The following is a 72,089-nucleotide window of genomic DNA, read 5'->3' on the forward strand; positions in this document are numbered from 1 at the left end:
TTTCCCAAAACCATTTACTGAGGAGCCTGTCCTGTCACCAATTGTATATTTTTGCCTCCTTTGTTGTAAATTAATTGGTCATGTATATATGGATTTATTTCTGTTTTGTTTCAGTGATCCATGTGTCTGTTTTTATGCCACTATCATACTGTTTTATTGCTATAGCTTTTTAGTATAGTTTGAAATCAGGGAACATACCTCTGTTTTTGTTCTTTTTTCTCAAGATTATTTTGGCTATTTGGGGTCTTTTGTGATTCCATACAAATTCTGGAATTATTTTTTCTAGTTTTTTGAGAAATGTCATTGGAATTTTGATAAGCATTGCATTAAATCTGTAGATTGCTTTGGGTAGTATAGACATTTTAACAATATCAATTCTTCTAATCCATGAGCCCAAAACATCTTTCCATTTATTCGTATCTTTTTCAATGTCTTTCATCAATATTGTATAGTTTTCAGCTTATGGGTCTTTCACCTCCTTGGTTAAATTTATTCCTAAGTATTTTATTCTTTTTTTATTTTATTATTTTTGATATGACTATAAATGGGATTGTTTTCTTGATTTCTCTTTTTGATAGTTATCACTGTAACAGATGCAACAGATTTTGTATATTAATTTTGTATACTACAAATTTTTCACTTGGTCAGTGAATAGTGATAGTTTTACTTCTGCCTTTCCCATTTGAATGTCTTTTATTTCTCTTATTTTCATTGATCTTTTCTATTTTCTTCTTAGTCTGTATTCCTTTTATTTTTGCTGTGATCTTTATTATTTTCTTCCTTATACTCACTTTGGGCTTCATTTATTTTTTTTTCTAGTTTCCATAGGTGTAGATTATTTATTAGAGATTTTTCTTGTTTCTTGAGGTAGTCCTGTATTGCTATTAACTTCCAACTCTTGGAATTGCGTTTCTTGCCTCCCACAGATTTTTGGTATGTTGTATTTCTGTTTTCATTTGTCTCGAGGCATTTTTTAAATTTCTCCTTTGATTTCTTCTATGCCCCAGTTAGTTGCTCAGTAACATGTTGCTTTATCACAACATATTTGTAGTTTTTCTTTTTGTAATTGATTTCAAGTTTCATACCACTCTGGTCAGAAAAGATGCTTGATATTATTTTAATATTCTTGGATTTATTGTGACTTGTTTTGTGGCCTAACATATGACCTATCCTGGAGAATATTCTGTACACATTTAAGAAAAATGTGTATTCTGTTGCTTTTGGATGGAATAGTCTGTATATATCTAATAAGTCCCTCTGATCTAATGTATCATTTAAGGCCATTGTTTCCTTATTAATTTTCTGTTTGGATGATTTATCCATTGAGGTAAGGAGGGTGTTAAAGTTCCCTACTATTATTGTATTGCTGTTTATTTCTCCCTTTAAGTCTGTTGATATTTGCTTTATATATTTAGGTGCTCTTATGTGGGCATATATATTTATAAACATTATATCTTCTTACTGAATTGATCCCTTTATCATTATGAATGCCCTCTTTCTTTCTTATTATGGTCTTTGTTTTAAGGTTATTTTTCATTTTTATGAGTATAGCTACACCAGCTTTCCTTTCATTTCTATTTGCATGGAGTACCTTTCTCCATTTATTCATGTTGAGTCTGAGTGTGCTTACTTCTGAAATTACTCTCTTGTAGGCAGTATATTTATGTGTCTTTCCTAAAGCAGTTAGCCACTGTATGATTTTTTATTAGAGAATTTAGTCCTTTGATTTTTGATTAGAGAATTTAGTCCATTTAAAGTAGTTAATGACAGGTATGTCCTTATTACTATTTTGAATTGTTTTCTGGCTGTTTTTGTCTTTTTCTGTTCCTTTCTTCTTTTTCTTCCCTGTGTTTTGATGATTTTCTTTAACGTCACATTTAGATTTCTTTTTCTTTTGTGTGTTTGTTCTGTTTTTGCTTTGTGGTTACTGTGAGGTTCAAATATCATCCTATGTATATATCAGTCTATTTTAATTTGATAGATACTTAAATTTGAACCTATTCCAAAGCTACATTTTTAGTATTCCCCCAATAGTTAGTCTTAGATGTCACTTTTACATCTTCTTATTTTATATATCCCTTACCTAATTATTATAGTTTTAATTAATTTACTACTTTTGTCTTTTAACCTTCTAGAAACTTTGAAGTGATTAACTTACTACCTTTACAATATATTTACTTTTAACAGTGATATTTCTACTTTTATATGTCTTGTTATTAATTAGTGCTATTACTTTTCTGCTTAAAGAAGTCCCTTTAATATTTCTTGTATAGTCAGTTTAATAGTGATGAACTCCTTTAGCTTTTGCATGTCTGGAAACTCTGTATCTGTCCTTCAGTTCTGAATGGTAATCTTTCTGGGTAGAGCTTTCTTTGTTGGAAGTTTTTTCCTTTTAGCAGTTTGATGTGTCATAACACTTTTCTCTGGCTTGCTAAGTTTCTGCTGAGAAATCTGCTGATAGCCTAATAGGGTTTCCCTGGTATGTAACAATTTGTTTTCCTCTTGCTGCTTTTAAGATTTTCTCTTTATCTTTAACTTTTGACATTTTAATTATAATGTGTCTTGATATTGCTCTCTTTGGGTTCATCTTAGTTGAAACACTCTGGTCTTCTTAGACTTGAGTGTCTGTTTCCTTCCCTAAGTTAGGGAATTTTTCAACCATTATTTCTTCAAATAAGTTTTCTGCCCCTTTCCTCTCCTGCAACCCCTATAGTGTGAATTTTATTCCCCTTGATGTTGTCCCAAAGATCTCTTAAGTTATCTTCATTTTTAAAAAGTCTTTTTTTTTCTTTTTGCTGCTGTGTCCAGGTGAGTGCCTTTGCTTTATCTTCCAGCTTGCTAATCCTTTATTCTGATTTATCGGTCTGTTATTCAATCTTTTTAGTGTGTTTTTCTGTTCAGTCATTGTATTCTTAACCTCTGTGACTTCTGTTCAGTATTTTCATACATTTTCTATCTCTTTATTGAAGTTCTCTCTGTGTTCATCATTTTTTCTCTTGAGTTCAGTGAACATCTTTATGACCATTACTTTGAATTCTTTCAGGTAGATTACTTCTCTCTCTCTCTCTCTCTCTGTCTCTCTCTCTCTCATTTTTTTAAGAGAGGGATATGGGAGAAGGGGAGAGGGAGAGAGAAAAATCTTAAGCAGGCTCCATGCCCAGCACAGAGCCTAATACAGGCTCAATCTCACAATGTGAGATCATGACTTGAAACAAAATCAAGAGTCAGGTGCTTAACCAACTGAGCCACCTAGCCCCCCTAGATTACTTATCTCTTTATTGTTAAGGTCTTTTACTGGGGATTTTCTTGTTCTTTCATTTGGAACATATTTCTCTGTTTCTTTACTTTTCTTGGCTCTCTGTGTTTGCTTTCTATGTATTAGACAAAACAGCTACCTTCTTCAGTCTTGTAGGAGTGGCCCTGTTTAGGCGGTGACCCTTCACGTTCAGCATTGCACTTGGTTGTCTCTTAAACCTTTATGATTGTCTAAACTACCTGATTTATACTTGACATACCTCCATTGTTGAAGGTGTGCCAAGGCCTGTCAGTGATCCAAGGGAAGGAATCTCATTTAGCACCTAGTTTCAGGCTGAAGCCAGACCCTTAGACAACAGCTTTTATAGTATGCAAATATGTACAGTCCTGTGGAGCCACAATCATAGATTATGTTGACCTCCAATGTAGGAAATCTGGAGGTGTCCCCTGGGTGAGAATTGCAAAAATAAGGGCTGCAGATGAGTGTATAATCTCCAGGAAAAGTAAATAGGCCGTTTTCACAGGAAGACTGAGGCATGTTTCAATTTGCTGTCTGTGCACTGCCTTGGGGGTGTTGAACTGCCAATAAATACCTTTCCAATTATTGTAGTATTATGGAGTACTGTAATGCCAACCCTCTTGGCCACCAGGTGATCAAGGGGTTTCCCCTGGGTGGATTGCACATGCCTACTTAGCAGCTGGAGAGTGTTAGAGATGGGGTACATATCAGTTTCAGAAAAGAGAGGGGAAATGTCTTCACCATGCATGCCTGCAAACTTCAGCAATGGAGCAGAAGAATGACTTGTCTCTGTGCATGCACTAGCTGGGCACAGAAGTGTGCCACACCACTTTTACTTCCCATCCCAGTCAGGTGGCAGGGGAATGCTGCTCTCCAGTATCAGCAAGTGCCACAAGAGGGTGCTGTGTCTGAGCTTATCAGACTGCTAGCAGGCTATGTGGAGAGTGCAGTGGTGTCCACTAGCACCTCTGTCTTTGGGGAACATCTCAACTGTTCCCCATCCCTCCAGTCAGTGCCCCCAGGTCAACAAAAGAAATCTCCTTCAGATATAATCTGGGCACTTATCAAACTGGTATTTTCGTGTTGGGTTGGGGCCAGTGAGAACACATGTAAGCTACCCAAGAAAGAAATCTCAGTTTCCCATAGCACTTTGGGACTTTTTATTTTACATATCCCTTAGCTAATTATTATAGTTTTAGTTAATTTACTAGTTTTGTCTTTATTTTATTTACTTATCATCAAAACAATCTTTTACCATCTTTAATGCAAATCGATGATCTAAACTGTTTAAATTGTTCAGTGTTATAAAGTGAGAGTTCAGAGGGTTGCCTATAAGGGTTTTATGAAGCCACAGAAAACAGGTGTCATTCTTCCCAAATGGCCTTTCCAGGGTGGAAGTCTATCCATTTATCTCATGTTTGGACTATTCTTGCCCTATCCCCACCCCTATACCATATTCATCCCTTTGAAGTTATATGCAAGCTTTCTGTAAATTATGTTTTAAATCGGCCATTTTCAAGACTGGAATAGATTTCCCCTTAATACAAAGATATTTAGATTGTACTTTGGGCTAGATGTCATAAAGGGATATGGTTAGTTAAGGTTGATCATAAATTAGTCTGTTATGCTTGTACTTATCAGAAAGAATATGCTCGTTAACTGCAGCACTGCTGCCACCTGCTGGATGCCTGTAGTACGGGGTTTTTCAGCACTCTCCCTCTAACATCTATGTTTCTTGAGCAACAAGACTGACCATTTGGGGTCTCACCCAGACTCACAAAAACACAATTAACCACTCATACTTCCCTATTAATCAGGCAGTCACATCTGTGTGCAGTGCACCTTGTGGCCTCATGCTGGGTTCAGCCATGCTAGCCAGCATCCTCCACTTGGCCAGCATCTTCTGGGTAACCATGTTATGATTATTAAAAGCAGTATCAATACCATAGAAAATGGGTTATTTAGTGAATTCCAACCTTCATCCTCTAAATCATTACTATGATAGATGCTAATTTTATTTTAATGGTTTATTTTATTACTGATGTTTGCTTCTCAGTAGAGGCTAACATTACTACTCTCTAAAATGCAGAATAAATTATAAGGAAACACAAATTTAAGGAGCTATTTTTACTTTTCACCTACTTTTTTCTCCAGTGAAATGGTATTTTGGGGGCCCTCTATTCTCACTCTATAACATTGAACAATTTAAACGGTTGGGATCATCGGTTTGGGTTAGAGATAGTGAAAGATTTTTTTTTGAAAAGCAAAATATCCCTGAGACATAAAAGGCATCTACTGTTTCATGTCACTTGGCAGATTTGGGGAAAATAAATACAAACTTCCAAGGTTTAGATTTAGTTCAATTTTCCTAATCATCCAGATGGTGGCAGCATTCCCAAATTTTATTGAATCTGAAGCTATTAGGGAAAATAATTCATTTCTGCTTATTCACTACTGCTAAATACTACTATCCTGTCATTAGCACCATACAATTTCAATCTTCAAAATATTTTAATACTATGATGTATTATATTTCGAACATAAGACTGCATAATTCTGTGACCACACCTACAATCTTCCTACCGATGAATTGCATTTTGCTTAGTACGTGGCTCCTCCCTTGGGCAATAACACAAATTAGTTATTTTCTAGATCAATAGTGTCCAATAGAATTATCTGCCATGGTGGCAATATTATATCTATATGCTGGTGCTACCAGAACTAGGAGCCTGTAGTACTACCAGTAGATGTACTAGTGCTAATGAGGAACTAAACTTTTAACTTTATTTATTTTGAATGGAACATATGTGAGCTGTATGTAGTTACCATACTAGAAAATACAGTGCTAGGTGGTACAAATGACTTGGCCAAGAGATCAAAACCTTTCTCCCAGGATCAAACTGACTAATGTTAATTTGTAGGTTAAAGCTTGTTCAACTATTTGAAGTGCGCTTAATCCGAGAAGGCTGCCTCAGAATTAAACTTTTAATTTATTGTCTTGTTCCTGATCAAACCCTTTTTCAGATTCTCTTTAATCCTTCTCATTCTTTCTAAAACTCACCCGCCTGCTACTATCCTCAACCCAGGCCTTCCTGCTTCTCCTTTAAACTGACGGATTTTTTTTTTTTTTTTGTCTTTTATGGGCCTTTTGTTCATTTGCTATTTCTGACCATTGACCTCTGCATTCTGCACATTATCCTTGAGTTATCCCATTGACTTCATGATTTTAGTTCCTGTCTCTCCACTACTGACTTCCTAATCTGTAGCGGCAGCTCTGACCATGGCTATGCCCCTCAGCACATATCCAACTGCCCAATGAATATCTCTGCTAGGGAGCTCTAACATTAAATATCCCAAATGAAACTTAGGTTCCTCCAAGTCTGCTCCTTACATAGACAGCCAACCAGCTACCAAGCTCTAACACCTCAATTTCTCTTCTTTCACCCTCTCCCATGTAATGAATAACCACATTCTATTAATTTTAGCTCCAGAGAGGTCTCAAATCTATCTCCCTTCTCTCCATCCTTGTGGTTACTGCCTTACCCACTCTTTCCTCATCTCTCTCCTACTGCCAAAGCCTTCTCAATGGTTTCCTTATTCTGTTTGTCTGCCTCAAGTCCTTCCTCCACACAGCCACATCTTTCTAAAGACATCTCCACATCCACCAGTGGCTCCCATATTACCTGAAGATCAAGTTCAAACCTCTTAGAATATCTTGCAGTGTTCTCCATGGCCTGTTCCACATAACCATTGAGGCATGACTCCCACCCCTCTGTTCTCATGCTTTGCCCTTTCATGCTCTCAGCTGCTTATGCTTCTTTAGACACAGTTCTGTGATTCTTATCTCTTTTTTTCATTCCTCTGAGGTTTTATTCATTCTGCTTCCTCCACTGGAAACATCGTCTTCCCACCAACCCCACTGCTATACTACCCCCATTTCCTGGCTAATTTCTCCCTATTCAGGCACAACTCAAGTAGCATTTCCTCTAGGAAGCCTTCAACCAGTTCCCAGGCTAGACCAAATCATCCTGCTCAGTTGTTTGCATATCTTTATTATTACAGGTGTAATGGTAAGGATTTTATCTTATTCAGTGATTGCACCCAGGAGATGCTCAAAATTTTTATCAAACTTTTGAATGAAACAAATTCTAAGAGCTGGGTCTCCCACTGTGGTACTTATGTAGAGAAATGGAGGATGAGCAAAGAAAGTTACGCAGCTGCTGTAGATAGGACCTTCCTGTATCTAAATTGCCCCATCTCACTACACTAATTTCTCAGTCATATGGTTGCTTTCTTTACAAAATCATCCTAAGTGACCAGCAGCTCATCTCAAATGTGTGCTATGCAAATGAACATTCAGAGTCAGTTCTACCAAATAGTGCTGGTGACAGGGCATCGAAGATACTCACTAAAGGAGATAAACTTGCAAGCTTTGCCTTTATAAATGTTGTTCAAAGCCTAATTATGAGGAGTTAACCTTGGCCTTCTCTGTACCTTGCCAGATTTGTAATTTTAGTACATGGATTCCTCATGATTCGGGACTGAACTCAGTACTTAATCATGGTGCTTAGCTAAGAGTCTGGAAGCTTTCAGTCCTCCCTCCTTTCTTCACCCTGAGTCCTCAGTGCCAAAGAGCACATCTACACCCCACACCCACACTGTGCACATATCTCCATGGACCGCTTTCTCCATTCACAAATCAGCCCCACCACCAAGAATGCAAATGTCTCTTCTAGATGAGAAATCAAAACAGTTAAAACTTTGTTGACGACAAGGCATTCCATTTAGGTGATCCCTTCCTTCCTCGTGAAGGGAAACTAATTAAAAGAGATGTGATTCTCCATTGATTTCATTGAATTAAAAATTTTAAAAGATTTTTATTTTTATTAAAAATTTTAAAAGATTTATTTATTTATGATAGACATAGAGAGAGAGAGAGGCAGAGACACAGGAGGAGGGAGAAGCAGGCTCCATGGAGGGAGCCCGATGTCGGACTCGATCCCAGGTCTCCAGGATCACACCCTGGGCTGAAGGCAGCGTTAAACTGCTGGGCCACTGGGTCTGCCCATGATTTTATTGAATTAGATTTTTATTTAGGCATGGTGCTTTCAAATTTACAAACTCTTAGATGTATTTAGATTTCAAATGCTTATGATAATTCCTTAAAGCAAATTTAAAGTTTCAGATTTTAGAACTGTGAGCTAGTACTTTGCTTAATGATGTGCCTATGTGGCTATCTTTACACCCATCAGTTGGGGAATAGATTAGGAAAAATCACTGACATTTTGAAAAGTCATTGCAGAGTAGAGACACACGTATATATGCAACGAATAGGTATAGGTTGTTTTGAATCAGTAAACTCATCAAAAATTTTACAATCCAATATATTTCCAAAGTATTTTCTCTGACATTAAAAAAAAAAGTAGGCTTCTTACAAATTGCATTTTGAAACCTGTTAGTTTTCTTATTACTCACACTAAGGAGTCTTTATCATGGTTCTACAAATTTGGATGCCACAAGCAGAACCGTCATAAAATCATTCCTGTTCAATGTAGTATATATTTAAGGCAAATTGGTTACAATTGGTAAATTTGCAACACTTAATTTCTCATTCTGAAACTTGATAACCAAGAAGAACAAGTAACTTAGCATAAATATTCACTGAAGTTGCTCTTTTTTAGGCCAGAAAAACTAGCTTAGGTTCCATACACCTCTGCTACAGCTATAAAACAAAGCTATAAAAGAGAAAGGGAGAGAGCAGAATCAATCCCTTCATTATTGTTCCTTTTCCAGTTAGGAAAATAGAAATCTTTCCATTTGATCTACTTTTTCCACACAGTGAAACTGGACCCTTTTTTTATTCTGCAGGTTTCTGTGCAGTTTTACTTTAATATCTATTTATTTAAGTATCCATACACCCAGTGTGGGGCTCGAACTCACAACTCTGAGATCAGGAGATGCACTCTCTGCCGAATGAGCCAGCCAGGTGCCCCTGTGCAGGTTATAAACTAAACTGTGCTATGATTTTTGAGGCAAAAGGTTTATATTTCTTGAAGTGCTTTGCCTTTAACTTCTGTATGCAACTTTTGAAATCGTAATGAACTAGATCTTAGGTAGCTTGCACACACACAGGCCCTCCACCCCTTAAAAAACAGCCTGCATAAGTCATAGATGCTGACTTTTGAAAATGTTTTGTTTTTCACCATAAGGGAAGACCAATGCTGTGGTTCCCTTTCACTTAAAGGAGATCAATTACTATAACTCCTAGTTCCTATCCTCAGTCTCTCCCTTGGAATGTGGAAGACCCATCAACCTTGAGGACCATACTTTTCTGGAAGGTTAAATGGAATATGCATGGCTTAGTTCTGCCATTCTTGCTCCTGACATGGGGTGTGCTGCAAGCTCTCCTTCCCCCCTCTGTACCTCAGAGTTCAGCCATTGCCCTTGAATCCAGCTTCCACTGATTGTACCTTTGACCATCAAACTAAGCTACCTTCTCTAACTTTGCATTTGCCACAATATGTTTTATGTCTTCATGTTTTATTTCTCACCTTATTCAGATCTTGAGCTGAGATAGTGTGCTTTTATTTTAGGCCCTGTCCGGTACCCCATTACGGGGTGCATGAAACAGAAACACTGAAACATACAAAGGGAAGAGTGGAATTTGGGGAAGAAAAGTTGTTAGAGGGGGAAGGATTTTATGGCTTTGGATTTTTGGACTTCGGTGTGTAAGCAGGTGTTTGGGTCTTCACAGTTTCTGCAGGTGTACCTTGGGCTGGCAGGCTTTTAAACCTGTGTGGTGGCTGATGGTGGAGTGTTTTATCATACTGGAAGCCTCCACTATGACAAGTGTATGTGCAAGCAGTGACTGTGTAGAAGTAGGTCTGTACCCTGGCAACTCGAGAAAATAGTGCTCAGATTTGGCGGGCCTTACAGAAGCTGGGGCTTCAGGCAGGAGCTTAGCAGAACTCAGGAAGGGCCCCAGCTCAGCATAAGCACAGGCCTCCAGAGATGCAGGCAGGATGGGGCTGCAGCAGCTCACTGTGTGGGTGGAGCCTCCTGAGCAGTCACTGACCAGGTGATAATGCACCTGCAGAAAAAAAAAAAAAAAGAGAGAAGACTTGCTTTATTTAGGACTTTTATATGTTGGGGAGAGAACAGTCTGTACAGGCTTTACTGTCTCCTTAGCTGGATCTGCTAAGGCAGTTCTAAGTGCATGTGCTACAGATGCTACCTTTAAATGATGCTACCAGGCACTCCAACAGAAAGGGCTAAATTGTTGCCCAAAATTCTATCTGCAAGAAGGACCAAGAAAGACATTGGAGAGACTCTTAGGATTCAGTTACCTCATTTATAGTCTTCAGAATTTAAAAACTCCAAATAACTTCTAGGTGGTGATAGAATTAATGTAGGTGTCCTGCAAATATGCCTGGAAGGAAGGCACATGACAAATATATGGAATTCAAAAACAAAGCAAACAAAATGTATTGGGTCCCCAGGTCAGAGGTATGTGCCTCACTCATCCCCTTGGGCAGTGATTCTCCAACAGTAAGGTACATCAGAATCCCCTGGAGGGCTTGTGAATCCCCAGATGGAGTCTCTGATTCTGTAAGTATGGCTAGGACCTGCAAATTAGAGAAGTCCCCAGTACACCTGCTAGTGCTGGTCTGGGGACCACACTTTGGGGACCAACGCTCCAGGGAAAAAAACGTAAGGGGACCAACAGCAGCTTGATTTCAAGCATCTGCCAAATGTGATTTTCCAGTTGAAACAAACCTGAGTTTGAAGGGGAAAATCTTTTCTAGCAGCAGGTTTGTTAGGGCTGAGCAATAGTACTATAAGTCAGTTGAAAACCTGAAAGCAGATGACATGGTACTGTACATAGAAAATCCAAAAGACTCCACCCCAAGATTGCTAGAACTCATACAGCAATTCGGTAGCGTGGCAGGATACAAAATCAATGCCCAGAAATCAGTGGCATTTCTATACACTAACAATGAGACTGAAGAAAGAGAAATTAAGAAGTCAATCCCATTTACAATTGCACCCAAAAGCATAAGATACCTAGGAATAAACCTAACCAAAGAGGTAAAGGATCTATACCCTAAAAACTATAGAACACTTCTGAAAGAAATTGAGGAAGACACAAAGAGATGGAAAAATATTCCATGCTCATGGATTGGAAGAATTAATATTGTGAAAATGTCAATGCTACCCAGGGCAATTTACACATTTAATGCAATCCCTATCAAAATACCATGGACTTTCTTCAGAGAGTTGGAACAAATCATCTTAAGATTTGTGTGGAATCAGAAAAGACCCCAAATAGCCAGGGGAATATTGAAAAAGGAAACCAGAGCTGGGGGCATCACAATGCCAGATTCAGGTTGTACTACAAAGCTGTGCTCATCAAGGCAGTGTAGTACTGGCACAAAAACAGACACATAGATCAATGGAACAGAATAGAGAACCCAGAAATGGGCCCTCAACTCTATGGTCAAATAATACTCGACAAAGCAGGGAAGACTATCCATTGGAAAAAGGACAGTCTCTTCAATAAATGGTGCTGGGAAAATTGGACAGCCACGTGCAGAAGAATCAAAGTAGACCATTCTCTTACACCATACACAAAGATAAACTCAAAATGGATGAAAGATCTAAATGTGAGACAAGATTCCATCAAAATCCTAGAGGAGAACACAGGCAACACCCTTTTTGAACTTGGCCACAGCAACTTCTTGCAAGATACATCCATGAAGGCAAGAGAAACAAAAGCAAAAATTAACTATTAGGACTTAATCAAGATAAAAATATTCTGCACAGCAAAAGACACAGTCAACAAAACTAAAAGACAACCTACAGAATGAGAGAAGATATTTGCAAATGACCTATCAGATAAAGGGCTAGTATCCAGGATCTATAAAGAACTTATTAAACTCAACAGCAAAGAAACAAACAATCCAATCCTGAAATGGGCAAAAGACATGAAGAAAAATCTCACAGAGGAAGACATAGACATGGCCAACAAGCACATGTGAGAATGCTCCGCATCACTTGCCATCAGGGAAATACAAATCAAAACCACAATGAGATACCACCTCACACCAGTGAGAATGGGGAAAATTAACAAGGCAGGAAACCACAAATGTTGGAGAGGATGCGGAGAAAAAGGAACCCTCTTACACTGTTGGTGGGAATGTGAACTGGTGCAGCCACTCTGGGAAACTGTGTGGAGGTTCCTCAAAGAGTTAAAAATAGACCTTCCCTATGACCCAGCAATTGCACTGTTGGGGATTTACCTCAAAGATACAGATGCAATGAAACGCCGGGACACCTGCACCCCGATGTCTATAGCAGCAATGGCCACAAGAGCCAAACTGTGGAAGAAGCCTCAGTGTCCATCGGAAGATGAATGGATAAAGAAGCTGTGGTCTATGTATACAATGGAATATTACTCAGCCATTAGAAACGACGAATACCCACCATTTGCTTCGACGTGGATGGAACTGGAAGGTATTATGCTGGATGAAATATGTCAATCAGAGAAGGACAAACATCATATGGTCTCATTCATTTGGGGAATGTAAAAAATAGTGAAAGTGAAAAAATGGGGAAAGGAGAGAAAATGAGTTGGAAATATCAGAGAGGGAGACAGAACATGGGAGACACCTAACTCTGGGAAATGAACAAGGGGTACTGGAAAGGGAGGTGGACAGGAGGTTTGGGGTGACTGGGTGATGGGCAGTGAGGGGGCACTTGATGGGATGAGCACTGGGTGTTATGCTATATGTTGACAAATCGAAGTCCAAAAAAAGAAACAAAACAAAACAAAAAGAAGAAGAAGAAGAAGAAGAAGAAGAAGAAGAAGAAGAAGAAGAAGAAGAAAAGAAAAGAAAAGAAAAGAAAAGAAAAGAAAAGAAAAGAAAAGAAAAGAAAAGAAAAGAAAAGAAAAGAAAAGAAAAGAAAAGAAAACCTGAAAGGAAAAGGGATGATAATTTTTGAATCCCTGGAAACATTTCAGCATTTCTCTTCCAAGTAAACTAGACAATTAATCCTCACTCTTTCCTTTTCATGGAAACTAAAATGAACAAATGGTTGGAATCTTAGATGTTGCCCCTGATGATAATAACCTTTTGTCCACATTTATTCACTTGCCACTTTTATTGAGTACCACTAATCATAACCAAGAGATTACTTACCCAGAGTTTACTGTGTTTTAGGTCCAGTAATCATTGTCTAGGTTTACATGTTGACCACTTATCCTGAAGAATTATTCAAATTCTCACACTTCCCTTTTCTGCATTTGTAAATGGTGATACTAGTAATAATACCTACCCTTTCAGGGCTGGTCAGGATTTTAAAAGAATCTAATGATGCCGCTAAACAGAGTACCTGCCACATGGCAAGTGAGTTGTTCGTTTTATTACCTATTACTGAGTGTTCTGAAACACAAATACAGGATACCAGAGGAGTGCATTACATGGTCACAAAATGTCACAGATCACAATGTTTAAATAGTGCCCTCAAGGAAGCAGAATTATTAGCTAGCAAAAGTGAGGGAAGGTCAAGGTGGGAGAAGAATGTCCAGCTGACAGGAGAATCTGTTATGGATACTCTTAGTTGGAAGAATTTGTCATATTTGAGGAACTGACAGATGACTGGAGCATGGAGGGGAAGGGCAAGAGTGACAGGGGCGAGACTGGAGAAGTCTAGACTGGGCTTGATTGTTCCAGACACTTGGGAAAATACATAATTCTTGCCCTTTAATACCATATAATTGAGCTAGAGCACTAGATTCATACAGTACTAGACAAATATCAAATGCAAGGCAGCACATGACAGAACTGGTACCAGGAATCTGTTGAGAGACATTCTTTCCACTCCTGTTTCCACTTTGACTGATTGTCCCCATTAACATCCACATGCAAAGTCCTGAGTTTTGCAAGTACTTTGTCTCTAACAACTGCTCCACTCTTGCTGTGACTGTGCCATCCTTGCTGTCAAGGTTCCATCCACTGCATTTGAACTCTGACTTAGCTGTCTCCAGATATTCTATATGTGCTTTCTGAGACCTCCACTGTCTTCTTCATCCACCAGGCACAAGTTTCTGCCATCCCACTTGTGTCCATCCAATATCCAGGCTACTCTTCTAGTTGTAACCACAGGCTCACCCTGAACACAAGGTGAGCTGAGGCCAAGGACCTTGGCCTTGGTGTGCACCCTTGCATACCCATCCTCCATTGGCCATCCGTGTCTCAGCAGTTGCCCTGAATCCGCAGGACAAATCCCTGTTTCCCACCCACTTCTAATCCCAATAATGATGGACACAGGGCCTTTGAAGGGGATAAGACACTATAGGGTTGGTTCAAGGGGGTCTTCATATAAAATGTGGGGCTTAGCTGGTATGACAAGGAGTTGAACATAAGGAAGGAAAAAATGAGGTGGTTATTTAATGTGAAGAAGAATGTAATCAGAGGGTTTATGCAGAGGAATAGAGAGGAAAAGATCAGAAAACAAGAATTGGAAGGCCAAGAAACTGAGATGCTAACAAGGATCCTGTATACATGCTTTTTCCAAAGTACTCTAAGTGGTGGTCTATATGTTATGAGTTGTTAGTCAAGATTTGAAGCATTTGCATACTTGTTAATGTGTTCAGAGAAATAATTGTTTAAGCAATGCTGCACTCTACCAAAGGCTACTAGAAAGTCAAATGACATTTGTTCTGTTCCATGATACAAAGACATAGGCAGCTTTATATAAAGGTATTTCATGGTCACTGGACCATCCAGTTACATAGTAATTTTTCAATATTGTGTAACTATCATATTAGTACTGATATTTTTCATTGTTTCAAATACTTATTAATAAATAAGAGTTGACATGCTCGGGATCCCTGGGTGGCGCAGCGGTTTGGTGCCTGCCTTTGGCCCAGGGCGCGATCCTGGAGACCCGGGATCGAATCCCACATCAGGCTCCCGGTGCATGGAGCCTGCTTCTCCCTCTGCCTATGTCTCTGCCTCTCTCTCTCTCTGTCTCTCTGTGACTATCATAAATAAATAAAAATTAAAAAAAAAAAGGTTGACATGCTCTACATATCAATTTTTTTTTCTCTAAAAATGTTATAAGGTGAAATGTAATACATACCAAGAAAAGTGCCTAAAATTTATATGTACACTTTCATTAACATGCCCATACAATTTATCCCCCAAGAGCAAAAACTGAGCAAGAACTAAACCTCTGTTAACAATGACAATTAAAACAACAGATGTGGGCTGGGCTCAATTGTCATCCTAAATTAATGAATGGCTAAAAAGCCAGTTCCTAGATAACTACCACCCAGGTCAAGAAACAGAAATATCACTAAAATCTCAGCAAACAGTTTATATGCTTTCATTTATATTTCACACCTCAATTTGCATTCTTATGAAATGTAGTTTGTTTTTCCTATTTTACAATTTTTAGAAAGTGATACTTCTATATTTTAAAAATGCTTTAAGTGTGGCCTCTTGCTCAACATTACTGTAATACTCATCCATGAGGTGGCACAGTATAAATAGCCCATGGATATAAATAGCCCATGGTTCATGTATACATTCTCTTTTTCTATTATTTTGATGTTGTTCCCAACTCTCAGATTTTTAGCAGGGGAAGAGCATGATAAAAGTAATGTTTTAGAAGAGCAATCAACAGTCAGTATTTCAGATGAGCTGAATAGAACAAACATGAATTGAATACTTTCAGGTGCCAGGCATGGCACAGGCTGCTCTTACTTACAAGCAGGGACCAAGTCAAAGGCCCCAAGATGCTGGTCTCTGGTAACAGTACAGTTGGCCTCTGTCAAGTCTCTGACTTGCATCTGCTTCTTGCAGCTAAAGCACACAGGTGCAGACTGTGAGATCTGCTGTCACAGAGCCCCAGGTTCCAAGACTGTCTCTGCCACTGTTTTTTGTGCTTAATATCATACCAGGTCTGATAATACCACCCTCTTGGTTGTTGTGACAATTCAATGAGGTTGTTGTGACAGTTCAGTGAGACCACGTTTTCAGGAGTTAGTTATTTCATCCACATTCCATAAATGAGGATACTTAGATGTATGCTCACATACCCAGTAAATGGTTTGAAGACGGTGAACAGAACAGAATGGTAGGGAGATGGCTCTGCTGCTTAGTTTGCCTGCAAGCTCAGGTATTAACCCAGTAGGTCTCTGTTGGAGATGCCTGTGGCCTGAGTAAAATAGCTGACTCTTTTGATTTGATAACATATACTCTATGACATGGCTATTAATATTCTAAAGCCCTTAATACCTTTTGCCTAACCAAAACGAAACCTTCAGGCCTACAGAAACATTCAGCGCAAGGCTTCACCCTTTCGATCTGAAAGAGCTGTTACATCTCACTAGGTTACCTGGCTTACAACAAAAGAATGAGGCTTTCAGAAAACATGGCTTGTCGTGTACAATGAAAAATAAGTGTGTGAGTCTTCAGACAGTCCTTCAGCAAGAATATCATGGAAGAAAATGAAAAGAATAAAGTAAATTCTTGATTAAATTAGGGCTGATTTCTAAATCATAGCAGATGGTAAACTAAGAAGAGATGACTCACTGCATCTATTTAGAGAACACCAGTGAACAGATTGTTATCCATCCTCTTGTGAGTTTGTTTGCCTGTGAACGAGCCTAAGAAATTTACCAAATATATTTAATTGTCCCATTGTAAAAATGACTTAGTGCAAAAAAGTATAGGAAATCATTGGTGACCAGTCTTTATAATATAGGGAAACACACATCCACCAAACTAAGGCCAAGAAGAAACGTATTCCCAAGTGGGTCTTTTCCATGTTACTAGTTGCTCATATCTGCTTATGTAACTCAGTTGTGTGCAGCGCCCCTCTCCAAAGGCTGATGATTTCAGCACCATGTCAATCAACATACACAACTCCATCTCTATCAGTTTCTACCACACCTCTGAGCACACTAAACATTATGAGATTTGTGAGCACACTACAGAGCATGTTGCCCTAAAATCCCTCTTAGACCTCTCTCTTTCCAATCCCCCACTTCCTAGGCTAACGCAAGCACTTGGCATCTCAGCTCACCTCCCATCCCATAGACACCAGCCTACCTTGCATTGTTTCCCCCTTCCCAATTCTCAGGAAGTTATAATGCAAAGCAATTCTTCTGTCCCAAGTTCTACTTCTATGTGCCATCACCCACAGAGGCATTTAGCATTCTGCTTAGAATATCCACCCTTTTGGGAAAGATTTGTGTATGCAAATATTTTTTATGTTCCACTGAAATATATTGACATATGCAGTGGATTTCTTCATAATGTTTAGCAAGAATCTTAGCCACGTTGTTAAAAATCTGTTTCAAAAAGGTCAGTTCACATTTTTATTTTTATTTTTATTTTTTTTGTTGTTTTTTTTCTTTTCAGTTCACATTTTTAAGCCTATCTAACTAGAAGCTAAGATTTCACATATGTATTTTCAATGACAAAACTTTCAGCACCTAAAATTGAGTTCTATTTGTACATCACGATAGGAAGGATATATATGTATAGAGGAAGGTAAGATAAAATTAGAACAAACTTATATCTTTTCAAGTATCAGAACCTAGAGATGAACAAAAAGAATAGGACAGGCAAATAGGCTGGGGATTAATTTGACTAAAACAAATATAATTTGGTTTATGTAAAGCTTTGTGCATAAGGCGGATCTGCTTTGTACACACAAGCCCTGCACCCACACAACTCCCTGAGTTACCAACCCTGTATTATATTTTCCGTTCATTTGAAAACAACACAGAAGTTACTACATTCTTTGGAGCTCTTATACCTGCAAATAAAGCCTACGTGTTGCTTTCAGTCATCCTGTCTCTTGTACTACTTTAATCTGGAATGGTTCCAGCCTTTCTTTGACTTAATGGTTTTGTAAAATACCTTTCAATTTGAGCTTCATCTGATGTTGATTTATCTTCAGTTATTTCAGGTTCTGCACTTTTGGCAAAAATGCCAAAAACAGAGTTGTGTTGTGTTCAGGGCATTGTAACAAAGGGCTCATGATATTGACTGTCCCAATTACAGGTGAGGTTAACTTTGATTTCTCAGTTAGGGTTGTATCTGCCATGTCTTTCTACTATAAAATTACTAGTTTTACCTTCCAAATTAATAAACACCCGTGGGGAGATGCTTTGAGACTATTTTGTTCCTCATTAAACTTTCACCTAATAATTTTAGGAACTATTGACAATCTTTGTACCAAATTGATTATTACTACAATGGCTACAAAATGGTGATTTTCTAACTCCATCCTCCTTTTACATTTATTAATTGGTGATCTATTGAAAAGAGGAGCCTTTCTCTTATTTATTTATTTATTTATTTATTTATTTATTTATATCACATAAGAGCAACTCATAAATTCTCATTTTATTTGATGGTGGGATTTTTATTCAATACTGCTAGTGAATCATGCCAAAACTTAAGTGATTTAAAGCAATAATCATTTACTGTCTCTCATGCATTCTGAGGATCATGGATTCAGAGTGATTGGCTGGGTAGCTCTGGCTGGAGTTGCAGTGGGTGTCTGCTAGTCTACAGTCCTTGGCAAGGTTTAGTGGAACTGGAGGAACCACTTTCAGGGTGGCTCACTCACAGCTGGCAAAGTGGTGCTTGTTGGTGATAGGAACCTATCCATGGGACTGTTCGAGTGTCTTTTTATTTATTTTTTATTTTTTAAATAATACATTTATTTTTTATTGGTGTTCAATTTGCCAACATACAGAATAACACCCAGTGCTCATCCCATCAGGTGCCCCCCTCAGTGCCCACCACTCAGTCACCCCCACCTCCTGCCCTCCTCCCCTTCCACCACCCCTAGTTCGTTTCCCAGAGTTAGGAGTCTTCCATGTTCTGTCTCCCTTTCTGATATTTCCTACCCTCGTCTCCCTTCCCCTCTATTCCCTTTCACTATTATTTATATTCCCCAAATGAATGAGACCATATAATGTTTGTCCTTCTCCGATTGTTGAGTGTCTTTTTAGCATGGCGTCTGGGTTCCCCCAGAATGAGGGATCCAAAAGGCCAAGGAGGAAACTGCAATGCCGTTGGCTTGACCTTGGAAGTTGCACACTGGTACCTCCACTGCCTTCTGTGGGTAACCCAGGCCAGCTCTGATTCACTACAGGAGGGGACTGCACAAGGGCTTGGGTATTAGGTGAGGATCATTGCGGACCATCTTGGAGGCTGACCACAGATGAATTTTGCCCTTTACTATCATCATTTATTTTGAAGCTCACTTTTCCCAGATTTGGGCAGTGTGACCCCTTTCAACTTGGCTCCTCTGTTTTTTTTTTGTTTAACATCCCCATCATTTCTTGAGGTCATTCTTAATTTCAGGTCCAGTGGGAAATTACAGGCTCATCTTATCCCTTCCCTACTCTAGTCCTAGATTCCTTTTAATGAAAAATGGTTTTAAGAAGCCAAGATCTGGGCTTTATGTATGAACATTACTACTGAAGTATCATTGCCTCTAAATCCTTTCAGTAGAGATAGCTAGAAAATAAATGTGTGCATATAAACATACACTTCTTTATCTATATCCAAAACTATGAGTTTAGACTAATACCACCAATTCTAATCCAATGCCATAAGGTTTATTTCTAGCCATCTACCTTTTTACATTTTAACTTCCTTCTTCAACAATAAAAAATCTGCTTTCCACTTTCATCAGTGCATTTGCTTATTTACTCAATTGCAGGAAACAGAGAAGCAGTTTCAAAATTGCTAACCGACACCACAGGGAAAACAAACCTACTAGATTAATATTTGTTTAATAATCATTAACAGCTCCTTTTATCTTTAATCTGTGGATGTATAGGCAAAATATTCTGTTCAAAATTACTTGGTTTTTTTCCTCCCCCCATGCAGCTATGGTATTCATCCAAAATACAATTAGATACATTTTTCTCCGGTGTGTATTACATTTTAGTTCCCTCCTTCATCTTTGATGCCTTTATTTTGTTATTTTTTCAGTGTGAAAAACATCAATGTGGTTGCAAGAGTCAGACTACACATAAGGCACTACATCTACATCACTTCCACCCCATTTCTACGTCCCTGTAGGTAACCAAGTTCATTAATTTATTCTTTATTCTTCCTGGGTTTCTTTTTTGCCAAAATAAGTAGATACACACAAATTTTATTATTCTTATTTTCCTTCACAGAAGTTAGAACTTTCATCCTAGACATGAATGTCTTCTTAAACTTTGTGCCCTAGGTACCTGACTTGCTGTATCATAGTTCCACCCTGTCTACCAAAAATTGATTAAAGAAGAAATACAACTTGTACCTAGTTGATAGATGGATATGCAGGCCATCTGGTGTCAGCCAGAAGGGGGGCTACAGCACTATAATGCCACTCAGAGGAGGAAAGGGGGAAGGCAAAGCCTCCAACCATACATGTATAGCAGTTCATCTGAATGTCCACTTTGCCTGGATGAAGAAATGGCCAAGAGAGAAAGTGTGTACAGATTCACAGACAAGTGCTAATGGGTTCTCTTTGCTATGGACTGAATGTTTGTACTCCTTCAAATTCATATGTTGAATCCCTACCTCTCAATGTGATAGTATTTGGAGGGGGTACATTTGGGAGGTAATTACATTTAGATGAGGTCATGAGGATGGAGCCCCCTTGGTGAGGTTAGTTCCCTTATAAAGGATGGAAGAGACCAGAGAAATTACTCTTTTTCTCCGCCATGTGAAAATACAGCAAGAAAGCAGCTATCTGCAAGAAGGGAGGGGCAGAGAGAGAAGGAGAGAGAGATTCTTAAGCAGGCTCCACACACAGTGTAGAGCCCAATATAGAGCTGGATCTCACAACCCTGAGATCATGACCTAAACTGAAATCAAGAGTCAGACACTTAACCAACTCAACTAAGTCACCCAGGCACTGCCCTCCCATCTTTATCTTTGAATTATGATATGTTCCCAGGAGACACAATTGTTTGCCAGTTGGAAACTGGGCTGCCACTTGGTCTTTTGAATCTCTTCATTCTGTGAAACAAATAGACAAAGAATGTGCTGGCTAATACTGTTGATCCGAATTAGCAAGGTGGAACTTGGTTACTTACTGCTACACATGGAAAGGGAAGAGTATGCCTGGAGCCTGCAGGATTCTATGGGATACCCCTTGATGTTTCCATGTTAGTTAGCAAAATTAAGAGAAGACAATAAAAACTCAATTAAAGTAGAGTCACTGAGAACTTAGATCCTTTAGTAATGAAAGTTTAGGATATTTAGGTAAAATATTCTAATCAGCTGAAGTGCTCACAAGATGTAAAGAGAACACAAAGAATAATGGAAATGGAAGTTATAAACATGAATTAAAGCCTTATGACTTGTCACAGAAATTATTAGAGCAGCTATGTATATTTCTTTCTTTACTTTTCATGGTGGCCAGCTCCCAAGATGGCCCCTAATGATTGCTGCCTCCTAGTTTTCCCACCCTTGTGTAATCCCCTCCCACATTAAGCCAGGGTTGATCTGTATGTCCAGTAAGATATTATGGTATGCCAATTATAAAACTAGGTGGTAAAAAGGCATTGAAACATATCTTGGTCTCTCTGTCTTTTTCTCTTTCTGATCACTTGCTCTGGCAGGAGCCGGCCACCATGTCATCATGAACAGTCCTATGGAGAAAACTACGTGACAAGGAATTAAGGACTCCAGCCAACAACCATGTGTGCAAGCTTAGAGTTGTGACCTCCAGTTACAATCGAGCCTTCAGATGACTAAAGCCTTAGCCAAAATCTTGACTGCAGATCATGAGAGGCCCCTGAGCCAGAACCACCCAGGTAAGCCACTTCTGGTTTCTTGATTCTCAGAAACTGGTTCAACTGAGGTAATAAATGTTTGTGGTTTTAAGTTCTTGCATTTTGAGGCAAATTTTTACACAGAAATAGGTAAACTATACACTTGTTATTTCACACTTATAAATATTAGCTAATCCTCCTCTTTTCTAAAATAATTCTATTTTATGAGTGCTGTGGTTGTTTATAATTTAGACTCTTGGGTCCAGAATAATCAAGTGAGATGGTGACTGAACTAAAAAAGGAAATTACCATCATACAGAGATAGACAAAATGATTGATGGAATTTTGTATCTCAACATTTTTTTAGGAGAGGGTAAGATCATCTTCATTTATACAGTTGAAGTACTATTGAAGAAAAGTATTCATCTTCAAAGAATAGTTGCACAGTATTAGCTGGAAGTATAAAATGGTTGTCACTGATTTCCTAGTATCTCTAGGAAACAAACTGAAGGTTGCTGGAGGGGAGGGGATTGGGATAAAGGATAACTGGGTGATAGTCATTAAGGAGGACAATTGATGTAATGAGCACTGGGTATTATAAGCAAATGATGAGTCACTAAATTCTAGTTCTGAAACTAATTTTTAAAAATTGGGGAAAAAATGGTTGTCACTGTTGTATGGAAGCTTAAATGTAGATAGAAGGGTGTGTTTGTGTTTGAATACTGCATAGCCAAGAGGGCTGTTATTTTTCTGATGTGTCTCAGCCACCACATTTCTATTCTTTGTTCTGTACTGCTGGGTTAGGGAATCTGAAAACTACATTTCCCAGATGCTTTTGCCAGGTGGCTTCTTGTTTGGTTCTGCCCATGGGAGACATGGGAGGAGACCATAAGATAAAAACTTCATGACGCTAGTTCTGACAATACTGACAGTTACTAGTGATGCATATAGGGCAGGAAGAAGCAGGCTGCCTTGACTCCCACATTCCAGGGAGTGTAGCACCTCCCTGGGGGTTCCAACTGCTACTTTGGTGACCCTTTATGACTCCAACCCTGGCTTAAAGAACAACTTTTCAGCATTTCTAATACTGGCAGCTGCTGAGTATGACACAGCACTAGGCTCAACACATAGGTCCAGCCCCAGGGTGTCAGGAGTCTTCTGACCCCTTATTATCTCCTTCCCCCTTTCATAGCCCCTCCAGCATCCCTCCTTCTCCTTTGTGCTCCTCAAGCTTCCTGACTACTTTGTAAATTATTCACTACATTATATCACTTCTATTTTAAATACCTCAAATGGTTTGTGTCTTCCTGACTTGAACAAGACTAATACACATTCATACTTGATAGATGCACTTTGGGGAACAGCAAGCTTAAACACTTCTCTGAAAGTCCTTTATCAATATTTTATAAATACACAAAAATGTTGTATTTTACCTGTATGTGTTCTTTTGAAGACTATGCATATAACCAAATTTGTTAGCATCTGGAAACTGTCACAACGCTGACAGATATTTGCAGTGAGAAATAATGCAAAACAATCTATAATCCAGAAACTATAGTAATATGAAACATACTGAATTATCTACTTAAATATTTAGCCACAAAATTAAATTGGCCTGTGCTGAGAAGTATGTATCGTCAAGATAATTATTTACTTATTTAACTGGAAACTGGTATCCTGAGTAAGGCATGTTGCATATCAACATAGTGTTGATCCTTTCAGATCTGTGTTCATTCCTTTGTTCCTTTTTTATGCTATGGTTTTTAATATGCTTCTCATGTACTAAACACATAAACAAGGAAATTGGAGGTAAAAGTATTGATACAGAGATGTGTATTAATTGATAAATGCCAGTTATGTAGCTACCTGAGTTGGCCTGCCTGCCTCCTCATGTCCTTCTGTGACCTTGCTGCGCCACACTGGCCTCTTCCCTGGTCTTCAAACATGCCAAGTCTGTTCCCATCTCAGGCCCTATCCATTTGCTGTTCCCTCTGCCTGAATGCTTTTCCCTCATATCTTCACCTGCCTTACTTCACATCATTACAATCTTTGCTCAGATGTTAACTTTTCAGAGACTCCCTATTCACCCTGACTCAGGTTGCTGACCCCCCTAGTCCCTCTTCAGCCACTGAAACTGCCTCACTTTCCCAGCCCTTATCTCTCTCTGAAATCATATATTGTGTATATAGTCCTATTTTTTACTGTCTTTCTTTCACTGAGGGTAAACTCCAAGAGGCCAGGAAACTTGTCTTTGTTCACTGCCTTATATCCTGTGCCAAGAACAGTGAGGACTTAGCACATAGTGAATCTCTATAAACATTAGATCAATGTGTTGGTTTGTTATTGTATGTATTTTCATGTATGTATTGGTTATTGTATGTTATTTGTATTTTCATTATTGTACGTATTTCATATTTTTATCTGCAATATTAAGTTTAACATATATTTTCAGCATTATGTATTTTAAGCAATACAGACTATGATGCTTAGTTTTCTGTGCCAATTTGACTGGGCCACAGAGTATCCGGATAATTGGTCAAACATTATTCTGGCTGTTTCTATGAGGCTGTTTTTGGATGAGATTAATATTTAAGTTGGTACACTGAGTAATGTAGATTGCCCTCCCTAAAGTGGGTGTACTTCCTTCAACCAATGGAGGGTGTGAATAGGACAAAAAGGCTGACCTTTCCCCAAGTAAGAGGGAATACTTTCTGCCTGACTGACTGCCTTCAAGCCAGGGCATCAGTGTTTTCCTGCTTTCGGACTTGAACTTAAACATTAGCTCTTCCGGGGTCTCGAACTTGCCATCCTTCAGACTAAATCTACACTGTAGATTCTCCTGGGTCTTCTGCTTATTGAGGACAGATCCATAATCATCTTGTGAGGCAATTTCTTATAACACATACATATGAACACAAACAAACACACCCTGTTGATTCTGTTTCTCTGGAAAACCCTGGCTACTCCAAAGATGTTCTCTATTTTTTCTGTAAATGACACATAGATAAACACTATCCATGTCAACAGACTATCTCACAGATGCCATTGGTCAAATTTTTCCTCAGGGGAATAATTATGGATGGTTTGATTCTGGTTATACTACTAGACACTTACCTCAAGGATCCTATCAATCTTAGCTCCCTACTTTCATTCAGATGTGTAAACAGAGGTCAACGCAAGTAAATTAAACTGAATAGCATTTCAATAGCAATTCGCAAAAAAGTACCTTCTGTTATGCATTCACATTTGGTAGAGACTATGACTCAGTTCAGAGGCTGTCATCACCAAGGGCGCCCTTATTCACACCTTTCCATTGCAATCATGGTGTGTGTCATCACATCTCTGAACTGTATTTTCTAACAGAGAGTTAATTTTGCTCAATGAGTTGGTTTTAATTAAGTATGTATTTGTCTCTCTTGCTTATCAGAGCCCTTGTGTGGCTCAGTCAGTTAAGCATCTGACTCTTGGTTTCTGCTCAGGTCATGATCCCAGGGCCCTAGACCAAGCTTTGTGTTGGGCTCCATGCTCAGCAGGGAATCTGCTTGGGATTCTCTCTCTCCCTCTACCTCCTTCCCACATTCACCCACTCACTCTCTCTCTCTTTTTCTTTCTAAAAAAAAAAAAAAAAAAAGAATATATTTATCTTTCACATTTGAATTACTTAAATCAAGTTCTTTTTTTCCCACTTGGAGATTTCTAGACATCACATACATTTTGAATTCCAAAACATTTTTGATGATGTTTACTCTAAAGGAGTTCCAGTTGTAGAATATTGAGAAATTAACATCAGCGATATAAGAATCAATGTTGTATTTCTTCCCACTTCCTGTACCTGAGTCAAAAATATGTCTTTTCTTCTTTATGCTAATTAAAGTTTATTGAAATATAAGAGAATGAATTATAACTGTGTCTCTTCCAGTTGCCTTGTATTTTATTTAGTTTTGTGGATTGTAAGTCAGAATTTAAAAGGGGGAGAAAAGCCCAAAGAAGCTGTGTGAAAGTTGTTTTTGTTCTGCCTTTGCCCTCTCCTTTGGCATCACTATCTTTATACCTTTTTTCTTGAGGTAGAAGACACTAATCTCAGCTCTCTTTGTATCTTCGCATCTGCTGGCATATAGTAAGTGCTCAGTAATGCTTTTTGATGGCAGTAATTGCTCTTTACTTAAGTAATAATAAGAATTACATTTGTCAATGCCTTAGAAAATGTAATCAATCAAATATTAGTATGGATTCGACTTGCCTGCCAAGATTTATACTATTTTGAGTAGTTTTCCTTGTTCTGTGCCCAGAGGTTTTGGTGGGTTGTGCTTGTGTGTTTGCTGAGAAGGCACACTGCCCTCCCTCTCCTGGTTTGCCCCAGTTACCCAGATACTTGTATTTTTACACTAATGTTCTGATCTCATTTGGAGGGATAGAGTTTACTTGCCAGCATGTGGGCTCATCCACATGACTCTATTGGAGAAAAATATAAAGCAGATTGTTCTGTTTTCTAACAGTTTATGAGAAAAACTTCTTTCTCTCCTCTTTTATAATTTCCTTGACTGTTTCTATTAATCTTGAATTAGCATTCTATGTAATATGCAATTTCCAAATTCTCCAAGGTAAGCTTGTCACATGTTGTAGCCTCAGTCTAAACTTCATTATGTGGATACAGGGACCAATGGGAGCCCGTGCTCCTCCCTAAATTTGACTCAGTGGAACCATCAGCTTAAGCAAGTGGGTGTTTCCTGTTTTTACAGTTTAGAGAGAAGACATAAAGAAATTTGAAAGATTTATTAGGTTGAAGAAATGAATGGGAAAGGTAAGTTTTATCATCATGAAATGTCCAATTAATATCAGGAGACCCTTTGGCTAGTACTACAATAAATTAGAGATCAAAGGACAGAAACAGGAACATATTGATTAAAGAAAGTTATGAAAATCACAGAAAAAAGTATGTAGAGAGCCAGCATAAAGAAATAACACAATTATTAGCAATTGTAGTAAAGTCATGCTAAGCACAATGCCAGAATATTTAAACTTATGTTAATTTACATGGGTCAGATATTCAATAATCTAGATAAAATGTCTACTTCAGCATTTTTTTTTAATTTTTATTTATTTATGATAGTCACAGAGAGAGAGAGAGGCAGAGACACAGGCAGAGGGAGAAGCAGGCTCCATGCACCGGGAGCCCGATGTGGGATTTGATCCTGGGTCTCCAGGATCACACCCTGGGCCAAAGGCAGGCGCTAAACCGCTGCAGCCACCCAGGGATCCCTACTTCAGCATTTTAAATTTTGGACTGTAGTTTCCCTATGGCAACGCTAACAATTTTAATATGAATAGGATGATCAGATGTTACCTTATGAAAAACAATTCTGAAATCACAAGGAAAGTGGTTTCTAAGAGACAGATTCTTTTTTTTTTTTTTTTTGGTATATTTTTTTATTGGAGTTCGATATGCAAACATATAGTATAACACCCAGTGCTCCATCCCGCCAAGTGCCCCCCTTAGTGCCCATCACCCAGTCACCCCATCCCCCTGCCCACCTCCCCTTCCACTACCCCTTGTTTGTTTCCCAGAGTTAGGAGTCTCTTGTCCTGTAAGAGACAGATTCTAACAGAGTTTCCAAAGTTTCCCCAAAGGCAATTTTTAAAAGATTGTTTTTTCAAAATGAGACAAGTAAACTCACCCTGAAAAGAATGACAATACAAGCTGTTTAGTAAACTTTACTTCCTCTGGTCCAGTCAAGGGAGAGGTTCTCTCTCATATCTTATCTATAAAGGAAGCAAGGATTTGGAAGTAGAGTTTGACATTTGATCTGCTAGAAAGAACCATCTAGGGCAGCCCGGGTGACTCAGCAGTTTAGTGCCACCTTCGGCCCAGGGCGTGATCCTGGAGACCTGGGATGGAGTCCCATGTCAGGCTCCCTGCATGGAGCCTGCTTCTCCCTCTGCCTCTCTCTCTCTCTCTCTCTCTCTCTCAAATAAGTAAATAAAATCTTTAAAAAAAAATAAAAAGAGGGATCCCTGGGTGGCGCAGCGGTTTGGCGCCTGCCTTTGGCCCAGGGCGCGATCCTGGAGACCCGGAATCGAATCCCACATCGGGCTCCCGGTGCATGGAGCCTGCTTCTCCCTCTGCCTATGTCTCTGCCTCTCTCTCTCTCTCTCTCTCTCTCTGTGACTATCATAAATAAATAAAAATAAAAATAAATTAAAAAAATAAAAAGAAAGAACCATCTAAATTGAGAAGTACTTTGAAGAATTCATAGAAGGGATATTGATATTGCTCCTCTGACAAGGGATTACGGCAAAGACTGTAAAACCCAAAGGTGTGCTTCTAATTATGCTGGTCAACATACTCTAGAGCATGCAATGATTAGATAAACATTATTTTAGCTTATTTATAAATGTTGTTCCTGTCAGGTGCCAGGTAGTAGGTGACTGTGGATAGGTGAAATATGCATTCGGGAACATTAATTTATCTAATCTTTTTAAAATCAAGCTCAAATTGCTATATAACACATTAGATAGTTCAAACTTAAGCATCACAAAAAATATATATATACATAAATTGCGTATTTACCCAAGCATTTATTTATCTATGTAGAGTTTTAAGAACTATAACAATGGTTGAACCTTGCATTCAAAGTCTGGAAAATCACTAATGAAATATTAGAAGAGATACCTGCAGGAGATATCCTGCATGAACCTCTACAGTTCTTCCCTAGAGAACCTTGAAAAACAGAGGAAAAATTGGAAATGGTTAGAGTAAAACTAATCATATATTACCAGATAAGAATAATCATCTAAGTGAACACATGTAAAAGAATATAAAAGAAATATACCATACAACTGTAAGCACTGCAAGGCAAGCATGACACATCAAACAACTGTACCAACAAAGATTTGTTGAAATAGTTAATGTTTTAAAGGACTTTGTCTTTAAATTAGTTTTTATTACAATTCAGTATGATATAGGAATTAATTTTTGGTGATGTGTGATTATAAAAATTTGATTATAATTCCAATATTAGTTATTGGGAGGAATGGTCTTTTAGTTAATGAAATACCATATTCTCCCACTGGATGGCAGCAATAGTTCAAAAACCAAAGGAGTTTTGAAAAATGTGCTTTAGTGTTGAAAATCTCACTTCTAGGACAAATGCAAACCAAACAGATGAACAGATAACTACTGAACAGCAATAATCTAGTTACATAACCCATGACATAAAATGTATCGTTTCATGGAACTATATAACATATACAAATGAGCAACTAAAACCAAATACTGGCTTTTGTTTTCGTTTTATTAGCAATATGGATTATAGTTTCTTAAGTTAGAAAACCAGTTTAAATGGTATCACAAATGGATTGATTGCCATCTGACATACGAATAAGTTATGGAGATGTCAAGGTATTTCTATTCTCTGAAACAGATTTTTAAATAATACTGCGTTTTTAAGGTACCTGGGTGGCTCAGTCAGTTAAGCATCTGACTTCAGCTCAGGTCCTGATCTCAGGGTCCTGGGATCCAGCCCTGTGTCAGGCTCCCTGCTCAGTGAGGAGTCAGCTTCTCCCTCTCCCACTGCTCCCCACCCCCCTGCTTGTTGTCTCTTTGTCTCTCTCTCAAATAAATAAATAAAATATTTTAAAATAAAATAATTGGGCAGCCCAGGTCTCAGCGGTTCAGTACCACCTTCAGCCCAGGGCGTGATCCTGGAGACCTGGGATCAAGTCCCACATCAGGCTCCCTGCATGGAGCCCGCTTCTCCCTCTGCCTGTGTCTCTGCCTCTCTCTCTCTCTCTCTCTCACTCTCTGTCTCTCATGAATAAATAAATAAAATTTAAAAATAAATAAATAATAAATAAATAAATAAATAAAATAATTGTTTCAGACTACTTTCAAGTAGGAATAATGTCATAATTATCTTAGTACTCCCTATAACTAAAACTTTGGCTGAGGCCTATATATATTCAATAAATATTTATTGAACAGACACAAATTAAGGATACAGTGAATTTTATATGGATATGTAAATTAGGTAAAATTCCCTTACAGCTATCCCTGGCTTGCCTTCTTTGCAATTGTTGTAAAGGAATGTCAGCATTTATTTACTCAGTCAATAAAAGTATTGAAGATTTACCATGCATCAGGCACTTGTTAGGAGCTGAGAGTTTAAATATGAATAGCAGGTTTGGGCCCTCAGAGAAGTAACACTTCAATGGAGCAAAGACTTGAAAACAAGTAAGTTTAGAAGACTCTAGGAATACTTATACACATATACGAACTGCTGTGGTAGGAGAGGCAAAGGCGCAATAAATTCTAATAAGGGACAAGTCTCAAAAGGACAAGTCTTCAAAAAGAAATACCATTAAGGTGTTTTACAACCTGCTTGCCTAAACCACCAGAATATATGAATCTCTCATTGGTCAGCAAGGTAAAATAGCAGCAGAACCTGGTACTCACTAGATAAAATATTGAATTAGAAGTCTTCTAGCCCCTGTTAAAATTGAGGCTAACAAAAGTGAGATTCAAAGAAAATATTCTGAGTGTATGGAAGATATCTATTTTACTCACTGAGAAAACAACACAGGTCTGAGCCAGGTACAGATGTGTTTCTGCCTCCCCAGACCCCTCTCGATCTTGCTTGAGAGCTGTGTGAGCGGGCTGCCCCTCATCCCAAAAGGGTCATTAAGAAGAGCCCCCACAGAGCTCTTGAGCCCTCATAGAACCACCACCACCACCTTCTCCTCTTCCTCCTCTTCCAGTCTCCCCCTCCTCCTCCTCTTCCAGTGTCCCTGGGCTTCTAATCCCTCCTCCACTCCTCTCCTGCATTTAAGGCCTCTGTTGAAGAGCCCTTCAGGGAGGTCAGCATCCTGTCATCTTTGTGTATCTAGGAGACCAGCCTCCTAGCTCCCTTTGACTATGTTTGCATAGAATTGAATGGAAGGGAGAGTTACATGGCCTTTGCATCTTCTCCAAGCCATTTCACACTTCTCTCACATGCCAGATTTCAGTGGTTTGACTTCTATGAATACAGTTTTCGATTAAACACTTAGTTTATTTAGTTCTGTTGGTAAATACTGGAACACACTCTCCTAGTCATCCCCCAAAGCTAGGACTGTCAGATACCAGAAGCTAAAAATAAAAGGGACTAGCAGACATTTAAACAAATACTGACATTTAAACAAAATCTCTCTTCCTTTATTCTAAGAATTCAAAAACACGATCCAGGCAATTATTTTTCACATACTTAAGTACACTCTTAGCTAAAAATAGTGCTATGTTTTAATATCTGTAACTTAGAATTCTCATCCAAGCAAAAATATTCTGACTTCCTGTGGCCCTGTTGTGATAAACATCTCTTACAAAGATTGGTCCATAGATTTATCAGTACTGTATTTTAAATGTGAGTACTGCCCTGCCCCCAGCGAAAAATATATTTTCATTGGCCAAAAAAAAAAAAAAAAAAAAAAAAAAACCTCTCACTCCCTCAGTGATTTTTCCCCTCTCCAACATAAGTCCTTATTTGGAAAAATGGGAAGAAAATTGAGTGCTTGGTCTCTGTTATATTATGACTATCTGATAAGCAATTTCCATACATTTCCTCCTTTAGACCTTATGACAAACCTCTTAGGAAGAGATTATTAAATCCATTTCTCTAAGGAGAAAACAGATTTGTGGCATTAAATAACATATCAAAGATCACATAGCTAGAAAAATGTCCATCCTGGGTGTTGGGCCATGGTTGGTCTGATTTTAAATTGCTACTTATAATTTATGAGATTTAATCTATTCTTGACATATGCAGTAGACTCTTTCTCCAGCCCTGGTTTTGGAGGAAAGGATCGGAGTGATGAGTAAATTTTCTGTAATGTACAAGATCATGTACACCCAACATCACAGTAGTTATGTTTTGGTGCAGGTGAGACTCATAATTCAATAGCAACAATGAAGATGAATCGATATTTAAATGATAAAATCTGCCTTGTACACTGTATCTCTTCTACCTTCATTGAATACATTGAAATGAAATTACCACCATGTAAAATGGCTTAATAGTAAACGAACAGAATGTCCTGTAGTTCTCAGTGTGTAGCTGGGTCTTCTTGGTGTTTCTATTTTATTCTAAGCCAGAAGATTACAACCTCCATCTACCCCAAAAAAAAACCTCTGATTATTACCTTCTCTTATCTTTTAAGTTAACTGACAGTCAAGAAGATGGACAATGGCTTTGGTCTTTTTTTTTTTTTTAGTTTTTTTTTTAAATTTTTATTTATTTATGATTCTCACACACACACAGAGAGAGAAGCAGAGACATAGGCAGAGGGAGAAGCAGGCTCCATGCACCGGGAGCCCGACGTGGGATTCGATTCCGGGTCTCCAGGATCGCGCCCTGGGCCAAAGGCAGGTGCTAAACTGCTGCGCCACCCAGGGATCCCGGCTTTGGTCTTATATAAGAGAGCAGAACATACCAGATCTTTCATGGATCAACAACATTTTTTGTACTGGCCTCGAGGCTTTCACATCTGTCTTGGTAAGGATTTTGGTGGGCTTGAGGTCATCCTTTGGGGTGCAAAAAAGTAATTCTCACCTCAATTTCTGACTCCATTTGTATTTTTTGACTCTTTTTCTCATGGCTTGACCAATCCTTTGATTTCGGTACTCAGATTAGTCTTTTCATAAAATCTAATCTAAAAGTAGTCCCTGTTCTTCATTCCGAATTTGTTTGTATACTTATCTCTGATCTTCTTCCTAGGCATGCCTACATAAATTTTACTATAAATGTCCTTTTTGAGCTTGATATGTCATTGGTGCTCAAAACATGTTATTACTAGAATAGTTTTTGCTGTGAGTAATAAAAACTTGGATTCCATCATGGATCCAGCTTCTTTCCATCTCTTCTCAGCCATGCCACCTTTGGTTCCATCTTTAGGTTAATAACAATGTAGCTTTGGCAAATTCTTCTCATTCTGACTTATTATTTACAAAAGACAAGACCATCCTTTTTTATAATGTCTCTCTTTGGAGGCAGGAAAATATTTCTTGGAAGTCCCTGCAGACCTCTCCTCATGTCTCATTGGCCATGTGCCCATTCTTGAACCATTCACTAGCAAGAGGAATGGACATGCCACGACTGGCTTAGACCAGTCACCTGGGTGGAATGAATATTAGGTAATCAACTATAATATTCCCATGTAGTGAATTTCTTGTAAGCCTATCATAGTTAATGATAATGCTAATGTACTATTCAGTTGTGTGCTTAGTGTCTTGACATTAGAGTCTATTGAAACTAGAGAAATATTTTACATATTCTAATATTGGTTTCAGAACTGTAAAATATATTTAATACAATGTTCCTGTTATGTTTGCAGGTCCTACCACATACTGGAACTCTCTAATGCCAAGAAATCCATTCAAAGCTACAATCTGAATGAATTACATTATCTACTTCATCATTATAGAACAAAAATGCATCTTCAAAAATGCAGGATGTAAAGTGATGCTTTTTACCATAGCCTGATTTTAGCAGAGGTCCCAGGGCTGAGAAAAATCATAGGACTTACTATGGCTCTGCAGTCATGCTAAGAGACTGTGATACTGGTTTTGTTAGTATCAGTAGATCATCTCTCTCCATAACACCAAAAATAAGGAAATTAAAAGCTCCAGTAGATTTCTTTGATAAAGGTTGTCACTGGGTTGTGTTCCCCTCACTTGCTGGTGGTGAGTAGAAATGGGTACTTACTCCAAGTGAAAGGATCTGTAAAAGTACCATAAGCATATGCCCATTAGTATTTGGAGGTACCTGATGAACTCTTCGAAAGATTTAAATAGAAGAGCCTGGCCAACCACTCTGGAGGCAGAGCAAGGGGGGAGTAAGACATTAATGAGGAATGACTTCCCCACCAAGAGCAAGGATGAGGTGTGTGTCTCCCATGATGACCAAAATTCACAGGAGAATGGTGGTCTTGAGTCCTCTTCAAAGTTATCTGAGCAGTTTATGAAGAAAACCAGGCAGTCAAAGGAAGCCAAAGGAATAGAATGGGCAGCAATAGCAAAAACTTCTAAGATACTAATTGACCATTGGCTTTAACATAAAGATTATTGGCACCCTTGGTGTTGAAGAAGCCAGGCTATAGCAGATTGCATTTTCACAGTGATCAGCTATATGTTTGGTGGTGGGGAATTGAGGAATTTCCATCTGTATTCATTATTTATTGATGTATAACAAATTACCCCCAAACTTAGCAGCTTTAAACAATACACATTAATTATTTGACAGTATCTGTAGTCAGGGGTTTGGGCACAGCTTAACTGGGTCATGTAACTTAGGGATTCTTAGAAGACAGTAATCAAGGTATCAGCTTTAGGTGGACTCCCATATGAATGCTTGACTGGAAGGAAATTGCTTCCAGGTACATGTGGTCATTGGTAGAATTTAGTTCCCCCAGGACTGATGGACCAATAGCCTCAGTTCCTAGCTGGCTATTGGCCAGAGCCTGCCATTAGTTCCTTGACATATGGGTTTCTCAAATATGGTAACATATCAGTTTTATATTTTATAACAAATTACTATAAATTTAGAAACATAACATAATACGCATTTATTATCTCCCAATTCCAAAGATCAGAATTGAAGGGCTTGACAGGGTTCTTTGTTTAGGGTCTCATAGACTAAAGTTAAGGTATCAGCCAGGGCTCTTATCCAGAAGATCTGGGGAAAATCCACATTTAAGCTAATTCAGATTGTTGGAAGAATCCAGTTACTCATGGTTGTACGACTGAGGTACATGTTCCCTTGCAGGCCATCACTTGAAGGGTAGTCTTTGCTCCTAGAAGCTACCTGGATTCCTCATCACATGTTTTCCTCCATCTGCAAAGCCAACAATGCTTTGATTAATCCTTCTCATGCTTCAGGTTTCTCTTACTTCCCTTTTTGCCACCAGCCAGAGAAAGCTTATTATTTTTAAGGTCTTATGTGACTAGATCATACCTACCCAGATAATTTCCATATTTTGAGGCCAAATGTGCCATATTATATAACATAATCATGAGAATGACATCTTCCTATATTCATAGGTTCTAGGGATTAGAGCACAGCAGCATTGGGTGGGCCAGTTTAGAAATTCTGCCACTACAGGCATTTTGATTCATCATAGTGCAGTAGCCAAGAAAGCAATACTGCCTGTCAAGATGCAAATCACAGTGATGTGGGAACAGCAGGAGGTGGTGATTATTAAGATGCAACTCCTCATGGTCTGCCTACTATACCATCTAAGGTCCCTATATTTTCCGTGAAGTAGAAGGCTGAGAGTGATTGGGAATTGCTACAGCCAGAAGTTTAAGAAGAGTGCCAAAATTTTCAGATAGTCATAGTGGAGAATGAGGAAGCACCCAAACTAGGGAAACCCTGGTTTGCTGGGCAATACCACAAGACTTCTTGAGGTTGGCATTAGGAATTTAGCTTACTAAAAGACTCACAAAATAGGGTCCCTGGGTGGCGCAGCGGTTTGGCGCCTGCCTTTGGCCCAGGGCACGATCCTGGAGACCCGGGATCGAATCCCACGTCGGGCTCCCGGTGCATGGAGCCTGCTTCTCCCTCTGCCTATGTCTCTGCCTCTCTCTCTCTCTCTCTCTGTGTGACTATCATGAATAAAAAAAAAAAAAAAAAAGACTCACAAAATAGTCCCAGTTTTCAGAAATCTTGGTATACTCAGTGTGTCATACGTACTAGATGGCATTTCTAGATTTATGAATGGTATGAGGGATTTTGATTAATTTAGCTATAGCAAACATGCCATTCTTTTTAAAACTATCTGGTAGGCAGCCATGGCCCCAAGGAGGTTTTCTACCCAAAGTCTACAGATTCACACTCAGATACATGTTTATTTTAGAGGAAAATAACCATGAAATTAAAATGTGAAATGACTATTAAGAAATGCAAGGCATAATTATGTTTAGTGTCAAAACAATTCAGCTAACACTGACTTGGCAACTGTATATCTGACCTCAGTTTTCTTTAGGATTCTCTGGCCTTAGGCAATTTGAATAACTGTGCATAAGAACAAAGCTATGGAATGGAAATAGTATTCAATAGTAGATTAAAAGTATACAATTTTATAGCCTTTATGTATACTGCTGGGAAGTAGAATCTTGTTCTGACTTTAGACAAGTTACTTAATGTCTCTGAGCCTTAGTTTCTTTACCTGAAAGATTGGAACAATAATATATCCCTCACAGATCAACTATAAGTATTAAATGAAACAGTACCTGTAATTAGTACAAAGTAAGCAATGTAGGCATTTAATATAAATGCATTTTATTGCTTGATTTACCCTAAAAAGAATTATTAATTTACATGCTGTCATCCTAACCTAAATCACTGTAAGCCCAAATCAGTGCCCATGGTCTATTCCAAGATTCTAAGAGCACTGAAAGCAAAATCTTAGATTTTGTTTTTCCTTGTTGGGAGGGGAGTCTAGAAATAAATGCAAACCCCTTTTCAACAATAGACCGTTTATCTCAATTTTCTACTTATTCAGAAGGCTGAGTTACAATCATTTACTGTGTTCTGATGTTGTCAATGAACCCAATTATTTCTCTGATGGAATTGACCTATAAATGTTCATACTTCAAAAGCCTTAGTAAATAGATATTAGAGAATCTTAAAAAACTATGAATAAAAAGTGTACATTGAGTTCAACCAAGAAAGAAATGAATACAATCAGACTGCCACTTGATTTTGAAAATGGAGAACAAAGAAAGTAAGTGGCTAATTTCATGACAAATTGGAATTCACTCATTGCCAAATATAATGAATGGTTTTTTTGAGACTCAAAAGAAAAGATAGGATATTAATTGAATTTTAATTATATTGGCCTTTCCAGTGGCCTTTTTTGTTTATATAAAACTTGAATTTTGCAATTCAATTGAACTGGAATTTGGAAAGGAATGAAGTGTATTTCAATTTAGTATCTGCGTTTTTTAATAAATTAATCCATCACTGATAATCAAAGAACATATGCATATGGATACTAGTGCTATTCGTATATCACAAGCCATATTTACTTCTTCATTCAAACTAATAGTACATATACAAAAAAATAAATACTGAAGGGATCATTTAAAATTTCGAATCACTTTTGACAGTTTGATCTAGCTCACTTAGGAAGCATCAATTTACTTTCAACAGTAGAATTTATTTGGATGAATTAGAACCATTAGATAAAACATGGAACTATAAGGGCCAAGACCAAACACAAAATCATGCACACATGCACACGTGCATACTCATGTGCACATCTTTGCTATGGTACATATATGCTTATGACTGTACACTACTCATTAATTCAATGAACAAACAAAAGTAAGGCCCACATCATGGTGTCAGGCATTGATTTATATTCTGTAGATACAATATTAAGCAAGATATAACTACTGGCCTCAAAAAGCTCACACAGAGACTAAAACAGGCAATCATAGTACCTTGTCATAAGAATTCCAAATAGTAAAAGGTATCATGGACTCCTATAGGAAAGCCAGCTTCTATTCTTTTATCCCAACCATCAGACCACTTCTAGGTAGGGAACATTGGCCAGGTGGAGACAGAAAATATGGATGACTTTGTACATAAGCATAGATGTCTCTAGAAAATCAAGTCAGTGCACATGTCCTACTGACTATCCTGATATTTGAATTACATATTTTTCAGATATCTAGTTTACTGTAGGAACATCCAGTTGTACCCATACCCTACCACATTAATTTTTTCAAGGAGCATAATGACTATGCATATCTGAATAATTATATACATAAAACATAACTGGAGGAATTTACATTAGCTCTTAAATATTGCTTTCTTGGTGTTGAAAGGTGGGGGAATATCACCTTGTTCATCATCTATTTCTGTATCTTTGTATTTTTCAATAGACATGTATGACTTCCAGGAATAGAAAACAACAGGTGAATAAATAAATTCACGCTATTTCATAGAGACTTCAAGAGCTTTCCTAGATGCCATTCGCTTTCTCTTTTACATCATAGTCAAATGTATTTAAAGAATATTCCAGGGCAGCCCGGGTGGCTCAGCGATTTAGCGCCACCTTCAGCCCAGGGCCTGATCCTGGGGACCCGGTATCGGTCCCACATTAGGCTCCCTGCATGGAGCCTGCTTCTCCCTCTGCTTGTGTCTCTGCCTCTCTTTCTGTGTCTCTTATGAGTAAATAAATAAAATCTTAAAAAAAAAAAGAGAGAGAGAGAATATTCCATATTCCTTTTCAGTTCCTCATATCCCATTTCTTTGGCAAACTAGTGAAGCCTGCTTTCCCTTCCTGGTTCCTCTCACCCTATGGTAAAAACAATAAAATAATACCTCATCTTACTTGTTTTTTATGTGAAGTCTTTATCTTACTCTCTTCTCCCTTGAGCCACGGTGTGCTATCATTTTAGTTTTTCTCTCTTCTTTCTTGACTCCTTTTCTAAGTTGGATCGCCAACAATAGATAACAAACTGGTTTCCTTTCTGTGGCCCTTGCCCCATTACATGTTCTCAACACAGCAGCCTTTTACAGCTATGTGACATCTGTCATTTTCTCAAAGTCCTCCAATGACTTTGCAATACACTCAGAATGAAAGGTTTCCATTGTCTCTGTCTTATCTCCTACTACTCCCTTCCCACCTAGCTCTGCTTTAGCCACACTGGCCTCCTTCCAGGATTCTCTCGTTTCACTCCTTACGTTAGATTTTTGTCTGCCTGGAATGTTTTTCCCTATCAAATTCACATGATTCTCTCTCTCACTTACCTACAATGTTGATTCAAATGTCACTCCATTCACACCATTCCTTACCTCCCTACTTTGTCTCTTTTCTAAGCATTTATCACTATTTAATATACTACATAATTTACTTTTATAACTTATTATCCTTCTCTTTCACTAGAATGTGAGTCCTTTGAGGATAGTGTTTGTCTCTTTTGTTCCTGCTTATTCCCTGTTTATAGAAAAGTACCTGGCACATTGTCAACAATTAAAAAAAAAAAAAAGGAGTGTTAAACATAGGAATGAACATAGCAGTATAAATATTTAATAAATAATACTTTACTCATTTAACTGGTATTTACTGAGTACCAAATACATGTAAGGAATATTTTTAGGCATTTAACACTCACTGGGAAACCTAGACAAAAGAAATCCTGTCTTCATGCAGCTTCATGCAGCTATAACAACTAAATAGAAAATACAAATTTTGATCTTTAAATATATCATGAAGTAACTTAAGGCAGGATAACAGAGTAAAAAATATAGGGAGATAAAACACTAATGACAAAGATAGAGAATTAGATAAGGGAAGACCTCTCTACAGAGGTGACATTTGACATCTCAGTGATTGTGCCAATGGAAATGATGGTAATGGCATGATAATGAGGAAGACAGTTACAAAAGAAGTGGCCAAAGGTTCAGCAGAAAGTTGCTGGGCGCTAAGTACAGCTGTGTAACATCCAAGCTACATGGTGCTGATTCCCTAGAACAAGTTGTCTCTTGTATCTAATTTGTTAAATGCTTGAAAGCAAGATTGTGCAAAAATGTGAGAATAGCACCATTAGTACTGTTCCTGGTTCTATTACATTTTGTTCTTTTCCAAATTGCTTGTTTACTCTTTTAAAATACATCATTTATACTTTCTAGGATGGATCACAATGTATCTTAAATAAGATCATAGCCATCACTATTTCTTATTAAGTGGAAAAGTTCATAATTCTCAAGGAAAGTAAACAATAAGTTCTCATTTTAATGAAGACTGTGACCTACAGCAAATTGGATATGCCTAATCTCTTTTCAGCAATCAATTAAAGTTTGAAGCAGGAGACCAGCCAAAGAAGTTCCAAGTAATGATTTTCCTTGACATTAACATTATTATTTCTTCCTCTGGGTAACTAGTTGTGTTCCTACCCTCACCCCCACACTCCTGCCCAGAAGGCTTTTAGTGGTGTGAGTTCTTTCCAATATAATCCTGACACTTCCAGGCACAGAGCAGAGTATGTATCTGAAGGAAGCAGTTCCCTTAGTTACTTCAAGAACACCACTTTCAATTCTTTTATAAGTCATTATCTTCTGTAGTCCTAAACATATTTGATTCTTCTTCCTAAATCTTTTTTTGCATCCAATAATTCCAATCACCATTCTTCTCTTTATTTATACCCAAAATAGACCCAGTAGGATTTTTCTGACTATTATTTTCATTTTATAGGGCTAAAAATTTCATGTTAATTTTTTTTCAGATTTTATTTATTTATTCATGAGAAACAGAGAGAGAGAGGCAGAGACATAGGCAGAGGGAGGAGCAGGCTCCATGCAGGAAGCCCAGTATGGGACTCGATCCCAGGAATCCAGGATCACGCCCTGGACCGAAGGCAGGCGCCAAACCGCTAAGCCACCCAGGGATCCCCTTGATGTTCATTTTAAAAGGCAAACTTCATTGAAGAAAATTAACTATTTACTGATGTATATCAATATTTTTTTAGAATTAAAGTAGTGTTATTCTTCTGCATGATGACGAAAACATACACTGATCACAAATTTTTACTTTATTGTGTGAAGCCACGGGCTAGGCACTGAACAATCATATAAAAGGCTTTTACTTTCCATGTGCTTTTGTAGATCAGATATTTGAAGGTGACAATTATATGATCAAAAAAAAAAAAGCAGGATTGGCCACATGAGTGTGAAATTATTTCAATGGCAGTGCAACATATATGAATCTGGCAAGTATCACATAGTTAATGCAGAAGAAAGAATATAACATGAAAATTTCTGTTGTTCTTAAAATACAGACATCCCAATGTATTCCCATCTGTTTATGAATAAAGATTGCAAGATAATGTCTTAAAATATTGATCTTTCTGCTCTTCATTTTTACCTTTTCATAAAATATACCTCTTCTTTTGACAGACACTTGCAACTGCCTGGAAGAGATAAAAATACTATAGTGCACTGGAAAAAGAAGTCAATGTTTACTTTTTTACATAAACATATATGTTAAATCAGTGACCCCCTAGTCCTGAAAAGCCAAAAACCCTTGAAAACTCAATGATCACTACAACAGTTTTTCCACCAGGTATCCATTGCCAAAATGGAAAGAACACTATGAAGTTACTAATGGGATTTGCATGAGAAATAATTTTGATTCAGTATATTTGTTTATGAACAATTCTTCTTAACAAACAGGGATTTTTATTCCTTTGGAAATAAGTTGTTCTCACAGTATTTCTTTTTGTTCATTAAGAATAAATTGTTTGCCCATTTGAATATTAAGGATTTGTCTGTGACAGATTCCTAAAGGGAGTAGCATTCTGAACTATGTGTGCATATTAGGGTCAGAATTTAGGGAGTACTTGATGTGTAAGGGGGTTTATAGGCAAGAATGACCCTTCTCAATCAGAGAGGGAAGTTCATATTAATTACACAGTCTCTATGTCACCAGAAGTATTTTCTGCAACAAGCCACTACCTATCCATAAATGGCCCAGGAATGGACATAGGTTGATGCCTCTCGAAGGCAAAATGTTCACTTTAAACACCCATGAACTGCAATGATCACCATTATTCTCTTCATTCTGGAGGGAGATCATACACGAGGTGCTTAGCTTGGTAACTAATCTATAGCCCATGACTCTGTATTCTTTATTTTGCCGCATCTAAAATCAACAGTTATGATGAGACCAACTTGAATTTCAGGCTTTCAATGAAAGGTTTACTCAGAGATTTTGTGCTACTCTCTTGGCTTTTGTTCTGGCTTGAATTGTGTCCCCCGAGATGGTATGTTGAAGCCCTAAATCTTAGTATCTGTGAATGTGACCTTATTTGGAAGTAGGGCTTTTGCATATTTAATCAAGTTAAGATGAGGACATTAGGATGAGACCTACTCTATTATTATTGGCGTCCTTATAAAAAGAAGGCTATATGAAGAGACACAGAGAGGGAGGATGCCATGTGACAACAGAGGCAGAGACTGGAATGATGCATCTACAAGCTGAGGAATGCCAAGGATTGCGAGTAACCACCAGAAGCTATGAAGAGGCATAGAACAAATTCTCCCTCAGAGACCTCAAAAAGAGTCAACCCCACTGACACCTTGATTTTGTAGTTCCAGCCTTCAGAACCGTGAGGCGATACATTTCTGTTGTTTTAACTGCCAGTTTATGGTACTTGGTTAGCAACCCTAGGAAACTAACACAGCCTTGGAAACCACTTCACCATACACTCTGTATCTCCCTCATCCTCAAATCTCGAGGATGATTGCAGCTTGCCTTTCTGACCACATGGTAGTCAGTCCCCTTGCTATTTACTGTAATCCATCCCTGTTTAAATTCCTATCACCACTTCAGGAAAAGGATACCATCATCTCTTCTTGTCTCTGACTGCCTTAAAGATATTCTAGGCCTTAACATTCAATTTCTGGTCATTTCCCTGCTTTGAGGAAGCAACAGCTTGCACATGAATCTATCAATCTTTCATTACTTTATTCTTTTAGAAGGCAAAGATACCTTCAAATTGTGATTAACAACTTCCAAAATTCTTTATGAGTCTATTATAAAAAATAAAGTCACTGGTGTTGAGAGAACATAGTCCATTAGATTAATCTTCTACATTTTAATCCTGCCCCTTGGCATTGTTTCCCTTGGAACTTGGGGCAAATCACTTTATCTTTCTGTACCTCACTTTCATAATATTGATGCCTTATAGGGATGTCTTGAAGATTAAGTAGTATGGAATTTAAAAACACTTGAGAACTATAAAGATAAAGGTTAAAAAGATGATCTTTCCTGACCTGAGAGGCAAGTTCGGGCCTTGATTAATTCACATTACTACCTAGCCACATACCACTCTCAAAGGATTCTTCTTGCAAAAAAAAACCAAAAAAACAAAAAAAAAAAAAACAAGCTGTTCATTAAATTTGGAGAGATAAAAAGTCACCTTGCAAGATAGCATTGATGTATCTTTTACTGATCTCACATTATTCATATTTCAATAACTGTATTAACAATAGCAAGATAAAACAATGTTTCTGCTTCCATGCATTGCATATTCACAATACTTTTTTAATGCAGTATATCTTAGAGGAATAACTGCCAGAATTTATCATGGTTCTAAGTAATAATATATTACAACTCCCAAAGCCATAGACAGACCCCATATTTAGAGTAACTGAGATGTCTTCTATGTTTGAATTCTGGCATTTTATATCATTTGGGGAGGAGAATTGGTTATTATAATTCATTTCCCGTCCAAATTTACATGGCTTAAAATTATTTTACCTTCAAGAGTGTACAGATTGGGATTGGGCCACTGAGATCAGCTCAAATAATGGAAAATATAAGTTACGTCTTTTGCTATTTCATTTTACAAGCAGTTTGTTTGCTGCTGCTTCATTCTGTGCCGTGGTTGAACACTGTTGCTTTACTGCATTTAAACCTTGAGATTAATTTTTAGCTAAAGCATTTTATTTGGTAATTTACATAGTTGTTTTGCTGGCAGATTTCTCTTTTAAGGACCTGGGCCCCAGATACTGAGGAGAAAATGGTAGATCTAGCTTGTGTTTCAACCTCCCAGGCATCAGAAGAGAGACGGTTGTAAACTTACTGTCTGTGGTGTTAAAAAAGAGCAGCACTAAACCTGCATTCAGTGATGGGCATAGAATGACCATGGAACCCAGTTGCCTGGTTGCTCCTTTGATTGAGTTTCTTTGCTTCCTGTTGGCTTAAAGGCAGTCTCCAGTTTCTGTGCTCTTTTCTGGGTGTCTTTTAAAAATTGTAGCTTGACAAGCCTAGAGAAGATGTGTGATTACACCTCCTGTCCCATACTTTAGGAGATGAGTACGTATGGCTACCTGTCAGGACTTGTCATTTTCTAGAAGCAGTCTCACTGGTGGTGGGAGATCATCCTGTCCCAAGCTTGGAGCTGTGAGTGGACTCTCCACCTTACATCATCTCCTGCCTCATCCATCTCCTACCTGAAAAGTGTCTCTGTTTGAGACACTTTTCTTTACCATGCAACTCTCTGAAAAATATGCCCCTTTCTTTCTTGTTTCTTTTCAAAATTTTCTAAACTTTGCTAGCAGAGAATTTTAAGAATTTTCAGGTCTCTAATCAATGTGAGCTTACAATAAATAGTCCCAGAAGTCTGTTATTTTAATAAAGAGTAGTTACACTTTCTCTTCAGTAATGCCCATCTATACTACCTATTGCAACAACATTTTGGATCCAAACCAGTAAGTGGAATCTCCTCTCTTTTTAAAATGCATAGTCAAAAATTTTAAGTGAGAGATCCAGCCACTTCCAAATATTCACTAGAGTGATTTCCAAAATTTAGTACCATTAAGAGTTTCTAGGGGTTCTCGGTCAAATATAGAGTTCCTGACATGGCCCAAGAAATACCAATAGGTGAATCTTATGCAGGTATGTGGTAGCTTGTCTCCAAGATGGCTGTCATTGGTTCCTTCCCTCCTTGTACGGGGATACCATTCTGCTGGCGAAAAGTGGTGTCAGTTCTTACACCCCTTTTATTCAGGCTGTCCTATGGCTTTGACCAATAGAATACAGAAGTGTCACACTGTTACAGTGGCATTTTGAGCTGGAAGGTTCTACCTGGTTTTCTTGAAATTCTCATTTGGGAAGAAGTTAGCTACTACTGAGAAGATTACCTACCCTGAGACCACAATGCTTTAAAAATCAGCCAGGTCATAGGTACTCCATCTTAGCTCCATGGTGAAGATACTCTTCTGGGTCAGTCTAGAGTAGCAGTTTAGAGAGGCAAATGGGACCTCCTTTAGAATTAAAAACATCCCAGGATCGAGCTAACTATAATGTAACTCAGATAGAGGACTCCCCATGCTCTGCTCAAGAATCACCTTACTCTTGTGTGTGTGCTTACCATTAGTAAAAACAAACAAAACCTGGAGCCTACACATCCACAATGTATGCATATTAATTTAGTTATAAATTACATAAATACAAATGCAACTTTTAACAACAAATACATGGTGTAAGATAGTAGAGTGTGTGTGTGTGTGTGTGTGTGTGTGTGTGTGTGTGTGTGTGAGTGAGCTCCCAGTTTCCGAGTTCCTGGCACAGAGCTCCCAAAACCCTTGTAATTTCTTCTATAGTAAGAGTACTAGGAGCATCTCTTGTTTTCATATTTGTCTTTGACTCTGTCCTTTACACAGGACTCCCAAAACCCTTGTAAATTCCTAAGTGATTAGGGCACTGGGAACATCTTTTGTTCTAATGAGGTGACTCTGGGTGGGCTCCTGCATGGCTCCTAGATGGGAGCTGGTCACCAGAAGGACCAAATCGTGGTTAGAAGCTCAGATTTTCAACTCCACCTGCTGTCCTCTAGAGGAAGGAGAGGGGCAAGAAAATGGTGTTAATAATTGGTGATGCAGCCTCCATAAAAATCCCAAAAATATGAGGTAGGAGAGCTTCCAGGTTGGAAAACAGGTCAGGTGGGGGAAGAACGGTGTGCTCAGAGAAGGCAAATAAGTTCCCAACCCCTTCCCACTCCTTTGCCCTACACATTTCTTCTTTCCCTCATTTGTATCCTTTATCATATCCTTATATAATAAACTGGTAAATGGTAAGTAAATAGTTTTCTAAGTTCTGTGAGCCTTTCTAGCAAACTAATCAAATCTGAGAGTGGGTACCTCAGATTCATAACCAGTTGGTTAGAAGTACAGGTGCAACCTGGATATATGTCTCCCATCCAAAGCAGAGGCAATCTTAGGGGAGTGAGTCCCTAACCTGTGGGATCTAACACTAGCTCCATATAGATGATATCAGAGTTAAGTAAAATTGTAGGACACCCAGCTGGTGTCACAGAGAATTGCTTGGTGAGGGGGAAAATCTCCGCACATTCGGTGACTAGAAATGAAGTGTTCTGTGTGACTAGTAAAGGACATACATAGTAGGGAACAACTGAGATCTTCTAGTACAAATGGAAATTCTAATAATTTCTTTTAATACCACCAGAAGATCATTTTACATATCCCCTTGGAAGCTGCTGGTCAAAGGAATAAGGCTGGACTCATGTTCAATCCTCAGTGTGTTTGTACCACAGCTCTACCACTCTCACATAAATCCTGACTTTTCCATGCTTCCACCAATTCCTCCATTAAAAGAAAACCAAAATACTTTTTATTATATAAAATTTCAAGGATAGGCAGAAGTTGAGAGAATAATGTCATGAACTCCCACTGACTCATCATCCAGCTTAAAGAATTATCAATGAATGGTCAAAGCTGTTCATCTGTATAATTCCTTCCTAATGACATTCTCCTGTTTTCCATATATTGTTTTGAACCACATCATATAATTTAATTTACAATATTTTATTTTATACATCTAAGAGTTAAGAACTTTTTAAACGCATCATAATTCTACATTCACATTCACAGAAATTAATAGCAATTCCTTAATATTCTAAAATATCCAGTCTGTGTTCAAATGTTCACAATTGTCTTATGCATTTTTAACAATGTTTGCATCAAGAATGTAAATAAGGCAGGTGCATTTTAATTGGTTGTAAGGCTATAAATATTTTTAAAACCTCCAGCCTTCTATCTTATGTTTTGTTTTTAAGACTGTGCAATGCACCAGTTTTGTTTCTGTCACTTTGTTTTGCACCTTTGATTGTCCATGGTCTGGATTTTGCTGATTGCATCCCTGTGGTATTTTTTCAAATGTGTTTCTCTACATCCTGTATCTTCTGAAAAGTGGTAGTTAAATATTTAGACTTGATCAGATTCAATTTCAACTGTTTTTGCCTTCATTTTCTCTTTCCTCAAATCCAGGTCAAGTGTAGCAAACTTCACTGATGGTTCAAGTATTAACCATTAACCTATTGTTGTGTGGCAAATTACCACAAATTTAGTGGCTTAACATAATACACATTTATTATCTCACAATATCTGTGGGCCAGGAGTACAAGCACGACTTTGCTGGGTTCTTTGAGTAAGGGTTTCAATGACTGCAATCATGGTGTTGGCCAGGGCTATGGTTTCATTTGAGGCTTTCCTGGGGAAGGATCTGCTTCCAGACTCATTTAGGTTGTTGGCAAAATTCAGTTCCTTGCAGGGGCAGCGCTTAGGACTCGTTTCTTGCTGGCTTTCTGTTGGAGGCCACCCTCTAGAGCCTCTCACAGTTCTTTGCCACATGGATCTCCCAATACAGGCAGCCTCCAATAGGGCAGCTTGCTTCTTCAAAGACAGCAAGGGAGAGAAAGATTCAGCAAGACAGGTGCTACAATTTGAGGTTCCTAATCATGTACTCATCGTCAGATAAATCCTATCAGCTTTGCTGTGTCCTATTAGAAGCAAGTCACAGGTCACCAATGTGAGGGTCTGAGCATTAAGAGACTGGGATCAGGTGGGGACTACTCTGTAGCCTATCCTTCACAGTTTGAGAATTCTGGAGGGGAATACCGCACAGTGATGCATGACAGATAACTTTCAGTTTAATATGTATTAGATGTCCCTTTGCTTTGGTCAGACTTGCCAGTATGGACTTTTCATGCCCACCTCTCTCTCCTTGGCTCTCACATGTCCCCTATAGCCAGGTTTTATGCTCTCTACTCTGGGCATCACCTCTTCTTTCTGGACTGTTTCTAAAAGCTTGATATTCTTATGCAAAGAATTTAATTCTCTTTGTTCCAGTATTTAATTTTCCTGGCCATTCTTTGAGACCTATTTTTTTCCCCTCAATGAAATGGCTTAGCTAAAAACCAAAACAAAATAAATCTGTATTTTCCAGTCTTCATTTACATGACCAACACACTATACTTACTCTCTTAATCCTAATGTTCTCCTGAGTTCCATATACTTTTGGAAGCTGAAACATAAAGAATGTCATGGACAGGTAATTGCTACAAAAAGTCTTTCCTGTGCTTGATTTAGAGTGGGCTAGATGCTTTTTTAGAGTTTTTTTAAATTTTGTTTAAATTTTTATTTATTTACGATAGTCACACACACACACACACAGAGAGAGAGAGAGAGAGAGAGAGAGGCAGAGACACAGGCAGAGGGAGAAGCAGGCTCCATGCACCGGGAGCCCGACGTGGGATTCGATCCCGGGTCTCCAGGATCGCGCCCTGGGCCAAAGGCAGGCGCCAAACCGCTGCGCCACCCAGGGATCCCCTTTTTTAGAGTTTTTTAAACCACAAAATTTCCATTATATATGAGTGAGAAATGGACTCATTGAATCAAACTATATTGTTGAGCATGTTGGGCTTCTATACAGACTTCAGTCTTCCTATCTAGTTACTCTAACCAAACAGATGTCTTATAGAATAAGACAAAAGAATAAGAAAATCTTGACTCATTGACAAATTAAAATTTTTGGTGTAAGAGGGTAAAAAAGTTTTTTCCTGAAGATACAATCCAATACAGTGATTCTCAAATGCTAGTGAGCATCAAAGTCGTTTGGAGAGTTTGTTAAAATATGGATTTCTGGGTGCCACCTCCAGAGTTTTATTCAGTAAGTCTGCAGTGGGGCCAAAAAAGTTGTATCTCTAATAAATTGCCAGGTGGTGTGATGCTGCTGGTTGGGGATCATACTTGGAGAACCATAGCTGTACACAACAGCCCAAAATATCTCACAACGCAGCAAAAAGGGGTGTCATGGAGTGCACAAATATGCCTTTAAATTCTGAAGACTATTCAGTATTTGTAATAGCCATTCCAACTAGAGTAGAAGACAAAATTCCAGGTAATTACACACTCAATATCAGTGCTACTGAGTTTCCCAGCATTATTCCAATTTTCTAAAGGGAGCTAAATAACTATAAGATCTAGCTGCCTTGGGGGCACCTGGGCGGCTCAGTGGTTGAGTGTTTGCCTTTGGTTCAGGTCATGATCCTGGGGACCTGGGATTGAATCCTGCACCAGGTTCCCTGCAGTGAACCTGCTTCTCCCTCTGCCTATGTCTCTGCCTCTCTCTGTGTCTCTCATGAATAAATAAATAAATGAAATCTTTAAAAAAGATCTAGCTGTCTTTTATTATTATCATTATTATTATTATTGAGGTGTAATTGACATATAGTATTATATTAGTTTCAAGTCTACAACATAGTGATTGCACATTTGTATACATCGATGAATGATCACCACAATAAGTCTAGTTGCCATCTATCACCATACAAAGTTAATATAATATTATTGTCTATATTTTCCATGCTGTACATTTCTCATGACTTATTTATTTTATAAATGGAAATTTGTATTTTATCTTTCAAGAGTATCTGAAAGTGTAAAGAGTTGAGGTATTGATGAATTGGATGAAATTTATAGGGCTCAATATAGCATTGCAAGAAAATTTGAACATGACATTATAATCAATTATTAATCCATCACTAATAGTAACAGTTGTTTAATTAGAGGGCAATCACTAAGATGTCTTTTGTAACTTTCACATGTCTCAATACTCAGATTCATCCATTGTTACCATTTAAGAATGCCTTGTTCCCAAATTTAGCAGAAAATTATTTGTAATCACCTTTTTTCCTTAGTTCATAGTAGGCATTTTGTTTTGATTGTTTGATTTGTCTGTGGTTTTATAAATGAGGTTACTATTTAGGTCATTCATAAAACTGTAAGTAGAAAGTAAATTCCCGATACTTAGAAAATAAATAACAAGAAAATCCCATATGGAGTGAATAAGCAATAATCAACTTCAATATAAATTCATTTCTGGGGCAGCCCGGGTGGCTCAGCGGCTTGGCGCCGCCTTCAGCCCAGGGTGTGATCCTGGAGACCCGGGATCGAGTCCCATGTCGGGCTCCCTGCATGGAGCCTGCTTCTCCCTCTGCCTGTGTCTGTCTGTTTGTCTCTCTGTCTCTCTTGAATAAATAAATAAAATCTTAAAAAAATAAATTCATTTCTGTATCAAATATGTCCCAGAAGAATTAATTTTACTAGTATCTTACACTTCTAAAAGCATTCTTTTCAGAGACAGCAACATGCTTTGTAAAGCATTTTCTCTGGAGACAGGCAAATGCTTATGGTTCTACCAAAACCCAAAGATGAAAACCAAACCAAATCAAAAAGTGTCATAGATACATCATTTTATTTTTTTAAGGATTTAATTTATTTATTCATGAGAGACACACAGAGAGGCAGAGACACAGGCAGAGGGAGAAGTAGGCTCCCTGCCGGTAGCCCAATGTGGGACTCAATCCCAGAACTCCCAGATCACGATCTGAGCCAAAGGCAGACACTCAACCACTGAGCCACCCAGACATCTAGATACATCATTTTAAGTATAGTATAAGAAAAAGAAGTATTTTCTGCTGAGTTATACAATGAATTTCCTCTCCAATATTTCTATTTGTTAATCCATGAACAATGTGAATAGTTAATGAGTTGTGTATAATTTAGGGAAAAGGAGTAGAAAAGATGCATTAGATTTATCCCAAAGTGAATTTTATGTATTATTTTTAGCTTTATTTATTTATTTATTTATTTGTTTGTTTGTTTGTTTGTTTATGTTTAATTCCTGTATGAATAACATACAGTGTTATATTAGTATCAGGTATAAATATAGTGGTTCAGCAATTCTATACATTACTCAGTGCTCATCATGAGAAGTGTACTTTTAATTCCCTTTACCTATTTCACCTATTTCACCCATTACTCCATTCACCTCCTCTCTGGTAACCATTAGTATGTTCTCTGTAGTTAAAAGTCTGTTGTGTTTTTTTTTCTTTTGATTTCTTTTTTTTAATTTAATTTTTAAAGTTTAGTTTCAATTTGAGTACATAGTATACGCCAAATGCTCATCACATCATGTGCCCTCTTTAATTCCTGTCACTTCCATCACCCAGTTACCCCATTCCTCCACCCAACTCCCCTTTGGCAACCTTCAATTTGTTTCCTATAGTTAAGAGTTTCTCCTGCTTTTTCTCCCTCTCTGATTTTTCCCCATTCAGTTCCCCCTCCTTCCTTTGTGGTCTCTTGCACTATTTCTTATATTCTACATGTGAATGAAACCATATTATAATTGTCTTCCTTCAACTGACTTATTTTGCTCAGTATAATACCCTTCAGTTCTATCCATGTCAATATAAATGGTAGATATTCATCCTTTCTGATGGCTGAGTAATATTATATATATAATATTATCTTATAATATAATATTATAATATTATATATATATATAAATATATATACCACATCTTCTTTATCCATCATCTGTTGAAGGACACCTTGTCTCCTTCCACAGTTTGGCTATTGTGGACATTGCTGCTGTGAACAATGTGGTACAAGTATCCCATCATTTCACTACATCTGTATCTTTGGGGTAAATACCCAATAGTGCAATTGCTGGGCTATAGGTTAGCTCTATTTTTAATTTCTTGAGGAACCTCCACACTGTTTTCCAGAGTGGCTGCACCACCTTGCATTCTCACTAACAGTGCAAGAGAGCTCCCCTTTCTCTACATCCTCACCAACATTTGTTGTTTCTTGTCTTGTTAATTTTAGCCATTCTCACTGATATAAAGTGGTATCTCATTGTGGTTTTGATTTGTATCTTTTTAAAATTCAATTTGCCAACATATGAGAGTCTGTTTTTTGGTTTGTCTCTTTTTTCTTTGTTTCTTAGATTCCAAATACAAGTAAAATCATATGGTGTTTCTCTTTCTCTGACTGACCTATTTCACTTAGCATTATACTCTCCAAATCCATCCATGTTGTTGCAAATGTCAAGATTTCGTTCTTTTTTATGGCTCCGTAATACTCCTGTGTGTGTGTGTATGTGTGTGTATATCACATCTTCATTATCCATTCACTATTGATAGTCATTTGGGCTGCTTCCCTAATTTGGCTGTTATAAATAATGCTTCAGTAAACATAGGGGGCATATATCTTCAAATTAGTATTTTCATATTCTTTGGGTCATTGCCCAGTAGTAGAATTCCTGGATCTTATGTTAATTCTATTTTTAATTTTTTGAGGAACCTCCATAATTTTTTCCATAGTGGCTGCACCAGTTTGCATTCCCAGTGCATAAGGGTTCCTTTTACTCTGCATCCTCACCAACACTTGTTGTTTCTTGTGTTTTTTATTTTAGTAAAAAAAATCAGTCAAGTGTGAGGGAATATCTCATTGTGGTTTTGATTTGCATTTCCCTGATGATGAGTGATGTTGAGCATCTTTTCATGTGTCTGTTGGCCATCTGTATGTCTTCTTTGGAGAAATGTTTGTTCTTGTCTTCTGACCATTTTTAAATTGAATTATTTTTGTGAGATGAATTGTATATGTTCTTTATATATTTTGGATACCTACCCTTTATCAATTATGTCATTTGCAAGTATCTTCTCCCATTCAGTTAGGTTGTCCTTAATTTTGTTGATTGTCTATTTTGCTGTGAAAATGCTTTTTACTTTGCTGTAATCCTGATACTTTATTTTTGCTTTTGTTTTTGTTGCCTCAGGAGACATTTTTAGAAAAATGTTCTTATGATCAATGTCAGAGAAATTATTGCCTGTGTTTTCTTCTCATATTTTTATGGTAACCTATCTCACATTTAGGTATTTAATCCTTTTTAGATTTATTTTTGTGTATGGTGTAAGAAAGTGGTCCAATTTCACTCTTGTGCATATAGCTATCCAGTTTTCCCAACACCATTTGTTGAAGAGAATTTTTCCTATTGCATATTTTTTACTCCTTTGTTGAATATTAATGACCACAAACTTGTGGATTTATTTCTGAGCTCTCTGTTCTATTGATCTATGCATCTATTTTCATGCCAGTACCATATATTGTTTTGCATTACTGCAGCTTTGTGGTATATCTTGAAATCTAGGGTTGTGATATTTCCAGTTTTGTTTTCATTTTCAAGCTTGCAATGGCTATTCAAGGTCTTCTTGGTTCCATACAAATTTTAGGATTGTTTTTCCTAGCTCTGTGAAAAATGCTGCTGGTATTTTGATAGGGATTGCATTAATCTATAGATTGCTTTGTGTAGTACAGACATTTTATCAATAATTTGTTCTTTTAATCCCTGTGCATGGGATATCTTTCCATTTCTTTGTGTCACCTTCAATTTCTTTCATCAGTGTTTTATATTTTTCAGACTACAGGTCTTTTACTTCTTTGGTTAAGCTTATTCCCAGATATTTTATTATTTTTGGTGTAGCTGTAAATGGGATTTTCTTAATTTCCTTTTCTGCTATTTCATTATTAGCATATAGAATTGCAATGAACCTCTGTATCTTGATTTTGTATCCTGTGACTTTCCTGAATTCATTTGTTAGTTCTAGTGGTTTTTTACTAGAGTCTAGAATTTTCAATATATAGTATCATGTCATCTGCAAATAGTGCAAATTTTACTTTTTTCTTACCAATGTGGATGCCTTTTATTTCAGTATGTTGCCTAATTGCTGTGGCTAGGACTTCCAGTACTATGTTGAATTAAATGGTGAGAGTGGACATCCTTGATCATAGGGGAAAACCTCGGTTTTTCATTGCTGGTAATTGGTCTGTTCAAATGTTCTATTTCTTCCTGTTTCTGTTTTGAGAGGTTATATGTTTCTAAAAAGTTATCTATATACTCTAGGTTGTCCAATTTGTTAGCATGTACTTTTTCATAGTATTCTCTTATAATCCTTTGTATTTCTGTGGCATCAGTTATTTCTCTTTATTTCTGATTTTTGTTTTGTTTTGTTTTTAAGTCTTCTCTCCCTCTCCGCCCCCCCTCTTATTTTTCTTGATGAGTCTGGCAAAAGATTTATCAATTTTATTGATCTCTTCAAAGAACCAGATCCTCACTTATCTTTTTTTTTTTTTTTAGTTTCTATTTAATTTTATTTCTTCTCTGATCTTTATTATGTCCTTCCTTCTACTGGTGTTGGTTTTTGTTGTTGTTGTTGTTGTTGTTGTTGTTGTTCTTATTTAGTTGCAAGGTTAGGTTGTTTATTTGATTTTTCTTGCTTCATGAAGTAGGCCTGTATTGCTATAAACTTCCCTCTTAGGACAGCTTTTGCTGCATTCCTAAAATTTTGGACCGTTGCGTTTCCATTTTCATTTGTCTCCGTGTATTTTTTGATTCTTCATTGATTTCTTGGTTGACTCATTCATTGTTTGGTGCATGTTATTTAACTTCCATATATTTGTGTTATTTCTAGATTTTTTTCTTGTAGTTGATTTCTAGTTTCATAGTATTGTGGTCAGAAAAAATATGTAGTATGACTTTAATCTTTTGTAATTTCTTGACACTTGTTTGGTAGCCTAATATGTGATCTATTCTGAAGAATGTTTTATGTGCCCTTAGGAAAAATGTATTCTGCTGTCTTATGATGGAATGTAATGAATGTATCTGTCAGATTCACCTGGTCCACTGTGCCATTCAAAGTTCCCTACTATTGTTGTTTCCTATCAATTACTTCCTTTATGTTTATTATTAGCTGCTTTATGTATTGAGTGCTCTCACATTGGGTGCATAAATATTCATAATTATTATATCTTCTTGTTGAATCATTCCCTTTATGATTATATAGTTTCCTTCTTTGTCTGTTTTTGAAGTCTTTGCTTTAAAGTCTACTTTGTCCAGTATAAGTTGCTATCCTGGTTTTAGTTTCACTTCCATTTGCACTACAAATGCTTTTCTATCCCTCCACTTTCAATCTGTATGTGCCTTTAAGTCTGAAATGCATTTTTTACAGGCAGCATAAAGATGATTCTTGCTTTTTGATCCATTCCATCACCCTATGTCTTTTGATTGGAGCATTTAGTCAATTTATATTCAAAGTAATTATTTTTTAAATTATTCATTTATGAAAGACAGAGAGAGAGAGAGAGAGAGAGAGGCAGAGACATAGGCAGAGGGAGAAGCAGGCTCCATGCAGGTAGCCCGATGTGAGACTCCATCCAGGGTCTCCAGGATCATGCCCTGAGCCGAAGGCAGATGCTTAACTGCTAAGCCACCCAGGTGTCCCAAGTAATTATTGATATGCATGCACTTACTGCTATTTCATTACTTGTTTTATGGTAGCTTTTGTTGTTCTCTGTTCCTTTCTTCTCTTGCTCTTTTTTTTTTTTTTTTTTACTGTTTGTTGAATTTCTTTAGTGATATAGTTGGATTCCTTTCTCTTTATATTTTTTTCCATCTATTAGTGGTTTTTGATTTGTGGTTACCATTTAGGTTTGCATATTAACATCTTATGCATATAGCATTCTATATTAAGTTGACATTTACTTATGTGTGAATCCATTCTTTATTCTCCCCCCTCTCACATTTTAGGTATATGGTGTCATACTTCCTTTTATTTTGTAAATCCCTTGACTGGCTTTTATAGATATACTTATTTTTACTCCTTTTGTGCTTTCTTCATTTTTACTCCTACTCATCATCCTTATGTTCCACTCAGAGTCTCTTTTAACATTTATGGGATGCCTGGATGGCTCAGAGGCTTAGTGTCTGCCTTTGGTCCAGTGTGTGATCCTGGAGTCCCAGGATGGAGTCCCACATCAGGCTCCCTATGTGGAGTCTGCTTCTCCCTCTGCCTATGTCTCTGCCTCTCTCTCTCTGTTTCTCATGAATAAATAAGTAAAATCTTTAAAAAACAGACAAACAAACAAATAAAACATTTCTTGTAGGGTTGGTTTAGTGGTCATGAATTCTTTTAACTACTTTTTTTGCCTGAGAAACTCTTTATCTCTCCTTTTATTTTTAATGATAGTCTTGCTGGTTAGAGAATTCTTGCTTGCAAGGTTTTTTTTGCTTTGTTTTGTTTTGTTTTGTTTTCTCAGCACTTTGAATATTTCATGCCACTTTCTTCTGGCTTGCAAAAGTTCTGCTGAAAAATCAGCTAGGATAGCCTTATGGGGTTTTCCTTGTGTGTAACTATCTTTTTTTCTCTTGTTGTTTTAGAAATTCTCCTTATCTCTGCTTTTTGCGATTTTATTTGCCATGTTTCTTGGTGTAGATATTCTTGGGTTATTTCTGTTGGAGCTTCTCTGTGACTCCTAGATTTGGATTTCTGGTTCCCTCACCAGATTCTGGAAGTTTTCAACTATTATTTCTTCAAAAAATTTTCTACCTTCCTTTCTCTTTCTTTTTCTGGGATCCCTATAATGTGAGTGTTGGTGTTGCTGAGTTCCCTAAATCTGTGTTCATATTATATTATTATTTTTCTCTCCCCTCTTCAGCTTGATTGCTCTCCATTACTCTGTCTTCCAGGTCACTGCTCCTTTTTTCTTCTTCTTCTTCTTCTTCTTCTTCTTCTTCTTCTTCTTCTTCTTCTTCTTCTAGTCTTCTATTTATTCCATCATCTAGGTATTCTTAATTTCATTTACTGAATTATTCATCTCTGATTGGTTCTTTTTTTTACGTTTTCTATCTCTTTGTTAACAGTCTCACTGAGATCTTCCCCTTTTTTCTCAACTCCAGTAAATATCTTTATGATCGTTACTGTAAACTCTCTATAATGCATATTACTTATCTCTGTTTCATTTAGGTCTCTTGCTGGGAGTTGGGACATATTCTTCTGTCTCCTCATTTTATATATCTCTCTGTGTCTGATTCTGTGTGTTAGGAAAGCCAGCTACATCTCTTGCTTTTGAAAGTAATGGCCTTATTAATAAGATATCCTATGGTGCCCTGCAGTACAGTGTCCTTTGTTTACTAGAACTTGGCACCTATGTGTGATGCATGTGCCCTGCTGCTGTGGCTGAGCCTTTAGTCTAGTAATCTTCCATGGGACTTTTTTCCTGTTGCAGGCAGGATTTGGTCCCTTTGTTGTCAGTGGACTAGACTGGGGCTACCTTGGGCTTAGGTTGATTCTGACCAAATGTTTGCCAGAAATCCAGTAGCACTGAATTGCAGGAGAATGTAGGAGTAGGTTATATGGTCCTGTAGGAGAGAATCTGCACCTGCCAAGAACAAGGCAGGCTGGGTTGGAGGCAGCAGATCCACAGCCATATGCAGGAAAGGATGTGCAGTATTAGGAAAGTTTGCATGGGTCTGCTGTGGGAGGAGACCCAGAACCCAGTCCTGGTTGGAGGGAGTGTGTCCACAGGAGAATGCAGGGATGCAGGGACAGGCTGCACTGTTAGCAACTTAGGTAGCAAATGTCAGCACTGGGCTAGTTCCTGCAGATATCCACACATTTATACTGGGGGCCAGGGAAAGAAATGGTGTCCACCAACTCATTTGTTCCTGGAGAAGTGTCCCTAAAATCTCTGTTCCTCCAGCATATGCTCTCACATTAGTAAACAAATATCTATTCCATACATCCCAGGCATTTTTCAAACTGCTGCTTCTATTCTATATCTCTTAAAGCTATCTCTTTAAGGGCAAGAACTCAGTGTTCTCTTGCTCTCCTGGCACTCCTAGGAATATGTTGATTTTTTAAGTTCCAGGTGTTAAGTCTTGCTGATTGAAAGAACTCATGAAATTCAACTCCTCTGGTTTTTAAAGCCACATGTTATGGGAGTTCATTTTGCTTCTGTGGGATCCCTGGGATGAGAGTCTATTTCCCTCCACTCTTTGCACCTGCAGCATCCCTCCCTCTCACAGGTAGTCTCATGGATCCATTTAGTTTCTGACTGTAACTCCACCTTCCTACCTTCTTTGGTACAACCTCATTTCTACATTTAGCTGTGGAGAGTCTTCTCACAGTCTTCGGGTCATTTTCTGGATTATTTACGCTGATGTGGCTGTTATCTAGTTGTGTCTGTGGGATAAGGTGAGCTCAGGGTCTACCTATTCCACCATCTTCCCCAGAAGTCCCAATGTGAATTTTTAAATCAAAGCATCTGGGCCGTCTTTAGATGCAGTCATGATCTACCCTGTAGGAGAGTTCGTAGGTAATGCTGAGAAAACCACCTAAAAACATTTGGCTCAGGGGCCTTTCTGTGCTGACATTTGCTGTTACCTGATCTATCCTCCAGATATAGTTAATTTTTTTTCTCTCCCCATACATGTGATTTTAGTATTTGTTAAGTTGAATCATATGAAGTTGCCATATTTGGCAATTTTTGAACTACAAAAATTATTTCATATGTCACAACCTAATAATTTATCAGGAAGAATGTTGCATAATATGACATGTATATTTCTAAGCTCATTTCATTTCTTTGGATTTTAATTATTACAGGAGAGTAGTTTGTAAATTGTGATCTTGTTTTTTTGTTTTTTTTTTTTTTTAATAAATAAACTTGTTCATGTTTTTTTAGCATCCTGGTAATGGTCCAGGCTGATCACCATTAGAAGGAGAAGGGATTACCTAAATGCTTTGCTTCTCCAATTATAAAAAGATTGTTTAAAGTAATTATTGAATAAACAATTGCAGAAAGAATTTGAAATATAAATTTCATACATAGATGGAAAACTAAAATCCTACAAAAGGTTCATATTGTACCTTATAATGATCTCCAATAATACAGATCAGATTCAATCTTAATATCAGATCTCAGTCAACACAAGAGAATCCTCAGCAGTAAATTTAGGAAAGAGAAGCTGTTTTCATTCATTCATTCATTCATTCATTCATTCATTCATCCATCTATCCATGCATCCAGTTAACATTTGTTGAGTGCCTCTCTTAAGCCTTGTACCATTCTATCAATTGGGTTTGCACTCATGTAAAAGAAAGACATGTTCCCTTTCTCACTGAATTCACATTCTATTCTAACCATATTGCCACTAGGGAGGGTGAGAATATTCTAAATACAATACTAAATAGAAATGTCTGCATAATTATCTATTGGATGTCTATCCTAAATTTGCTTATATATCTGACTTTAATTAGAAGAATAGTTGTAAGAAGCATATTGAAGTTGTTAATGAGATATTTTCATACAATCTGGAATCTATAATCTGATATATGTAAAATAATTTTTAGAACTAAAATTTGTTAATATTAATGTTATCTGCAATAGAACTCTATATGTATATCCTGCCTCATATATATTAAAAGAACTCTAATTATTCCCAGTTCCTATGGTTAAGGAAATTGATTCTCTGGATCAATAGTTCTAAACCAGGGGTGACTTTGCTCAACTTCCTGCCCCCCTCAACATTCCCCCAAAACTTGCCACCCAGGGACATTTGGCAATGTTCGGTGATGTATTTGGTTGTCACTAGTGGCATTTGGTAGATAGAAGCCAGGGACACTATTAAACATCCTACAGTGTACAATGTAGCACTGCCATGCCATCCTTCCACTGCCAAACAAACAAATTTCCTGCCCAAATTGTTAGTAGTCCTGAGATAGAGAAACTCTACTCTAATGAAAGAAATTATTCTCTTCTTCACATCTCTTTTTTCCTCTGTCTCCACATCTCACTTTTATAAATTTAATTCCATGGATTTTTCTGATAACTCATTTACACGTCTCCAAAATCCTTTGTTAAGCCATTTTGGGGGGATATAAAGACATGAAATAGGATATCTGGTTTCTAATTTGTATCTCATTATAAAAACCTCCCTTAAGTCTACCTGGAGGATTATTTGGCTCTCTGAAAAGGATGAGTGACCAATCAAAACATTCCTTTAGATGATGATACCAGGAGATCTTCTGGGCATTCTTCCCATCATTCCAGTTTTTTCTGTCTCCAGTTGAATGCCATTTTGCATGGTAGAAGTCTGGTTCTGAATTCTCTGGAAGATAAAAATGCAGTTCTATTGTTTAAATTGCATTAAAGGCAGAACCATGTGGGGGTGAGAAGGACAGGAAAATACGACCCTTTGTAATCATAATGTGGGGGAAATGTTTGGCTTAATAATAGGTTACAAAATAGATTTCTTAATCTAAAACGATAAAATCTCTTGAATAAGGGCAAGCTGATACCTCAGATCATGTACAAATAAGGCAATATTTAATCGCATTGTAATCCTGGGATACATCAAACAACTAACCCTTTCTTGTCTGCTGTTAGTCACATTTACACTCTGACAATACAAATATCCTCCTCCTTTGCACTTGAAATGGCAATGAGTCAAATTAAGAAGAGAAAATAACATCAGAATTGTGTAATAAATCCCTATCTGAACAAATATAGGTGTTCTTTGACTGCATTTGGCTAAGAAAATATAGAGACAAAGCTAAGTATAAACAAAGAAAAGTTAGTGTTTTTCATCGTCACTATTGCACATATACTGTGTGTGTGTATACACATACACATATATTCTGTGTTATCCAGAAACACCCATATAATGGAGAGGTATCGTGCCTGAATTTCTGTAAAGAGCTGATTAAGTGCTTCACAATAGTGCAGTGTGCTATTTGCTCTTATCCTCAATTTTCCTGATGATTCATTTAGAATATGGCTATCTATCTAGAAACAGCTAAAATTAACAGAACAATTTAGAAAACCCACTGAGCTAAAGTTGCATAGTGCAGACTAAAAGAAAGGAGGCAGATGGGTGACTCAGGGGATTGTTAATGGAATTTTAAACCTTTCGTTTTCAGACTCCCTCAATTTATGGATGAGGCAGTGTTCTCTTGGATACTTCCAAAGTGCTTTTTTGGACAACTCATTATTTCAAATTAGGGGAGGCAGATAGCAGGTGTGGTGTTTCAAGAGATAGTTGGGAACAGAGGCCAAATTTCCCACTCAGGATTGCTTGTGTTTAGAAACGGTTTACAGGGACCCCCATCCATGGTTCAAGGGCTGATACAGCATTTGCTTTCCCTGGGAGGTCCCCTCCAGTGCTGATAAGCTCCTCCCCTAAATCATCCCAAGGTCTGAAAGAGGTTCTAAAAATCCTTTTGTCTGAGAATACAATGATTCAGTGATTCCTCTCAGAGAAGCTTGCATCCCCAGGAAGAAGTTGGGGGCTAGAATGCCCCCCTCCACAGTCACACATAATAATCTCCCAACCCCAGAGCAGGGGTTATCTTCTGTGAGCTTTCCACCTCCAAAGACATGTCAGGTTCAGATCACAGTGTTGGAGTAGTCACAAGATCTGAAATAGTTCAAACATTTAGAAATCTGAGACAGGGGTACTCAATAGTTTTCCTAAAGTAGATAATCATAATTTGTGCAAAACTTTTACAAGAGCCCAGTCATCCTACTGTTCCTTAGTATCTCAGAGAAAAGTGGATGGTTGCTGGACATTTCGTGAAGATATTCACAATTTAGTCTTGTTATTATGGGGACAGATTCTCCCTTTAATTCGTGACCATAAACCTGACCAGTGCCTGGCAGCCAAAATGAGATCAAGAAGGAAGAGGTTCTAGAAAAATCTATTGGCCCTGTGTAGCATCCATAGCCAATACCTGGTGACCAGTCTAGGGTCTGTTCTGGACAGCAGGGCAATAGGAAGATAAGATAGATGTGTTATAGAAGGAAGCAAAAACAAGTTACATTGATCTATCACCACATCTCAGAGCAACAACTTTCTTTTTTTTTTTTAATTTTTTTAAATTTATTTATGATAGTCACAGAGAGAGAGAGAGGCAGAGACATAGGCAGAGGGAGAAGCAGGCTCCATGCACCGGGAGCCCGATGTGGGATTCGATCCCGGGTCTCCAGGATCGCGCCCTGGGCCAAAGGCAGGCGCTAAACCACTGCGCCACCAGGGATCCTGAGCAACAACTTTCTTAAAGGAGTAACCACTGTCTACCCATTTTGGTGAACTATAACCTAGAACCCAGCAGGGAAGAGAATTCTAGGAGACGAAGCCAGAAGGGCTTAACTGAGTTAGCAATAGCACAGTCCAGCAAGAAATGATAATCAAGTTAGATAAAGACTGAAGATTAATCTTTGGATCCAGTAATGCTAACTATGGCAAGAGCAAATTTGATGGCATGAACAAGAGATTTTTTGGTGTAGGTTTATGAGAGATCAGTTGGAAAAGATAAATATTTTAAGAACTTTTACTGCAGAGAGAAGCAGCGAAATGCAGTAGTAGCTGGGTTATAAGAGGGGCCAAGGGCAGTTTTTAAAATAAATATTAATTCTTATTTGAGCATTGCTGATACAGTGTTACATTAGTTTCAGGTGTACAAGTAGTGATTTGACAAGTCTATACCTTTATGCTACACTCCCCACAGGTGTAGCTACCATCTGCTACCACACAACACTATATAATACCATTGACTATATTCCCTATGCTGTATCTTTCATCCCCGTGACTTGTTCATTCCATAAGGGAACCTATATCTCCCATTCCCCTTCACTCATTTTGCCCATCCCCTTCCTCCTCCCTGGCCACCATAAGTTTGTTGTCTGTATTTATGGGTCTGTTTCTGCTTTTGTTTGTTTTGTTTTGTTTTAGATCACACATATAAGTGAAATCATATGGTATTCATCTTTCTCTGTCTACTCACTTCACTTAGTATAATGCCCTCTAAGTTCATCCATGTTGTTGCAAATGGCAAGATCCCATTCCTTTTTAGGACTGAATAATATTCCATTTTATATATTTATAAAATACATGTTTATACACATACTAATAAATACACATACACAATAGAAGTATATACTATATAAATAGATATATAAATTTATTTATTTATTTATTTTTACCACTTCTTTATCATTTCATCTATTGATAGACACTTAGGTTGTTTCCATCTTGACTATGGTAAATAATGCTTCAATAAATATAGGGATGCATATATCTTTTCCAATTAGTGTTTTTGTTTTCCTTGGGTAAATACCCAGTAGTGGAATTACTGGATTGTGTGGTATTTCTATTTTTAATTTTTGAGAAGCTTTCACAATGTTTTCCACAGTGGCTGCATTCCCACCAAAAGTGCTTGAGGGTTCCTTTTTCTTTACATAAGAGAAGTTTTGTTTTGCTTTGGTTTTTAATTTGGAAGAATAACAATGTGTTCCTGTTCATATGCTAATAGGAATGATCCAGTAGAGAGGGTGCACTTGACATTGAAAAGTGAGGGGAGAATTGCGGGAGTAGTATTTAGGTAGAAAAGAAGAGAGAGAATCCAACACACTAGTGGTACTGCCTTTAGAAGGGTGGACTCTCGGCACTTCCACTACCACCAGTATGGTCCAAGCTGTCATCATCTCTTACCTGGATGACTGCAATAGCTCCTAACTAGTCTCCCTGCTTCTCCCTTTCTCCACCTATAAACTGTTCCCAACACAGCATTCAGAGTGATCTTTTTAAAAAGTATGTCAGATCAAAAAAAAAAAAAAAAAGTATGGTTCCCAACACATCATTCAGAGTGATCTTTTTAAAAAGTATGTCAGATCAAAAAAAAAAAAAAAAGTATGTCAGATCAGATGACCCCAGTGCTCCAAACCCTCCAACGGACCTCACTTCACTAGGAGAAAAGTCAAAGTCCCTACAATAATACACGAGGCCCCTGGTGATTGGTTCTCCATAGGTCTATAATCTTGTTTCTCCTCTCTCACTCTCTGTCTCTCACTCTCCTCTCTCCTCTCTATACATCTTAACTTTTCTTGCAACTCCCTGGAATCCCCCTGCCACAGGGCCTTTGCTCTACCTTTTGCCTCTGAATAGGACACTCCTGTCCCAGGTATTTCCTTATTTGACTCCTTGCTTCAAATTTTTGTTCATATCTCAAATTTTCAATGGGACCTACCACAACTACTTAGTTAAAATTGTAACCTTAGTCCTACCTTCTTATCCCCCTCACAGTGTTCTATTTTTCTCTTTTTCCTCAAATTTTTATACCTTCTAAAGACAATGTAATTGATTATTTTCTTATGTTTATAATGTGTTCCTTCTCTCCCTCAGATAGAATGTGAGCTCCAAGAGAGATATATCCATGAGGGTATCTCAAGCTCCTTAGAACCATGCCTGGAACATAATAGATAGTCAATATTGTTTGTAGGATAATTAGTATATTTAGCTATCAGAAAAACTCTATGTAAGCTCTCTGAAGATATATGAATGAGAAGTGAGAAACTGCCTCTTTGTGCCAGGTAAATATCTTATACTCTGTAAATCTTGTCAAGGTTCGACTGCTAAGCTGCAACAAATTAATTTGAAAGCTAAAGGATGTGTATGATTTGTTTATCTAACTCTTTTGCAGTCAGTACAAAGCACATTTATCAAATAAGTATTTATAATAACCTTCACATGTGCTTAACACTTAGCAATTTATTTTTATTCTCCATTTTCCATTTTGTTAAACCTCCCAACAGCATTGTGTGATAGGCATTATTATCTGCATTTAATTGGGAAAGAAAAGGAAATTCAGAAGAATTAAATGGCTTGCTCAAAATCTTACAAAATTAGTAAATGGGGGATCCAGATCTTAAGTACAGACTTTCTTATATTTCATTGGAGATACTTCCTGGAGATACTTCTCCATAATACATGGAGAAATAGGTCATATGACATCAAATGTACTAATTGCATATTGAAGGAATTTGACTTCATATTGGTAGTTTGAGAGCCTTTATGTCAAAGTTTAACTAAAAATCTATATATCCACTTATCCATTTATGTACCCTTCCATTCATATGGTATTTACATTTATTGAATATTTGTGCCAGGCATGATGTTAAGTGCTATGCAAATATTATCTCATTTTTATCCTATAGAAAAACTATGATCAAGGTATCCCATTTTATAGATGGGAAAACCTCTCCATTTGAAAAAGAGGTTAAAGAAGTTGCCCCAGGTTGACATCAGAATGAACCTCCATGTAAACCTGGAAAGTCTGACTGCACAATCAATATTCTTAACTGTCACAACATACATTTTCCTTCCTCAGTTAGTGATAGTGGGTTTGATCATCTCAGTCAGATAGTATTTAGAGGGAAATAATTTCTGAACTACTTTGCTTTATCCCTGAAAAAAAAAAAAAAAAGAGTGTACCTCTTAAAGTGCTTTTGAGTGGTGTTGTGCTATGGGGCTAATTGCTGACCAGGCCCACTGTCCTGGGTGGAGCTGACATGCCATTTCTACTACAGTGAGGTCAGAAACACCACCCTGCCAGAGCTCCTTTTTCCTCTTGGAACACAACATCTGATATAAGTGTTCAGACACCTGCCCGAGGGGCTCCCCAGACTGGTTATTGTCAACCCAGGTCCTGGAGGCTGAGCACAGCATACCAACATTCTATGTTAAAAGATGAATGCTAAAGGCAAGCGCCAAACTGCTGAGCCAACTAGGGGTGGTGGAAGGGGAGGTGGGTGGGGGGGGGTGGGGGTGACTGGGTGACAGGCACGACGTGGGCACTTGACGGGATGAGCACTGGGTGTTATTCTATATGTTGGCAAATTGAACACCAATAAAAAATAAATTTATTAATAAAATAAATAAATAAAAGATGAATGCTTCCACAGAAATGTTATTTTAAAATACGGTTAAAATTTCTTCATTGGTTAAAACATTTTCTGCTCTTTGCCATCTTCATACCTATTGACATTTTAATCTGAGCAGTTTGGAATGAGTGAGTGCAAAGAGACCAAGCTAAAATATCAAATTCAGACTGCAAATAGGTACATGTGAAGCATCTAGAAAAGTAATCTATGTGTTTATAAACTCACTTTTAACTATACTCCAGAAATCTGTTTGCACTCAGAACCTGACCAGAATTTTATAGTTCGAGGTCTAAGCTTCTCTGGCCCTGGAAGAGCTAGGCAATACTTTTTACTGCTTCTCTTTGCTGGCCCGTTATTACTATGGAAGAAATAAAGAATGGTGAAAAACAATATTCTTATTTTTGAGAGATCAAAATAGTACATGTAACAATGTCTCCGGGGCCTTCTCTATCAATTTATGATATAGGCATTTTGCATTTATCTAGACTTATCAATAATAAGAAGAGCCAAAGAAGTTTCTTTCACCTAAAGTAATGAAACTATAACTAGGTTGAATAAGACTAACCTAATAATTAGTCTAAAACTAGTACAAACCCTTCCCTGAAGTGGTTACTAGAATAGTTTATTTCTCAATGCTATCTAGCTTTTATTGGGCTACTCCACTAAATTTTCATTAGACTCATCTTGATTTCTTTTAACCACTGGTCATTCATCCACTGATTCATTTAACAAACATTTTATTGAACATCATTTATGTGCTTAGTTAGCATCAGGGACACAGAGATGAGTTCAAACTATTTCTAACTCTGAGGGACTTCTAGCTTGATGAAAAAATAACTACCCTAACAAGTAATGATACTATAATGTGATAACTACAGTGATACAGACAATTTTAAATTAGACAATTTCTTCTGTATATGAAAGTGAATTAGAAATAGAAATCTCAGACTACTGTGTACAAAATGGTTTCTCAAACTATACAATGTAGAGTCATAGTATATTAATCTCAGTAACAGAAAAGAAAAAGAACACATAATATTACAACTCTGAAAAAGCACCAGATCATTAGATATAGGGTATGGAACTACTTCATTATCCTAGCCATAGTTTTAAAAATAGCACTTGACATAATGTACTTTGTTATTTTTTAATTCTTAGTTTCCAAGTTTTTTTTTTTTAGTTTCCAAGTTTTAATCAACTTTGCACCTCTAGTTCTTCTGAATCATAATAGATTTTTCTGTCTTCCTCTTCCAGACCGACTATCTATTTTTAAATTTGTATTTATATTTATTTGTTCAGAATGTTTGTTTCTGTCTGCCTGATTTTGAAGTGCTCAAATATTATTTTCATGAATGCCTTGCATTGTTACTGATTGACATACAAGTAGAATCATCATACTAGAGAATAACAGGCTAATCTTGGTTCTACTTCCTTTTTGTGACAGCGCATCAGTGTTACTCAGCCAGGGGTGAGAGGCCAAGGTGCTGCTTAAACCTGGACTGATTAGTGCCTCTTCCACTCTCTGTGTGGCAAGAACGAGTTATATATACTTTCCTGGTGAGGAAAGTAAGTTCTTGTACTTCTCCATTTTACATACATTTTAGAGGTGGGAAGGAGAGGGAAGTATCAGATCTTGGCAGATTCTTGGAAAGGACGGGAACTTATGTAGAATTGGGTGTGGGAGATTTTCTTGATCTACTCATATGTGTTCACATGTGCATAATCAGTGTACCGATCTGCTTTTCTGGGCATAATCAAGTAGAAACTTGAAGTTTGCAGTGCTCGTTGGAGGAGAGAAGCTGAGATGGATATGGAAGGAGAATGAAGGGCAGAGACAGACAAGTGGCAGGCAGAAGCCCTGGAGCAAAAGTCAGCTACAGGAAATGATCAGCACTGGGTTCCATAAAGCGTTTTAAAGAACAAAGATACCATTAATACCTACTTTATAGTTTTGGCCATACTGTAGGGTAACTGCCTCAGATATCCACAAACCTTCAATAAAACTCCACTACATAAAGCAATCTTACATTTAAGGTTGTTTAGGAACACACAAGTAAAAGGATCTATGATGCACATTAAGGTCTTTTTGAGGCTCAAAAGAGAACAGCCATAGGAACAGAAGCACAGGAGAGGCTCAGGTTTCAATGGCAAAAGAACATTAGGGGGGAGCCGAGATGACCATGTACCAGGAGGACCCTAGGCTTGCTTTGCCACTTGAACAGAGCTAGATAACTCTAAAATCATTCTGAATACCCAAGAAATTGACCTGAGGACTGATAGAACAAACTGCACAGAGAGAGGAAAGTCCATTTTGAATAAGGTAGAAAGAGCAGAGACATGGTTTGGGGGGAGAAACAGATCACTAATATCCTCAACGGGGAAAAACTGAGAGCTTTTTCTCTATAGTCAGGAATAAGTCAGGGATGTCCACTCACACCACCCTTATTTAACATAGTATTGGAAATTCTAGCCTCAGCAATCAGATAACACAAAGAAATAAAACCATCCAAATCAGCAAGGAAGAAGTCAAACTTTCACTACTTATAGATAACTTGTTACTCTATATAGAAAACCCAAAAGATTCCATCAAAAAATCGCTAGAACTGAAACATAAATTAATTAAACTCTCAGGATACAAAATCAATGTACAGAAATCTGTTGCATTTCTATACACTGATAATGAAGCAGTAGAAAGAGAAACCAAGGAATCAGTCCCATTTACAATTGCTCGAAAAACCACAAGATCTATCCCAGAGATACAGATGTAGTGAAACGGCAGGACACCTGCACCCCAATGTTTATAGCAGGAATGTCCACAATAGCCAAACTGTGGAAGGAGCCTTGGTGTCCATTGAAAGATGAATGGAGGGCAGCCCAGGTAGCTCAGCGGTTTAGTGCTGCCTTCAGCCAGGGACGTGATCCTGGAGACCTAGGATCGAGTCCCACATAGGGCTCCCTGCATGGAGCCTGCTTCTCCCTCTGCCTGTGTCTCTGCCTCTCTCTCTCTCTCTCTCTCTCCCTCTGTGTGTGTGTGTGTGTCTCATGAGTAAATAAATAAAATATTAAAAAAAGAAAGATGAATGGATAAAGAAGATATGGTATATATATATATGTATATATATATATATATATATATATACACAATGGAATATTACTCAGCCATTAGAAACGATGAATATCTAACATTTGCTTCAATGTGGATGGAACTGGAGGGTATTATGCCAAGTGAAGTAAGTCAATTCGAGAAGGACAGACATTATATGATTACTCATATGGGGAATATAAAAAGTAGTGAAAGAGATTATAGGGAAAAGGAGAGAAAATGAGCGGGAAAAATCAGAGAGGGTGACAAAATATGAGAGATTCCTAATTCTGGGAAACAAACAAGGGGTAGTGAAAGGGGAGGTGGGTGGGGGGATGGGGTGACTGGGTGACAGGCACTGAGGGGGGCACTTGATGGGTGTTACACTATATGTTGCACTGGGTGTTACACTATATATTGGCAAATTGAACTCCAATTTAAAAAAATATACAAAAAAAGAAAAGAAAAGAAAAACCACAAGATACCTAGGGATAAAACTAACCAAAGAGGTGAAAGTTCTATACTCTGAAAACTATAAAACACTGATGAAAGAAATTGAAGAGGACACGAAGAAGTGGAAAAAAATTTCATGCTCATGGATTGGAAGAACAAATGTTTAAAATGTCTATACTACCCAAAGCCATCCACACACTTAATGCAATTCCTACCAAAATACCACCAACATTTTTCACAGAGCTAGAACAAACAATCCTAAAATGTGTATGGAACCACAAAAGACCCCAAATAGCCAAAGCAATCTTGAAAAAGAAAAACAAAGCTGGAGGCATCACAATTCTGGGCTTCAAGTTATATTATAAGGCTGTAGTGATCAAGATGGTATGGTACTGGCACAGAAACAGACACGTAGATCGATGGAACAGAATAGAAAACCCAGATATGGACCTACAACTATTGGTCAACTAACCTTCAACGAAGCAGGAAAGAATATCCAATGGAAAAAAGAGTCTCTCAACAAATGGTGTTGGGAAAACTGGACAGCAACATGCAAAAGAATGAAACTGGACCACTTTCTTACACCAGACACAAAAATAAATTCAAAATGGATGAAAGACCTAAATGTTGGTTAGGAAACCAGCAAAATCCTAAAGAACACAAGCAGAAACCTCTTTGACATCAGATGTGGCAACTTCTTACTAAATAGTCTCCTGAGGCAAGGAAAGCAAAAGCAAAAATAAACTATTGGGACTACATCAAGATAAAAAGCTTCCACACAGTGAAAGTAACAATCAACAAAACTAAAAGGCAAGCTACAGAATGTGAGAAGATATTTGTAAATGAAATATCTGGTAGAGGGTTAGTATCTGAAATATATAAAGAACTTATAAAAAAACACCCCAAAAAACAAATAATCCAGTTTTAAAAAAATGGGCAGAAGACATGAATGGACATTTTTCCAAAGAAGACATAGAGATGGCCAACAGACACATGAAAAGATGCTCAACATCACTCATCATCAGGGAAATACAAATCAAAACCACAGTGAGATACCACCTCACACCTCTTAGAATAGCTAAAATTAACAACACAGGAAACAGCAGGTGTTGGTGAGGATGCAGAGAAAGGGGAACCTTCTTACACCTGGAGGAGATAAAAATAGAACTACCCAGCAATTGCACTACTAGGTATTTATCCAAAGGATACAAAAATACTGACTTGAAGGGATGCATGCACCCTGTTATATATAGCATTATTGACAATAGCCAAATTATAGAAAGAGCCCAAATTTATCAACTGATGAATAAAGAAGATGTTATATATATATATATAATGGAGCTTCCAGCCATAAAAGGAATGGAATCTTACTATTTGCAACATGGGTGGGTCAAACGGTGTTTCAAATCAAATGGTGGTTCTACCTGTAAACAACACTTGTAGTGAGAGATACTTACTGTTGTATTGCTTGCTTGATAAATCGGACAGCTCAGCTAGTTTGAGTCTCCGCTAATGAAACATTCATGAGTTTACTTTTCACTCCAGGCATTTCCCCTTGTGCAGAGGAGGATTCTGTGCCAAAATCGGGACCACTCCAGAGTTATTGATACAGAGCAAAGCAAAGTACTACTGTGCTCCAAGCCCTGGCAAATGCTGCTCCTTTCACCTGAAAACAATCCCTGTCTCCCCACCACAGACAAAGCATACTATCCCCCACCTGGTAAGAGACTCAGCAGAGAAATTACTTCTCCATCAGTCTTGGTATGCATCCCCCTCTGGAAAGAAGGTCATTTCCCTCATTCTCCCTCTATTCCATTGTGCCCTATTTGGATTTCTTCAGTCACTGCTCATGGAGCCCTGTAGAGAAAGTCGACTATAGTAAATAAATAATGCTGGGATAACTAGTAAGGACTTAGAAAGGGAAAAATGGTTTTGACATTCAATTAATTAATGTTCTGTATTACTTGATTACACTGCACTATTATGCTTGTATCATATGCCAGTCTCCATGTATTATGCAGTGAATCAATCATTCCAGGGCCAGGGACCCCATCTTCTCATCTTATCCTTGAACCCTAGGTTCTTCCAAACAAGTGCCTATTTATAAATGTGTGTTACAAAAATAAATAAATAGGTGGATGCATAGATGGTTGGATGAGAGGATAGATAAATCTCTTACCCCCTAATACCTGCAGTTTCCCCAGAAAGACAAAGCTTTTGTTATCGCTATATTTTGCTTTTAAAAAAATCACTGGGGACGCCTGGGTGCCTCAGTGGTTGAGCATCTAACTTCAGTTCAGGGTGTGATCCCAGAATCCTGGGAATAATCCCACATTGTGCTCCCCACAGGGAGCCTGCTACTCCTTCTTTCTTTATCTCTGCCTTTCTCTATGTGTCTCTCATGAATAAATAAATAAAATCTATTTTTTTAAAAAAAAGAAAACATTGAGTGGAGATGAAAACATTTATCTATGGACTGAGGTAAAACTGAAAAGGAACTGCTTAGGACCAGCCTTGTCCGCAATCATAAAATATATCTTATATCAACCTCTCATAAAGGAGAATAAGAAAGATATTATGGATGGATTAGTGACAACATATCATCACAAGTAAGAAAGTAAAACCAGAAGTCTAGAGGTTAAGTTAGATCAGTTTTATGGTGGAACGAGTACCTCCATTTAGAAGATATATTTGTGTGGAAATATATAAATGTATATATTTCCTATATAAATTTTTTAATTATGTATATTAGGATTAGAATGGAGAACAGGACACACCCTATAATTTATAGCAATACAGTACAAAATGAAAATGCAGAGCCCTGTGTTCAAACATTACTCAGAATTTTAAGACAGTGACAGTAGAGCAATCTCAGATTCCTTCTAAGTCCCCATGTGACTGTAGAGTTGACATACCAGGAATCCAGCCCTACAATTATTCCTTTTTCTCCAGTCTTTATTTTTTTAAGATTTTATTTATTTATTCATAAAAGACACAGAGAGAGAGGCAGAGACACAGGAAGAGGGAGAAGCAGGCTCCCTACAAGGAGCCTGATGTGGGACTTGATCCCAGATCCCATGATCACATCCTGAGCCAAAGGCAGATGCTCAACCACTGAGCCATCCAGGCAACCCTACAATCTTTAGATATAATAAATTTTTGTTTGCTTACAATTATATATGATTATCTGTCATGCTATCTTCAACTGGAGGCTATAGAATGTTAAGGATT

Source organism: Canis lupus, chromosome 29 (genome assembly GCF_003254725.2).
Source record: "Canis lupus dingo isolate Sandy chromosome 29, ASM325472v2, whole genome shotgun sequence".
NCBI lineage: Eukaryota > Metazoa > Chordata > Mammalia > Carnivora > Canidae > Canis > Canis lupus.